The sequence below is a fragment of the Erythranthe guttata genome, chromosome 1 (assembly GCF_056151865.1).
Source record: "Erythranthe guttata isolate IM_541 chromosome 1, IM_541, whole genome shotgun sequence".
NCBI classification, from domain to species: Eukaryota; Viridiplantae; Streptophyta; class Magnoliopsida; order Lamiales; family Phrymaceae; genus Erythranthe; species Erythranthe guttata.
In genome coordinates, this window is record NC_142533.1 from 11,972,531 (window position 1) to 12,044,199 (window position 71,669).

Consider the following 71,669-nt stretch of genomic DNA (forward strand, 5'->3'; position numbering starts at 1 on the left):
GCACGAGCAGTGTGACCCTCGTTGGTTCAGGTGTAAGCTAGCCGTGGGCCCACAACCCTTTGTGGTCAAAACTCGTCCCTTAGAGTTACGATTAAGATGAAGCTCGTTTCACCTTAATCACCCAACGAATCAAGATTCGCGTCAAGCAGCTACGCGTCATGATTCCCTAGATACAAATGAAGTGCCTGCAAGAACCTTCAGATATAGTTAACGTACAGTACGATCCCTTCGATTCATATGTCCCGATTGAACTAGAGGCATTGGTTCATCCAGACCTCTTTATTTGTTCAATGACGGTGCGATCGTTCTAAGTGTTGTAATCGTTACGTGCATGACTTAGAGAATCGAATTCTCTAATCATCACTTAGTCAGCTCCGGCCAGAGACTTAGAATGATTACAAACTATCAGAACACACAGGACATCCAAGAGTATTCTAGCGATCGAATCACCGACTACAATGCACAGACCTCTCACTAGATTTCGGACTGCACGAACACTGGCCCTTGGGATGGTCCTCGGTGGAACTCAGGGAAAGGTCACGATACAGCTGGTCCTCTAGTGAAGTCACGGTGATGTCTAGGTCATAAGGACTAATGGTGTACAACTATACCATAGATATCTCTACTCGAACCACTTAGAGATTTCTAGGGTGAGGGAGTTCAGTGAACTCGTCAACTTACGAGCACCCACTTATGCATGCCTATATCACAATACCGTTTACTGATGAGATGCAGTACACATACACTAAGTGCTAGTCTCTTAATGGGAAAGGCCGATATCCTCATTGGTGACGTAACCCTTCGACTAGGAACACGTTTAACAGTTACAATACTTAAGTAAATATCTCACGATCCTAACGATCAATTACTAGTACTTGTAATAACTGTAAGGACTATATCTATGCTTGTGACAAAGGGACACAGATATAGAATGCCAAGTTGTTTTATCATTAATACGAATAAAGGTTCGTTTATTACCATAATAAATATGAAAGACCATAGCCACATGTTGGTTTGTTGGTCACCTACTCTAACATGTGGGACATTGTTTGCACCTCAACAATCCTCTCCTCAAACAAAGGACCGCATAGGTCGGACCACAAAGGACCACCGAGCCTCCCCTCAATTTGCGCTTGGGGCTCACACCATCATTGTTTCAGAGCGCACCGAGTCTCGAACAAAGGAACACCGAGCCTCCCACCTGGAGCTCGTCGAGCCGCCTGTCATTTGCGCACCGGGAGCTCACCATTTTTGTTCGACACCAAGCTCACAATTTCCACCACATGATTAGGTCTGGGCCATAGCTTTGATACCAGTACTATTGGGTATACGCCGGAGAAACAATCAAATAAGAATATGCAGCCATAATATTATCCATAAATCAACACAATCAATTAATAATTATATCAATGGCAGCAATTAATCAAAACAATATTCAACAGCGAATTAACGTGGACATAGAAATCATTACACAAATCAAAACACTAATTAATGATAACAAGAATTGAGAACTGCTACAACAGATGCAAATTAAAGAATTTGCAGAAATTAAAAGGGAAACGAAAGTGGAACCGTCGGCAGGACACATATTTTACAATGGGGAAGCTCCGGCGGCGGTTCGATTTCCCGGCTCAGCCCTCAATCTCCTCGTCCTCGTCCAAGATCCAAGTGGGGCCTCCTAACACTCACGACATCCACACAAATGCATACACACACAGTGTATTCCAACGTAAAACAAGAAAAAAACGAAACCCAAATTCAAACCCTAATCTCATCGGTTTCTCCCTAAAGAAGTAAGCTCGAATGCACCGAAAAGAATCGAGCTTTTCTTCTCAAAAAAGGTTCTCTCTTTCACTCTGATTTTTCCTCTCAAGATACACAAAGTATTCTCTTTTTCTTCTTCTCTTTTTCATGCTACACACAGAAAGGGAATAAGTGCACTTATACGCCCAAATCATCCACCAAACTCACAAAAAATCAGCAACAAATCACCAAGATTTGTTGAGGATAATAAGAAAGATTTGTTGAGAGGAAAACGGGGCAGATTGAAAACTTATGCCGAAAACAAGAGAGATCGAAAACGGTGAAGAGAAAGAGAGGGAAAATCAAAGTGAGATTGTGCTGACTTTATTTTTAGGCTCAAATTGTGTGGGCTACTCGTAAGTGGGTTGCACGATGGATTGATGAGTGGGACATTCACAAAGAATATATTTGGGTCACACTCTACATGTATATCATAGACAAGATAGATCTTTCAAAAACAAAATTTATTAATGCATTTTTCTTATAAAAAAAAAACATGAAAGAAGAATAGAAGAATGAGGAACAACTCCATTCCAACAAAAACGATCGGCCCATAAAGCAAGATTGTGGGCCACAAAATTTGCATTTCTATTGACGAACTTCAAACTCCATTTAGACCATAAAGCCCAGAACTTCCTAATTTCATCTATTAGCAATGAAACAGACCAGTCAATGGTACGAGACTTGTCGTTCAGGAAGGATATAACAACAAGCGAGTCTGATTCAAATATGACATCTTCAAACTTTGCATGGGCAAAAGTCTTGCATGCTTCGAGAAGGGCTGCAATCTCAGCAACAAGGGGTTCATACAAAGTCGAAGAGTGGACTAGCGAAGATAACCCAAAACCTCGATTCCAATCATATCCGCGATCAAAGCAGTCAAACTCATTCACAAGGGCCATTCCGGCTACTTAGTGGATATTCTGAAATCCGAGTCCGATCCGAAAACCTAAATATCCGATATTCGAGCTGTCCAAGAATTTCCCGACGTATTTCCCGATGATATTCCTGGACTTCCGCCCGATCGAGAAATCGAGTTCGAAATCAATCTCATCCCCGGAGCTACGCCGATTTCCAAAGCCCCGTACCGTATGGCCCCAATGGAATTGAAGGAGCTAAAAGATCAAGTGCAAGAATTGTTCGACAAAGGCTATGTTCGACCCAGCCATTCCCCGTGGGGCGCACCAGTTCTCTTTGTTAAGAAGAAAGACGGATCCCTCCGCCTTTGCATCGATTACCGTGAACTCAACAAAATCACGATCAAGAATAAATACCCTCTTCCTCGAATCGATGATCTTTTCGACCAACTCCAAGGCTCATCGGTCTTCTCTAAAATCGTCTCAGATCCGGTTACCACCAACTCAAAATCAAAGAAACCGATATCCCCAAAACAGCTTTCAGAACCCGATATGGCCATTATGAATTCGTTGTCATGCCCTTCGGTCTAACCAACGCACCCGCAGCTTTCATGGACCTTATGAACCGAGTCTTTCACCAATACTTGGACCAATTTGTAATTGTCTTCATCGACGACATCCTCATATACTCCAAAACCTAAGAAGAACACATGTCTCACCTTCGCACCGTACTCCAAACTCTCCGATCGCACCAACTATATGCCAAGTTCAGCAAATGCGAGTTCTGGCTTTCGAGTGTGGCTTTCCTTGGTCACATTGTTTCGGAACAAGGAATCTCCGTCGACCCTAGCAAGATAGAAGCGGTGTCAAAGTGGTCAATTCCGAAGAACGCAAAGGAAATCCGAAGTTTCCTTGGACTAGCCGGCTACTACCGCAAATTCGTGAAGGATTTCTCGAAGCTTGCCTCTCCACTCACCCGATTGACTCGAAGAGACGTCAAGTACCAGTGGACGCCCGAATGCAACGCCAGTTTCACCGAATTAAAGGCTCGACTCACATCGGCACCAATTCTCGCACTACCAGAGAAAGTCGGAGAATTCATAGTCTACAGTGATGCCTCGAAATTAGGTCTGGGCGCCGTACTCATGCAAAATGGGAAAGTCATTGCGTACGCCTCACGACAACTCAAGGAGTACGAACGCAATTATCCAACGCACGACCTCGAATTTAGCCGCCGTCGTTTTCGCACTCAAGATTTGGCGACACTATCTTTATGGTGAAAAGTGTACCATCTACACCGATCACAAGAGCCTGAAGTACTTTTTCACTCAAAAGGACCTGAACATGAGGCAACGGAGATGGCTCGAACTAGTCAAAGACTACGACTGCGAGATACTCTATCACCCCGGCAAAGCAAATGTAGTCGCCGACGCACTCAGCCGCAAATCGATCAACGCTCTCATAGTCCAACCTAATTTGGGAGAATCAATCAAATCAGCCCAACAACACGACCCACAAATCCTCAAAATCCGCAATAATCTCGAATCCAATCCCAACTTCCGAATCACCGAAGAAGGCCACGTCCAATTCCAAAATCGCATTTACGTCCCCGACGATCCAAATATTCGTCGACTGATCCTAACCGAAGCTCACCAAACCACGTACACTTGCCATCCCGGAGAAACCAAGATGTATCAAGATCTTAAAAAGCTCTATTGGTGGCCTGGAATGAAGAAAGACGTGGCACGATTCGTCGCCGAATGCCTAGTGTGCCAACAAGTCAAAGAGGAACATCAAAGGCCCGGAGGTCTACTCCAATCGAACCTAATTCCGGAATTGAAATGGGAAGCTATCACAATGGACTTCGTGCAAGGATTCCCGAAGACCCAAAAGGGATCCGACGCTATTTGGGTGATCGTTGACCGACTGACCAAAACGGCTCACTTTCTTCCGGTCCGAATGACGTTTAGTTTAGAGAAGCTGACCGAATTATACGTTCGAGAAATAGTCCGACTCCACGGTGTCCCTGTCTCCATTATTTCCGACCGAGACCCTCAATTTACGTCCAAATTCTGGAAAAGTTTACACAAAACTCTCGGAACACGATTAAACTTTAGCACCGCGATTTACCGGCCCATTCGAAATTCTCGACAAAGTTGGTACTCGCGCCTACCGACTAGCCTTACCACCCAATTTATCCAACTTTCACAATGTCTTTCACGTTTCGATGCTTCGAAAATACATTCGTAGTCCAAACCACGTATTGAAAACCGAACCGATCGAACTAAACCCTAACCTTTCCTACGAAGAGAAACAGTCCCAAATACTCGATTTCAAAACCAAAACCCTACGAAACCGAGACCTAAAATTCGTTAAAATCCTTTGGCAAAACCATACACCCGAAGAAGCCACGTGGGAACGAGAAGAAGAAATGCGCGAAAATTTCCCCGAGTTGTTCAGGTAACAATTTTGGGGACAAAATTTCTTTAAGGGGGGGAGATTGTAACACCCCACCTTTCCAAAACCCGAAAACCCGAAACTAATATTTCTAACTCGAGAATCCTTAGGTAATATTATTACGTGATATTAATTATATGCATTACGTGAATCTAATTACGTGACTTACGTGCGTTATTATGTGGTGATTTCATGGTATTTATTTTGTGAAATTGTAAGTAGATACATACATATATATATATATATATATATATATATATATATATATATATATATATATATATATATATATATATATATATATATATATATATATGTGTGTGTGTGTGTGTGTGTGTGTGTGATTTATGTGATTTCGTATCAGTTAAATTCCCGTAAATTGAAATTCTAGGAATTTCGTGAATTACGTGACTTATGTGAATAATTGCATACCTTATTTGTAGATTATTTTTATATTCTCGAAATTTGGTGACTTATGTGAATTATATTTTATAAAGTGTGATTATATATATACATATACGTACCTACATATAGGTATGCATTTTCATGCAGCTATATACATATAAATATATACTAATACTTGCTGCATATATATATGTGTGTGTGGCTGTGTAAATGTGTGTGTAGTTAGTGCAAGTTGTGTTTATTTTAAATAAATAAATTAGAGATAATATTGCATGCCTTTCCACAATGCTAATCATTTTGCCTAAACCCACTTGCTTAGTAGGATTAAAAGCCACTCTTCCTTTTTCTTCTTCCAACACCTAATCCCCCTACTTGTCTTCCTCTCTCCCTCTCCACCGTAGCAACATCACCACCCCCATTCTTCATCTTCTTCCACCTCATCTCTTGTTTTTCAAAGAAAATGAAAAATCACTTTAAAATTCCCCTATTTAACCATGGTTATGGAGCAACCTAGATCACCATATTCATCGAAGAAATACGCATCTCCCTTAAAAATCCACTCCATCTCTTTCACAATCAAATTAGTTTGGCTAGAGCTTGGCATCAACCTTTGAAGCACTTCTCTTCGATTTTTCCTTCATTTTTCTTTCGGTTATTAAGGTAAGGAATTTCGATTTCTTGCTGCAATTAAATGGCATCAATAGTATTGAAATGGTTTTCAAAATTTTCTAAAAGATTGGGAGTGATTTCAAAAATTTAGGGCTTTTTTGGGAAAAATGGAAAATAAGTGTTTAATGTTGATTTCTTGTTCTTGCATGCATCATCTATATTGGTAGTGGGTAGATACAACTTTTATTGGCCAAAAGCAATGAAAATTTCAGATTTCAAAAAGGGGTTTTCAAGAAAAACGAATTTTTAACTTTTATGGGGTTGCATGTGTAGATCTTCAAAAGTTTTGGGCCGAATCTGTAATTTTTGAGGAGTCATTCCTAAATGTGTTTTCAAAACTGTTTTCCAGCATTTATTAAACAAATTTTTCGGATTTAAAGAAGTTTTGTAAGAAAAAGTGGGTTTTGAACTTTTAGTGGTATTGCATGTGAAGATCTAGAGATTTTGGGGTAAAATATGTAAATTTCGAAATTTCTGCATAAAGTGACTTTTCAACTTCGATTTCTGCATCTAATAAAATAGAATTTCAGATTTGTTAAGGGTTTTTCATGAAAAAGTGGATTTTGAACTTTAAGTGTGGTTGCATGTGTAAATCTTGAAACTTTAGGGTCAAAACTGCAATTTCCGAAAAATCTCTCATTTTTAAAGTTTGGATCTGTTTTCCAGTGAGTATTAAATGGAGAAAAAGTTTTATTTACAAAGATTTCGAAGTAATTAAGGTTATATTAGAGTTTTTGATTTTTAAAAGAAAAAGAGGATTTTCTAGTTTTTAATTTCAAGAAAATTCGAAACTTGGTAAAAATTTAAAATAATTTCGGAATCTGAAATTTGGGTCATTTAGGAGTCCTAGTATTTAATTTGGGAAGTTTTGGAATTAGTTTGCTATTATTTCGAAAATTAGGATAACTTGCATGTCATTTATTATGTTTTGTGCTTTTATTTTCATGTCTTTGATTTAATGACTTTGAGTGATGAGATTTGGATTTTGTACCTTAAATGGCTGCATGGATGTGTTTATTATTGCTATGAGAATTTATTGGAATGGATTATTACCTAGATGTGGTAATAAGTTCATTTAATGAAAGGTAAAAAGGGGTACTTGCTTTACAAGCATGGTTTCATATTAAATGGTGATGTTAAGTGTGTTGGCTGCATGTGTGTGTGCTGAATATGTGTGTGTATGTGTGTGTGCTGAATGTGCATGTGGTGTGCCGTGTGTGGTTGTGTGTTTATATGTGTGAATTTGGGGATTCTTGCCCAAATTATAATTATGTGGTAAATTGTGATATTTGTGTGACTTTGTGGCACTTGATTGATATTTGTGATGTTATGTGTGGGTCATAAGCATGATTTCGAAAAGTTGCATTAAAAGGTTTTTAAATTGAAAGATTAATGGAATATCGGGTAATAAACAACTCGGATATAGTGGGCCGGTATCCAACTAGGATGATGTGTGTAGTGAGTGGGTTGATCCCCACTTAGTGAAAACGGGCTCGTAAGAGGTTTATTACTCAGGTTTATTACTCAGGTACAGAAATTAATCTTTCACGGATCCGATAAAAAACGAAAAGTGTGTTTTTCATGATTTTTACAAAAATGGCATTTTAGTCATTTGCATAAGTACGTGATTTTGTGTGAATGATGTGTTTTCGTGAGTTACGTGATTTGACCGATTGTCTTGTGTTGTTGTACGGAACGTGGGTAAGAATGGATATATAATATTATATATTATGTATAACGTATTTTCAAAGTTCGATATTACTCGGATTTCTTACTGAGCTTTATAGCTCATATAGATGTCTTTTAATTGCAGGTAGTAGTAGTCCTCAACCGGGATGGGTCGAGTAGCGGATCGAGGTCTTGCCCGGGATTTTGTTGGAAGTTGTACGAGGACCTATGAACGATGCCATATATTTTGGGGTTTTCTTTTGGTGATGTAATATTAAACCGTAACATTTTCTTTTCGTACCTTTTGAACTCATTTTCCGGTATAAATCGTACTTAACCCCTATTATAATATCGTAAGTTTCGTGTTTTGCTATTTTCACGCCTCCATTAGTGTATTCCAATTTATTCACCAAAATAACCCTTCTGAACTCTGATTTCTTCTCGAACCGAAACCGATAGTAATACTGTAGCACTCGAACGAAAAAATTTCCCCTCGAAACTTGTTTCCAAACGAAAATCTTTATTCGGCTAGAGTAACCTAAGAAAAGTTTTTTTTCGAAGGTGCAAAGTTTTCAATACCCAAAAGAAAATATTTTGATACTTGCATTTTCGCCCCATTCCAAAGTTTTAAAAATTACAAAGAGATCATTTGCTTCCGCTAAGTATATAGAATTCCGATAAACCGGTTCGATTTATCGCCCGACTAATAGGGGGGTGCTACAGAGAGTGGTATCAGAGCATGGTTCATAGATACTCGTACGAACTTCACGGGCTTAAAGACTACTCGAGACGCTAAGCTCGGACCATCCGGCAAAGTATGTGCATTATTTTCTTTATGTGTTTTACTTGCTTTATTTATTAGTTGTGAATTAATATATAGAAATAATGGCGAGACGTATAACCCGAGGAAACCCGAGCACTCCTTCGGAGGCACCACAAGACCACAATCAAACTATCGATAATCTCTCTAACTTAATCCGTGAACAAGCCCAAAACCACCAACGTCAAATCGAACAACTCCTCCAACGTAACCAAACCGCGCCCCAAAACAATGCGCCTCAAGCTATATACGAACGATTCCTCCGAATGAACCCATCCGAATTCCACGGTGGAACCGATCCTACCATAGCCGAAGAGTGGATCAAATCTCTCGAAGTCATATACGACTATATGCAAATGACCGATCGCGACCGCGTACATTGTGCCATATTCCTACTCCAAAACGAAGCTCGTCACTGGTGGGAAGGAATCAAAGAAGGAACGAACCTCGAGACTCTGCCGTGGACCGATTTCAAAGTCCAATTCTTCGAAAAATATTTCTCGAAAGACGTGCGAGCCCACAAACTCAAAGAATTCCTCGAACTCCGCCAAGGCGACTTACCAATGATCGAATACATCCGCCGTTTCGAACGTGGCTGCCTCTACGCTCCATTCATCGCCCGAGACGCCGAGGAAAAGAAGAATCATTTTATCCGCGGCCTCCAACCCGAAATCCGTAGAGACATTCGTATGTCCGACGCCTCGACTTTCCGCCAACTCGTGGACAAAGCCCTCATGGCTGCCCAGGACGAACGAGACATTCAAAACAGCCGCGGACCACAAGGAGTTACTCAACGCCCGTGGAAAAAGAACAACTTTGGCAACCGCCCATTCCGAGGAAAGGGAACACAGCCCCTCCGCCCACCGACCGGACCACCGCCACCGCCACCAAGGCCAACCTGCCCAAAGTGTGGAAAAAGTCACTCCGGAGAATGCATACAAGGAACGAGAAGTTGCTTCCGATGCCATCAGCCCGGACACATGGTAAAAGACTGTCCGAAACCTCCACCGAACGTCCCCGGTCGAGTATTCGCCATGACCCAAGAACAAATCGAGCAAGACCCGTCTATGATAGTAGGTATCATATTTATCCTCGAAGAACCCATATATGCTCTAATCGATTTCGGCTCTACTCATTCCTTTATTTCGAAAGACATAATTGCGCACTTAAATCTCGAACCGAATCGACTAAATTACGAATACCGAATTCTCATTCCCTCTGGCGAAGAATTGTGCTCCAACCTAACCATAATCAATTGCCCAATCCGAATTCACACTCAACCCATGAATTTTGATTTAATCCTCCTACCGATCCAAAACTTCAAAGTCATACTAGGTATGGACTGGTTAACCAAATTCAAAGCCCAAATTGATTGTGCCTCAAAAACGGTTATTTTTCCCCTTCCGGAAGGCGAAACCCTAAAATTCCGAAGCCAACCCAAAACCTCGAATCCAATCATATCCGCGATCAAAGCAGTCAAACTCATTCACAAGGGCCATTCCGGCTACTTAGTGGATATTCTGAAATCCGAGTCCGATCCGAAAACCCAAATATCCGATATTCGAGCTGTCCAAGAATTTCCCGACGTATTTCCCGATGATATTCCTGGACTTCCGCCCGATCGAGAAATCGAGTTCGAAATCAATCTCATCCCCGGAGCTACGCCAATTTCCAAAGCCCCGTACCGTATGGCCCCAATGGAATTGAAGGAGCTAAAAGATCAAGTGCAAGAATTGTTCGACAAAGGCTATGTTCGACCCAGCCATTCCCCGTGGGGCGCACCAGTTCTCTTTGTTAAGAAGAAAGACGGATCCCTCCGCCTTTGCATCGATTACCGTGAACTCAACAAAATCACGATCAAGAATAAATACCCTCTTCCTCGAATCGATGATCTTTTCGACCAACTCCAAGGCTCATCGGTCTTCTCTAAAATCAATCTCAGATCCGGTTACCACCAACTCAAAATCAAAGAAACCAATATCCCCAAAACAGCTTTCAGAACCCGATATGGCCATTATGAATTCGTTGTCATGCCCTTCGGTCTAACCAACGCACCCGCAGCTTTCATGGACCTTATGAACCGAGTGTTTCACCAATACTTGGACCAATTTGTAATTGTCTTCATCGACGACATCCTCATATACTCCAAAACCTAAGAAGAACACATGTCTCACCTTTGCACCGTACTCCAAACTCTCCGATCGCACCAACTATATGCCAAGTTGAGCAAATGCGAGTTCTGGCTTTCGAGTGTGGCTTTCCTTGGTCACATTGTTTCAGAACAAGGAATCTCCGTCGACCCTAGCAAGATAGAAGCAGTGTCAAAGTGGTCAATTCCGAAGAACGCAAAGGAAATCCGAAGTTTCCTTGGACTAGCCGGCTACTACCGCAAATTCGTGAAGGATTTCTCGAAGCTTGCCTCTCCACTCACCCGATTGACTCGAAGAGACGTCAAGTACCAGTGGACGCCCGAATGCAACGCCAGTTTCACCGAATTAAAGGCTCGACTCACATCGGCACCAATTCTCGCACTACCAGAGAAAGTCGGAGAATTCATAGTCTACAGTGATGCCTCGAAATTAGGTCTGGGCGCCGTACTCATGCAAAATGGGAAAGTCATTGCGTACGCCTCACGACAACTCAAGGAGTACGAACGCAATTATCCAACGCACGACCTCGAATTAGCCGCCGTTGTTTTCGCACTCAAGATTTGGCGACACTATCTTTATGGTGAAAAGTGTACCATCTACACCGATCACAAGAGCCTGAAGTACTTTTTCACTCAAAAGGACCTGAACATGAGGCAACGGAGATGGCTCGAACTAGTCAAAGACTACGACTGCGAGATACTCTATCACCCCGGCAAAGCAAATGTAGTCGCCGACGCACTCAGCCGCAAATCGATCAACGCTCTCATAGTCCAACCCAACTTGTGAGAATCAATCAGTTGTATCGGTATAAGTATCAGTATAAGTACCAGTATTAGTATCAATATAAGTATCAGTAGCAGTAGAAGTATCAATATCAGTATCAATGTCAATGTAGTATCAATGTCAATGTATGTACTAGTATTAGTATTACTATTAATATAAATAAGAGTATGAGAATCATTATTAGTATCAATATTTGTATATGTATGCGTATTAATATTTATGATATGTATGAGTATCAATATTAGTATCAAAATGAGTATGAGTATTAGTATCAGTATCAATGTTAGCATTATTATCAATATCAAAATAAATATCATTATCAATATTAGTATCACTATCAGTATTAGTATTAGTATCAGTATGGGTATATGTATTAGTATTAATAGAAGTAATATTATCAATATTATCGGTAGCAGTTTGAGTATCAATATCAGTGTAAGTATAAGTATTAGTTTTAATATGAGTATGCGTATTCGTATGAGTATAAGTATGCTTATCAGTATTAATATCATTTTGGGTGGGATTATGTATTAGTATCAGTATCAATGTTATCGATATCAGTTTGAGTATCAGTATCAATATAAGTATTAGTATTAATATTAGTATGAGTATAAGTATGCTTATAAGTATTAGTATCATTTTTAGTGGGTATATGTATTAGTATTAGTATTAGTATTCGTATTAATATTAGTATTATCGGTATAAGTTTGAGAATCCGTATATGTATAAGTATTTTTACCAGTGTGAGTAACGATATCAATATTATTGGTATCAGTTTGAGTATCAATGTGAATATTAGTATAAGTATTAGTAATAATATCAATATGGGATCTTTTGGTTGAGTAGTTTGGATAGATAGGTAGGGATGGAATATATAATATTAGGATTAAAATGGTGATATGTAACAATGAACACTACCTTTGGTTTGTGGTATTGTCATGTGTGTGCTAATCACGTGATGAATATTTTCATGTTTTGTTTCCTTGATTTTGCTGTCTTATTTGTGATTATTTGCAAAAGGTCTGAAATGCCCTTAAATGGTATTAATGATTTGCCTATCTTCTTCTTCTTCAGATCCCCAATTGGAAAACCGAAAAATCATCCATAATTTTTGCCACCACCCTTAAATTGACTGTATAAAATTGAAGGGAACACCTTACCATGGGTTCCATTGTTGAGTTGAATTGTAAAATGAGTACCGGTAGTAGTAGTTCGAGGAGGAGTGCGAGCAACAACAGCTACAACCGTTTGGAATCAAATCGCGAGCAACTTAAAAATTATGAATGCGGTTTGAAGCTCGTTTTACAAACTGCTGGATTTAATAAAGATAGAAGAAGAAGACGAAGATTTGAACACATCGAAACTCCAATTATGAATCTGAAATTGGGACTCTTATACCTACTAATATCGGTCCTTATCTAAGATCTTCATAGCTACCTACCATTGTCATAAAATGTTAAAAGAAGATGTTATGTAATCGATTTACTGTAACTCGAAAAATGGAGTACGATCTTGATGGTGCATTTCTCTCCTTCCAAAATTAGGGTTCAACAATGAAGCCAAAGTTGGGAAGAAAACAACTATTTATATGTCATAAATTAGTAATTGTTGTATGTTTGGAGGGCATTTTTGATATTTCGCAATGTATCATAGGATGGCATTATTTGGTGATAATAATAGTTAAGCCAAGTTTGGCTTGACAAGTAATAATTCGATTGAGGGATAAAAGTGGTGGGCCCTTTTGTCAAGGCTTGGAAAAACATCCAAACCAAACATGGTACTACCAGGTACTATTGGTTCCATCAAGGCTAATAAAACCAACCAAAAGGGCCCTATGGGTATCCCTATGGGCCTCTTTGGTTTGAGTGACGTGATAATAAGGGTGGGATGAGATACTTAAAACTCTGATTAAAAACATGATGAATGTTATTAGTCATATCATTTGGTTAGTTGTTTTAAGTCATGACTAATAATATGTTGACTATTCAGTTTTCATTTTGTTTGCATGATTTGGAGAAATCAGCTGGGATTAAAACCATATTGCCGTAAATACCCTTATAAAAGTCATATAATATTTTAATCTGGACTTTTATTAATTAACCGGTATAAATCCCATTTCCCCCAAAAACATCCGTCAAAACCTTAATTTCAAAAACTTTGAAATCACATCATCGATTTCTGCTGTGGAACGATAGATTTGGAGAATGGATGATACCGGCAGTAGTAGTAAGAGAAGGAGCGAGAGTAGCAACCGATTTTTCTCGAACAACGCCAACCGCGAGCATCCTGCTTTTTGTGACTGTGGTCGGAAGCTTCTTGTGCAAACATCATGGACGCCGGCGAATCCAGGACGGCGGTTTCTATCGTGTCCACGACAGAAAGCAACGTCTTTTTATTACCACAATTCACCTCATTGGGATCGAGCATTTGCCGAAGCGTACCGACATTCTGATCATTTTGCACGAATTTCTTTCGGTTCTTGGACACAAACAACATACTAGAAAGTATCTCAGCTGCAATTTCTCGTATTTCAAACGATTTCGAGTCGAGAAATTTAACAAGAACCGGCATAAACCCTGCATCACCCATTAACTTCTTAGCTTCCTCCGAAGTTCCACATAGCCAAAACACAGCCTTTAATGCCAATTCTTGTACGGAAATATCGCCATATCGAAGAAAATAAAGTATATGATCCATAAACAAGTAATTTATAAGTATACTTTCCGACGAGGAACATATACTCGTAATTCCCCTAAATGCCACTTCTCCTGTCTTTATGGAAACCGATGATTTTGGATCCAAAATCCGAACCAATGCTCTGTTAGAGTAGGTGACCAACAAGCCAACATGTGGTTGTGGTCTTTCGTATTTATTATTGTAATAAACGAACCTTTATTCATATTAATGATAAAACACCTTGGCATTCTATATCTTTGTCCCTTTGTCACAAGCATAGATATAGTCCTTAAAGTTATTACAAGTACTAGTAATTGATCGTTAGGATCGTGAGATATTTACTTAAGTATTATAACTGTTAAACGCGTTCCTAGTCGAAGGGTTACGCCACTAATGAGGATATCGGCCTTTCCCATTAAGACTAGCACTTAGTGTATGTGTACTGCATCTCATCAATAAACGGTATTGTGATATCGGCATGCATAAGTGGGTGCTCGTAAGTTGACGAGTTCACTGAACTCCCTCACCCTAGAAATCTCTAAGTGGTTCCCAATAATCGAGTAGAGATATCTATGGTATAGTTGTACACCATTAGTCCTTATGACCTAGACATCACCGTGACTTCACTAGAGGACCAGCTGTATCGTGACCTGTCCCTGAGTTCCACCGAGGACCATCCCAAGGGCCAGTGTTCGTGCAGTCCGAAATCTAGTGGGAGGTCTGTGCATTGTAGTCGGGGATTCGATCGCTAGAATAGTCTTGGATGTCCTGTGTGTTCTGAAAGTTTGTAATCATTCTAAGTCTCTGGCCAGAGCTGACTAAGTGATGATTAGAGAATTCGATTCTCTAAGTCATGCACGTGACGATTACAACACTTGGAACGATCGCACCGTCATCGAACATATAAAGAGGCCTCGATGAACCAATGCCTCTAGTTCGATCGGGACATATGTATCGAAGGGACCGTACTGTACGTTAACTATATCTGAAGGTTCTTGCAGGCACTTCATTTTTATCTAGGGAATCATGACGCGTAGTTGCTAGACGCCAATCTTGATTCGTTGGGTGATTAAGGTGAAACGAGCTTCATCTTAATCGTAACTCTAAGGGACGAGTTTTGACCACAAAGGGTTGTGGGCCCACGGCTAGCTTACACCTGAAACATCGAGGGTCACACTGCTCGTGCACATGAGATCTTTGAATAAACGGTCAGAGATAAAATAGTTTATCTTTGCATGATTGGAAGTCAATATGATTGGATCCAACATTCGTAATTTGGAATTATGAATGAGAATAAGAAAAGGAAACGAATAGGCGAACGTATTAGTGAACTTTCTAAATCGGGAAGTTTCCAAATTTAGAAAGTGCACTGAACTAGGGTTTCCACTTTTGGAAAGTTGGAAATTGAGAGTTGACACTCGTAATGACGAGGATATTATAATGATTCCGAAATTGTAATCGTTGCATTTTTCCGATCATTGAATTGAGAGAGACGAGCAAGTAAAAGAAACTAACGAGCCTAAGATGTTGGGCCCGGTCCAACTTAAGCCCGTTAGGGTTTTATGCAAGGGACTATAAATACTTGATTTATAGGCCTTGCACAAAAAAAAAAGACCTAATCAAAACCCTAGCCGCTCACCTCTCTCTCTCTCGGCCTCTCTCCCGCGGCCATCACCGGCGCCGTCGCCGGAACCTCGCCGGAATCGGCCGTTTATTGGCCGATTGCTTTGGTAGTTTCTTTCCTTCTTTTTTTCTTCCGTTTTTCTAACTATTACGTGTCTAGTGCCACGTGTTTAGTAGATCGAAGTGAACGAGGTGAAATCCGAGAGGAGGAAGATCGAAGATCGAAGAACCAAGGAGCAACACACGAGCCGAAGCCGCACCCGATCCCACGCGCCACCCGAAGACCGCGCGTGAGATACACGCACCGCCGTGGCCGTCTCGCCGCTGCTGCCCCGGATTGTACGGATTAGTTTCCGTAGCAATCTCGACTTGCTTAGCGCTCCTACCTCACGCTTCAAGAGGTAAACACACGAATCTCATGTTTCGATTCGTTACGTTTAAGCTAAATATTCATGTTTGCTTTCGAATGATTTTATGTGATTATGTGTAATCGTTTTAATCGTTGCGAGCATGTTAGTTGGTTTAAACGCGAGCATGTTAATTGGTTTAAATTCAGTTAAACATTTTAGCATGTATGTTGTTTTTAATTTCGCTGGAAGCGCAAAGGTACGCAATTAATTGATTTATATTATCGGGCATGTGTTTATGTGTTTTAAATTCGTTTAATTCGCATAAAATTTTTGTTTTCCGTTGCGTACACGTGCCCGAAACCCAACAGTGGTATCAGAGTCAGGTTGCGCAATTAATTGCGTTTGTTTTAATATGCTATGATTTTATGCATGTTCGATTTATTAAAGTAGTGATTGTTGTATTATGTAATTGGGAGTTTTCGTAAGTTTAAAATACTTTTGAAATATTGTTTAGAATTTTTCCAGCTTTAAAATTGTTTAAAATTGGAAAATCGGATCTGAAATTATTTTAAAACTTCGGTTTTTCAATTGTTCGGATCGAACCGACCGGTTCGATGGTTGTGTGGGATCTAGTTGACCGAATCCACGTGGATTCGGGTCGGTCAGACCGGTTCTCGGTCCAACTGATCCGACCCACTGATTTGGGTCAACCGGACCGGGCAGAACCGGACCGCTTCGGTCCGAACCGGTCAGACCGGTTGGGCCGAACCGGTTCACTGAAAAAAAAATAAAAAAAAAATAAAAAAAAAAAAACTTTATTTCAGATTTCTAAAATTAAACTTAAAACAAATTGATTTTAATTTTTGGAAAATTATTTTCAATTAATCCCAATTAGATAATTGGATCGACAATCATCTCTTTTAGTAAATAGCTGTTAGATTAATTAATTAATTTAAATTGTTAAATTGATTTCAATTAATAGAACACATTCATAATTTTGATTATGATTCAACTTAATTAGTAGTACCTCAACATTATTTGAATGATTTATGCTAGTTGAGGTTCTATAATTATTTTGAAAAACTCGATAATTAATTAATGTAATTAATTATGAAATTAGGTCGTATGTTCCTCTTAGGACAATATGCGCTTCCATATACCTTTAGAGAACATAGATGTAGGAATCACATAGACCAATCCAAACCTTCTGATGAGATAAAACATTTTAATAAAAATCCCTCATTCTTAATTTAATTAAGAATCATTTCAAGCTATAAAGAAAAACCCAATCTGTTGAGTTATTTCTTTCCTTCTGCCAACGGTTGGATTATGTGTAGCCCTTTACTATAGTGCAGTAAGCCGTGTTAGCGGGGAGTACTATGGTAGAGTAAGCTGTAATTCAATTGACATAGCGATGAAGGTAGCCATAGAAAAGGGTTATGTTGAATTAACGTGGTCGGCTAGATTAACTAGGGACTGCATTAGTTTGGCATAATCAAGTTCTATGAGCATCTTTGATTGGTAGGTTAGACTTGACACACGACGATTTTGATATTCGCGAGATTAACTTAGGTCATTATCAAGTGTGAGGAAAATTAATTTAGGGTCATATTGTGGATATGATTGATTGTGATCTACCTTTGGGCAAATATAATCGGGCTAGATTAACTATGGGTTATATTTGTCTATTGGACCTAAAGCCCATTAAGAAAAATCAGTTTTCTCGTTTGTCTACTAGAGGGAAGTGGAACTCGATAAAATTAGTGGGAGAACAATTAAATAACATAAGTCCAAACATTTAATTGTAACAATCATTTAACGCGAATCTCTGATAATCCTCTTCTCTATATGTCTCAGATAATCATGTCTAAGAATCCCATAATGTCAATCCTCGACAATAAACTCAATGGCCCTAATTACCTAGATTGGTTGCGTAGTCTTAAGCTTGTACTAACCGTTGAGGGGCGTCTCTATGTTTTGAACGAGAGACTTCCCGCCACTATACCTGCCACAGCGACTGATGCTGAGAAGGAAACTTATGAAGTTTGGAAGAAAGATGACACTCATGCTAGGTGCTATATGATAGCCGCCATGGAGCCCGCGCTTGCGAGGAAATATGAGTCTCACATGCATGCTTTCGACATAAAGGCCCATCTCGATAGCATGTATAGTGAGAATATTAGGGCATCGAGGTACGCTGCTACAAAGGAGTTGATCACGGCAAGACTGCGCGAAGGGACTTCGGTCCACGAGCACTGTCTCAAAATGATCACTCTCCTTGAAAAGCTAGTGAATCTTGATGTCACCCTCCCAGCCGAGCTCTCGTTGGATTTGATCCTGTTATCTCTCCCTAGTTCCTATGAATCGTTCATAGTGAACTTCAACATGAACAAACTAGATCCTCCCTTGGATGAGTTAATGAACATGTTGGTCAGCTTCGAGTCCACCATTAAGAAAGAGAAGTCTGTTCTCATTGCTACTCCTTCTGGAAAGAAGAGTTCTTTCCAAAAGAAGAGAAAGGAAAGAGTTTCCTTCCCAAACAGCAAGTTCGAAGTGGGTGAAGGCAGTGGGGGCCCCAAAGCAAAGGTTAGCAAACAAGTTGATGATGCTTGCCATCACTGTGGAAAGAAAGGACATTGGTGCCGCAACTGCAAGGCTTACCTAAGGCAGAAAGGTTCTGAAAAGGGTACGTATTTCATTGACGTAAATTTGTCTGTCAACTCTTCTTCTTGGGTATTGGATACGGGCTGTGGCTCACATTTGTGCAATGATTTGCAGCTAATGACAAGAAGTCGAAGACTTAGAGCGGGTGAGACCTACCTAAGGATGGGGAATGGAGCAAGAGTTGCTGCTGAAGCCATTGGCACGATTTACTTAAATGTTTTGGATTCTAGTTTTCCTATTGTTTTGAACAATTGTTTATTTGTTCCGTCGCTCATTAGAAACCTTATTTCTATTCCTGTATTAGATATTGAAGGTTTTACTTTTGTTTTTGGAAATTCGATTTGCATTATACAAAAGAATGAGAATTTAATTTGCAAAGGACGACTATTAAACAACTTATATGAACTAGATCCAAATGAAATACCTATTAACGTTATATCAGCAAAACGTAAGGAGATAGATCAAAACCCCGCACAACTTTGGCACGCTAGATTAGGTCATGTCTCTTTAAGAAGGATGAACGATTTTGTCAGTGAAGGATTGTTCTCTTTGGAGGACGTGAAATCACTTCAAACTTGTGAATCTTGCCTTAAAGGGAAAATGACTAAATCACCCTACAAAGGGAAAATAGAACGAGCCGAGGGTCTTTTGGATTTGATCCATACAGACGTATGTGGTCCACTGAGTGTTAGTGCGAAGGGTGGATATAACTACTTCGCTACCTTTACCGACGATTATTCTAGGTATGGGTATGTGTACTTGATGAAGTACAAGTCTGAAACATTTGAAAGGTTCAAAGATTTTAGACACGAAGTGGAAAAGCAACTCGGACGAAGTATTAAGAAGCTGCGATCCGATCGTGGTGGAGAATACTTGAGCATCGAGTTCATTGACTATCTAAAAGAGAATGGGATACAATCCCAATGGACTCCACCGGGAACTCCTCAACTTAATGGAGTCTCCGAATGTCGGAATCGAACTTTATTCGATATGGTTCGATCAATGATGGGGTTCACGAACTTACCGGCATACTTGTGGGGTCATGCACTTCGTACTGCCGCGTATTTGCTGAATAGAGTTAACACCAAAGCAGTTAAATCCACACCTTATGAACTTTGGCATTCCCGGAAACCCAACTACAAACATATTAGGATATGGGGTTGTCCCGCTTATGTGAAGCGGTTATTGGGAGATAAGTTGGATAGTAAATCCGACTTGTGCTATTTTGTGGGGTATCCTGAAGACTCAATGGGATACGAGTTCTATTATGTCAAAGAAGCAAAGACGTTTGTTTCAAGAAATGCCACCTTTTTGGAAAGGGAGTTTCTATCCGATAGAAAGGGCAGCATGATAGAACTTGAAGTAGTTCAAGAACCACAAAGTAAAGTTCAAACGCAAGAACAAGCAATCGAACCAATATAACAAACCACTAATATACCTCCTGAACCTACGGTACGTAGATCCGAAAGAGTTCGGAAAATGCCGGATAGGTTATTCCTCCTCGAAAATGATGAAGATCATGTTGATCTTGGACAAGATCCAAGAACATACAATGAGGCCGTATCGGATGCGGACATGGGACATTGGCTAACTGCCATGAAATCCGAAATGGACTCCATGTACTCCAACAAGGTGTGGACCTTGGTAAATCCACCTAAGGGAATTGTTCCTATAGGCTGCAAGTGGATCTATAAGAAGAAAATTGGAGTGGATGGAAAGGTATCGACCTATAAAGCTAGATTGGTAGCGAAAGGTTACACTCAAAGGCAAGGCGTTGACTATGAGGAAACTTTTTCGCCAGTCGCGATGCTGAAGTCCATTAGGATTTTGCTGGCCATAGCTGCGTGGTACGACTACGAGATATGGCAAATGGATGTGAAGACCGCATTCCTTAATGGAGATATTGAGGAAGAAATTTACATGGCGCAGCCGGAAGGCTTCATATCTTCTGGAAGTGAGCAAAAGGTTTGCAAGCTCCAGCGATCCATTTATGGATTGAAACAAGCGTCCCGAAGTTGGAACATTAGGTTCGACTCAACTATCAAAGAGTTTGATTTTGAGAAGAATCCGGAGGAACCTTGTGTATACAAGAAGGTTAGTGGGAGGGCAGTGACATTTTTAGTGCTTTACGTTGATGACATTCTACTCATTAGGAATGACGTAGGAATGTTGCAGCAAACGAAAGCATGGTTGTCCACACGTTTCTCAATGAAGGATTTGGGAGAAGCATCTTATGTATTAGGAATACGCATCTATAGAGATAGAGCGAGGAAGATGCTTGGCTTATCCCAAAGCCTGTACATAGGCACCGTTATGAAACGGTTTAGCATGGAAGAATCCAAGAAGGGATTCTTGCCAATGTCCCATGGAGTTCGTCTCTCGAAATCTATGTGTCCGCAAACACCTAGTGAAATCAAGGAGATGAAAATGACGCCCTAGGCTTCTGCCATAGGAAGCATAATGTATGGCATGCTATGTACGAGACCCGATATTGCGTATGTTGTGAGTGTCACAAGCAGATATCAGTCTAACCCCGGCCCGGCTCACTGGAAAGCCGTGAAAGATATCCTCAAGTACTTGCGAAGGACTAAGGATATATTTTTGGTCTATGGGGGTGCCGAGTTGAAATTAGAGGGTTTTACCGACTCTAGTTTTCAATCGGACGTGGACGACTCAAAGTCGAATTCTGGATTTATATTCACGCTTAATGGTGGTGCCGTGTGTTGGAAGAGTTCCAAGCAAAACACGACGGCCGATTCCACTACCGAAGCGGAATACATTGCAGCATCCGAAGCTGCAAAGGAAGGGACTTGGATAAGGAAATTCATCCAAGAGTTGGGTGTCATTCCTGATGCTAGTGATCCAGTACCGTTGTACTGTGATAACACCGGAGCCGTGGCGCAAGCTAAGGAGCCGCGATCTTATCAGAAGTCGAAGCATATTCTGAGGAAGTATCATGTGATCCGAGAGATCATTGATAAAGGTGAAGTTAAAGTAGAACGAGTCACCTCGGAAGAGAACGTTGCAGACCCCTTTACGAAGCCTTTACCGAGATCGGTCCATAAGAAACATCGAGAGTCGGTGGGATTGCGATTCATGGGTAGTTGGCTTTAGGTCAAGTGGGAGATTGTTAGAGTAGGTGACCAACAAGCCAACATGTGGCTGTGGTATTTCGTATTTATTATTGTAATAAACGAACCTTTATTCGTATTAATGATAAAACACCTTGGCATTCTATATCTTTGTCCCTTTGTCACAAGCATAGATGTAGTCCTTACAGTTATTACAAGTACTAGTAATTGATCGTTAGGATCGTGAGATATTTACTTAAGTATTATAACTGTTAAACGTGTTCCTAGTCGAAGGGTTACGCCACTAATGAGGATATCGGCCTTTCCCATTAAGACTAGCACTTAGTGTATGTGTACTGCATCTCATCAGTAAACGGTATTGTGATATCGGCATGCATAAGTGGGTGCTCGTAAGTTGACGAGTTCACTGAACTCCCTCACCCTAGAAATCTCTAAGTGGTTCCCAATAATCGAGTAGAGATATCTATGGTATAGTTGTACACCATTAGTCCTTATGACCTAGACATCACCGTGACTTCACTAGAGGACCAGTTGTATCGTGACCTGTCCCTGAGTTCCACCGAGGACCATCCTAAGGGCCAGTGTTCGTGCAGTGCGAAATCTAGTGGGAGGTCTGTGCATTGTATTCGGGGATTCGATCGCTAGAATAGTCTTGGACTGTACTGTACGTTAACTATATCTGAAGGTTCTTGCACGCACTTCATTTGTATCTAGGGAATCATGACGCGTAGTTGCTAGACGCCAATCTTGATTCGTTGGGTGATTAAGGTGAAACGAGCTTCATCTTAATCGTAACTCTAAGGGACGAGTTTTGACCACAAAGGGTTGTGGGCCCACGGCTAGCTTACACCTGAACCATCGAGGGTCACACTGCTCGTGCACATGAGATCTTTGAATAAACGGTCAGAGATAAAATAGTTTATCTTTGCATGATTGGAAGTCAATATGATTGGATCCAACATTCGTAATTTGGAATTATGAATGAGAATAAGAAAAGGAAACGAATAGGCGAACGTATTAGTGAACTTTCTAAATCGGGAAGTTTCCAAATTTAGAAAGTGCACTGAACTAGGGTTTCCACTTTTGGAAAGTTGGAAATTGAGAGTTGGCACTCGTAATGACGAGGATATTATAATGATTCCGAAATTGTAATCGTTGCATTTTTTCGATCATTAAATTGAGAGAGACGAACAAGTAAAAGGAACTAACGAGCTTAAGCTGTTGGGCCCGGTCCAACTTAAGCCCGTTAGGGTTTTATGCAAGGGACTATAAATACTTGATTTATAGGCCTTGCACACAAAAAAAAGACCTAATCAAAACCCTAGCCGCTCACCTCTCTCTCTCTCGGCCTCTCTCCCGCGGCCATCACCGGCGCCGTCGCCGGAACCTCGCCGGAATCGGCCGTTCATTGGCCGATTGCTTTGGTAGTTTCTTTCCTTCTCTTTTTCTTCCGGTTTTCTAACTATTACGTGTCTAGTGCCACGTGTTTAGTAGATCGAAGTGTACGAGATGAAATCCGAGAGGAGGAAGATCGAAGATCGAAGAACCAAGGAGCAACACACGAGCCGAAGCCGCACGCGATCCCACGCGCCACCCGAAGACCGCGCGTGAGATACATGCGCCGCCGTGGCCGTCTCGCCGCTGCTGCCGTTGCACCGCTGCTGCCCCGGATTGTACGGATTGGTTTCCGTAGCAATCTCGACTTGCTTAGCGCTCCTACCTCACGCTTCAAGAGGTAAACACATGAATATCATGTTTCGATTCGTTTACGTTTAAACTAAATATTCATGTTTGCTTTCGAATGATTTTATGTGATTATGTGTAATCGTTTTAATCGTTGCGAGCATGTTAGTTGGTTTAAACGCGAGCATGTTAATTGGTTTAAATTCAGTTAAACATTTTAGCATGTATGTTGTTTTTAATTTCGCTGGAAGCGCAAAGGTACGCAATTAATTGATTTATATTATCGGGCATGTTTTATGTGTTTTAAATTCGTTTAATTCGCATAAAATTTTTGTTTTCCGCTGCGTACACGTGCCCGAAACCCAACATGCTTGAAGTCCGCCTTCTTTAATAATCGTTTCCCTAATCGACGAATCTCTATAAGCTATAGTTTGCAGTAAATCGGGCGAGCCTATTTGTACAATTTCATCTTTAGAACTAGCATGCTCAACAAGTTCAACAATGGCTCCTTCCTCGACCACAAATCTCTTAATTTTTTCGACAAGAACGAGATTTTTCAACACCCCACAAGACAGAGCAATCAATTCACTCCCACTAGTGCTATCACTACTGCAAATCTTCAACAGGGCAGGCACTCCGCCGTGGGCGAAAACCGACCATACATTATCGGAATTCTCCGTGACTTTCATCAAACACCTGGCGGCAAATTCTTTGCCCAGCTCACTCCCAGATTCTAGAACCCTTATCAAAGGGGCAATCACCCCTGTACCGATTAGAACACCCTTGTGGGACTGAAAACCTGCAATTAAAGACACCAATTTGGCCGCCTCATCTTGAATTTCGCTCTCCTCGAAATCGAGAAGATTCACGAGGAAACAGACAAAACCCTCGAGTTCGACGGCGGATTTCACGTATCTGTCGTCTTCTAGGACATGATGAACACGAAAATCAAATCTGTAACAAACCGATTTACCGGAGCAAAAGAACAATGACCTCACTAACACAAACGACTTTCAGTGACCGGGTAATGGTGCCGATTGCCTAGCGAAAGTAAAAGCCTCAGATGATATGCGCATTTTTAAGATTCAGTTGAAAATTTTGAACATCAAAACGGTGAAGAAGATGCAGAAATTACCTTCCTTTGGGGTTAGGGTTTGCTAATGTCGGGAAAAGGGAATTTTTTCACAAGTACATTTGGTTTTTATAGGAAAGGAATCAATAATTATCTAAGTGTTGCAAGGGCAAAAACGATATTGCACAACCCATTAGATGATGGGATTAATTGATGACTGCATATCACGCCAATATTGGCGTGACTGTCAATAATTCATTTGAGGGATGGAAATTGTGGGCCCCCTTATCAAGGTCTCACCAAACCACCAAACCAAACATAATACACGAAGGTATTATTCATCCCATGAGGCCTAATATTGCAAACCAAAGAGGCCCTATGAGTATAAGTATGCTTAGTATTAGTATCGTTTTTAGTAACAGCATTAGTATCAATATCAGTAGCAATTTCAATATCAATATCAGTATCAGTGTCAGTGTTAGTATGAATATAAATATCAGTTTTTGTATCAACATGATTACCGTTAATTTGTATCATTAGTAGTATCAGTAGTATCAATATTAGTATCACTTGTAGTGTATATCAATATTAGTATCGGTGTGAATATCAGTATAGGTATTAGTATTAGTATTAGTATTAGCATTAGTATTAGTATTAGTATTTTTTTTTTTTTTTTGTTATCAAGCCGGAATAGGCGATTAATATTACTTAAAATTTTGTTTACAATGAAGTTTTTAAAGGAATATGAATGTATATCATAAAAATTGTATATTGTGATTCAAATACACATTTGTTGTTTGTATTACTTATATGTATAATTATTTTGTCGTGTTAAGTTTATTTGCAGTTTACGCTAATTTTATTGTCGACTCCACTGAAGTTTTTTTTTTTTAAATCAATGTACTTTAGTATAAATTGCATTTATTTCTTACACTTTTAGGTGACTTGTGCTTGAGTAATGTGTATCACTTATTGCATTTGAACAATGGAAAAATGTGCATGTTACGCAAGGTATTAGATGAATTATAGGCGATGTCAATGCATGTGTTGTAAAGCACTACTTTGATAATTAAGTTTCATGTTAAGGATCCGAGTATATGGGACGAGATAGTTGTACCATTTGGGTCAGATAAGGTATCTTATTTTCATATCACAGTATTTCGTATTTTATATTTTCTTTATCATTTATTTTGTTTATCTCGGTACTTAAATTAAATGTAATTGATATTGTTTTTACAAAAAATAGATTAAAGAGTATTATATATTCACTATTCAAAGTTTTCGTTCGATTATTTTATCTAAAACATATTTTCATTTTTTTTTATATTACCCCCATGCATCGCATTAGAATCCTATTTGCTTTCGCAAAGGTGTTTGATTTACATCATCGACGTGTGTTAGTCACTAATAAGAATTGAACCTATAATTGATCCCCATGCATCGCAGGGGTGAGTTACTAGTAGTACTTGAAAATGTAAAATTAAATTAAATATGAAAATAATTAATAAATCAAAGAATAATATCTTTATACATAAAAGAAAGGTTTTGTCAGTAAACCCTAAAAACAATTTTGTGAAATATTTGTTTCATTTATTTTCTCCTTTTCTATAGCACATTCAAACTTATTCGTTTATTCTTCTTTTTTTAAAAATTTTTTCCTTATTTTGTTAGATTTCAAAATACACGTTAGTGTTTTTTTTTTCTTTTCCTTTTTTTCCTCGTCTTTTATCGTACTCAAACAAACTTATTTGTTTCTTTTTTTTTATACAACATGTTTGTTTATTTTTTAAAAATTATTTTCTTTTTCTTTTTTTTTCTTTTCCTTGTTTTCCCTTCCAGCACTAACTTTTCTCTCCTTTTTTATAGCATACGTTTTCTAATTATTTCTTTTTCTTTTTTCTTCTTCTCTTTTTTTTCCCTTCCCCTAAACACTATCAATTTTGATTTTTTTTTTACGTTTGTTTTTTTTTTTATCTTTTTCTTTTTTTCTTCTTCTTTTTTTCCCTTCCAGCACTAAACATTTCTCTCATTTTTTCATAGCACACATTTTTTAATTATTTTCTTTTTTTTTTATTCTTTTTTTCCCTTCCCCACTAAACACGATCAACTGTGAATTTTTTTCTTTTTTTTTATGTTTTCCACTAAATATGATCTTCAACGTGTCTTCTTATCTGCCCCACTTTTCGTACTCAGTTTCTTTTCAAGAATTTCTCAATCTCAACCCCCATAAATGTCTCTATATATACATGTTACCAAGAACATCAAAGAACACAAAGAACACTATCGCTTTTATAGACATTATTATTATTATTATTATTATTATTGTTATTGTTATTATTATTGTTATTCTTATTGTTATTGTTATTATTATTATTATTGTTGTTGTTGTTGTTGTTGTTGTTGTTGTTGTTGTTGTTGTTGTTGTTGTTGTTGTTGTTGTTGTTGTTGTTGTTGTTGTTGTTGTTGTTGTTGTTGTTGTTGTTGTTGTTGTTGTTGTTGTTGTTGTTGTTGTTGTTGTTGTTGTTGTTGTTGTTGTTGTTGTTGTTGTTGTTGTTGTTGTTGTTGTTGTTGTTGTTGTTGTTGTTGTTGTTGTTGTTGTTGTTGTTGTTGTTGTTGTTGTTGTTGTTGTTGTTGTTGTTGTTGTTGTTGTTGTTGTTGTTGTTGTTGTTGTTGTTGTTGTTGTTGTTGTTGTTGTTGTTGTTGTTGTTGTTGTTGTTGTTGTTGTTGTTGTTGTTGTTGTTGTTGTTGTTGTTGTTAGTTGTTGTTGTTGTTGTTGTTGTTGTTAGTTGTTGTTGTTGTTGTTGTTGTCCTATCTTCCGTCAAACCAATAATCTTTAGCGTTATGTATTTTTGTCTTTGTTAACAATTCAATTATGTTATTTGTTATTGATTTTCTTAAAATTCTTTAAAAAGTGTTGTAGTTATTTTCAACATCTCCAATTTCTACTTTTTGTTGTATTTGTTTTTTCAGTATATGTTTACCCACAAAAGTTTGGCCGATTATTATATTATTATGGTACATTTTTTTAGGAATGTTAACGACTTCGTTTTTGGCTATTAGGTAATTTCTCTGATCAAGCAGTTATATTCTCAACAATGCCGACTTCTTTTGCTCCTGCATCAATTATCATATCGTTCATTCTATTTGTTTCATTAATCATGGTATTTTCCGATTTCATAAACTTATTTTTTGTCACGTTCTTCCATTTTTTAACTCTTTACATGTTACTTTACATGCTCAAAGTTCTGTCATTCGAGTTGGAGTCCCTAACATACCAATTTATGCACAATACCCTTTCATAGTCATTGTACTCTTTTATCGGACAATGACCATCCTACCTTTATTCTTCTTCTATAAATATATGTTTCATTACTTTCGTAGGTAGGCAATGACACTTTCGTTCTCAATCGGTCAACCCAGAATACCACCAAGTTGTTTTACCAGACTATTGTGAATTAACTGCATCAGGTTGCTCAGAAGAATGTAAAGAAATTTGTGTGGCTTGATTCCTTTCAAACTGCAAATTATGTATGAGGTGCAAGCAACGTGCAAGATCATATGAAATAGTGTGTTGCACTCATTGTAAATACACTATCGTGCACCCAAGATGTATACGAGATATGGCATGTGATGTATACACGCTTGATTTTTATCAGCCAGGTTGGATCTGTAGGTTTTGTGCCATTGAATTTGCAATTTCTTATCGACTTTTAGTTGATTAAAAAACATGTTTTGGTAGTTTCTAGTGTATTTATGAATAAGTTAGCATGTTAACAATATCTTCTTATTTTTTATCATCTTGTTGCATGTTTGATTACATATGCCATTTTCTTTTTGTTCATCCGTATATATTTTGTTGTGAATCAGGTACGTGTACACAGCGGAAAACAATTTTATATGAAAAAAGTTTAACATATAAACACGTGCACAATATAGCAATTAATGCGTACCTTATTGCTTCCAGCGCAAATTAAAACATACACAAATATTATTAATTTGCTAGGGTTTTAGTAGGAGGCGATTGGGGTGAGGAGTCATTGGTTGTTTGGTTTACCATTCGTAGCATTTCGCAGTTATGGCCTCTCTCTCTCTCTCTCTCTCACACTATCTCTCGATCTCTTAGTGTATGTTTATTTTTGAGTGTTTTGATGTTTCTTCAATTTTTGTTGATTTGCACTAAAATATTTTTTTTTTGTTTTGATTTTACAAATTGCACTTAATGAAATCCATTGATCATCTCTTTGAAGGTGTCAAAAATTTGGTTGAAATTATATATTCTTTCATGTTACAATGTTCAACAGACCGTATACATTACTGTACATTACTATACATTACTATATATATATATATATATATATATATATATATATATATATATATATATATATATATATATATATATATATATGTGTGTGTGTGTGTGTGTGTGTGTGTGTGTGTATTTTGGATTTGTATTTCATTGGTTTTGAGGTTATGTATAATATAAATATTGAAATTTGTAATTTTTTTGTTGTTGGGGGTTATGAATTTTTTTGTATAAGCTAGTATTCGTGTGTATACATAATTGATCGACTAAAAATATGGGGTAAAAAAAACATAACTACCAATTAATATAGTTTAATACAGTTACATGAAACATGTAGTTATTTTTAGTACAATAAACATATTGATTTTTTTTTTTTTAAATAAAAAAAAATAATAAAAGTATACATAAATTAAACAAATAACTTTATAAAAAACTTTGGCCGAAAATTGCATATAAGGGTAGTATAGTACTTTCGCCTCTCCAGGGGTATGTCAAAGGAGGGATAATTACATTTTTGGTCCCCCAAGTTTGCCTGTTTTCCGTTTTGGTCCCCCATTTACCGCAGTCAACAAAATACACTCTCGTTTTATCAAAATTTAACACATTTGGTCCTGGCGTTTGGTTGACCGTCTGACTTAACAGTCAACCGTCATGTGCCACGCACGTGACTTCAAATTAGGGCTTAAGTTGTATTTTTTCCCCCAAAATCAACATTTCTCTCTCTCTCTCCACGCTCTCTCTCTCTCTCAATCTCAAATTCCCCAAAATCAACATTAACATTTCTCTCTCTCTGCCGATTAATTTCTGGGTCGAAGAAGAATCAACAAGAAAAGAGGAATTTTTCGAAGGCCATGTCGCCAAGAAGCAAATTCCCTGGTGGATTTGCCCCAAATTACGGTAAGCAGAACTCAACTTGAACCCTAATGTATTGTTCTTGTCATTTACAATGTGGCTGATATATATATTTTTTTTTTTTTCCTTTCTTGTGGCAAAAAATCATTTTCAGAAAGAATTGGGATAAGTACTTGGTGTACTGTTAAAATGTATTATGGGGGGGTACTGAAACATGGTCCAGAAACGAGGTACATAGGTGGGAGTGAGGAGTTTTTTGATTTTTCAAAACCTGCTGAGATGAGGATGCTTGATATGTGGATAATGTCACGGGAGTTGGGGTATTCTGATAGGAAAAAAATTAAATTTTGGTACAAATTTGGGGCAAATCTGAATATGGGTAGGTACTTGGAAATTGATACCGATGTTGCTTCTATGAAACCTATTAACTATGAAGTTGAAATATACTTAGAACAGTTGGGGTTAGAAGAAACTGTGAATGTGGTACCTACCTTGCAAAGTCAAGTTGCATCATCAGTCATTACTGATGAGCAAACTGACATTGTTTTACCTGAATTACCCAATGCTGAACCTGAGTTAAGCAATGAGAGTGACAGTGAGGAAGATGGTGATGAGTTTTATGATAGTGATTATGACTTTGAAGAAGATGACAAGTTGTTTGAAGCCTATGTAGATCCAGGTGCTGAGTTTGGTGGGGTTAAATCAAAGGGTAAAGATAAGGTCTCTGAATTTGTCTCAGATGATATGTATACTAGGATGCTTAATGAAGAAGGTGATGATGACTGTGTTAACAGTGACTCAATGGGCAGTGATTGTGGCTCTGATGATGAACATAGGGTTAAATTCCTCAAGTTTAATCCTAAAACTGACAATAAAAACCCTGAGTTAAAGCTTGGGTTGGTTTTTTCTTCAAAAAAAGAAGCAAAATTTGCTATAGAGAGCCACTGCCTTAGGAGGGGGATGATGATCAAGTTTTACAAGAATGACAGTAGAAGACTGAGGGCCTGCTGTAAGAATGATGGTTGCAAATGGTCAATACATGTTTCTCCAATGCAAAATGACAAGACTTGGCAAATCAAAACTTATGTGTCTGACCATAACAACTGATATTGGAACTACAACAACAGCAGCCTCAAGTCCAGCTGGATTGGTAAAACTTTCATGAAAAAATTCAAAGAAAATCCTAAGTTAGGCACAACTGAGTTCAGAAATGAAGTGTGCACAACTTTGAAAGCAAGTGTCTCCAAATCTCAAGCCTATAGGGCAAAGCAAAAGGCACTAAAGGCTATTCAAGGTTCAGAAGAAGAACAGATTCAAAAAATAAGATCTTACTGTGAAGAACTCAAAAGAACAGACACAAATGCCACTGTTGTTTTAAAATTGACAGAGGACACAGAAGGTTTGAGGTTTCAAAGAATGTACATTTGCTTTTCAGCTTGCAAAGAAGGGTTCAAGAATGCTTGTAGACCTGTATAGGAGTGGATGGGTGTTTTTTGAAAGGGCAGAGGGGTGGACAATTATTGGCTGCAGTTGGGTTGGATCCAAACAATAACATATACCCAATTTGCTATGCTATTGTTGAGGGTGAAACTAAGGAAACCTGGATGTGGTTCATTCAGTTTTTAGATGAAGACATTGGCTTTGAGGAACAACACAAGTGGACATTTATGTCTGACAAACAAAAGGGACTTATCCCTGCTTTTGAAACTCTATTCCCAGGTGCAGAAAACAAATTATGTGTAAGGCACTTACATAGTAATATGAAGAAGGATGGCTTTGGGGGTATGGCAATTAAGAGTGCATTGTGGGCAGCTGTAAAAGCCACTAGAATTGAAGAGTTCAAGAGGAGAATGGAAGAACTGAGGGCTATAGATGAAGCTGCATACAATTGGTTAGTGAAGAAGCCTCCTCAGAATTGGACCAGGTCTCATTTCAATCCATTTCCTAAATGTGATATCTTTTTGAACAATATGTGTAAGTGCTTTAATTCTTTCATCCTTGATGCAAGAGAGAAACCAATAATACCAATGCTTGAGTGTATAAGAAATATGTTGATGGCTAGAATGGTGTTGAATAGGGAAAAAGCTCTAAAATGGGATACAAACATTTGTCCCAAGATCAGAACTATCTTGATAAAGAATATGAAAGAGGCTGGTGAGTGCATCCCAATGAAATCAGATGAGTGGAATTTTCAGATAGTGGGGATGTATGATCAGCATACTGTTGACATAAGAGCAAAGAGTTGCAGCTGCAGAAGATGGGATTTGACAGGTATCCCTTGCAAACATGCCATTTCTGCCATTTGGTGTAGGCATGAAGACCCTGAGCGATATGTTCATCACTGTTACAGTGTTGACTCATATAAAAGAGCATATGAAAACTCCATTTCACCAATAAATGGACCAGAATTTTGGCCTCAATGCACTTTGCAGCCTCCATTACCACCAATGTATGAAGAAAAAGCTGGTAGACCACAAAAACTGAGAAGAAGAGAGCCAGATGAGCCACCTTCTGTTGGGGGAAAAAAGTTAAAGGGGGTTCCAAGAATTAATAAGTGCAGAAAGTGTGGGCAAGCAGGGCATAATGCTAGGAAATGTGGAGGAAAAAGAAAGACTGTGGAAGAAACAAATGAAGTTGATCAAGGTGTGCAAGAATCTAGGGAAGAACCTGATCAAGGTGGGCAAGAATCTATGCAAGAACCTGTTACACAACAAAGCACTGCTGCAATGAATGTTTCTCAAAGAGGAGAAACACAAGTTCCACAGAGGAAGATGCAGGTAACTTTATTCATTTTTTATTCAATGTTCTTCCTCTTTTCAATGTTTATTCTTATTTTAGTTTATTATTATTATTATATCATTGTTGTAGGTAAGAAGGCCAACAAAAAGGCAAGTGAATATGACAAGAACTTCAAATACTACATCTACAATCAATGTAAGTGTTTACTGAACCTTTTGATTGTTTAATGTACTTAATGGTTTGTTTACTGAACCTTTTTCTTTTTGTTGATGTAGATGCAGATCAATGAAGGTTCAAGTGTAAGTACTCATGTCATTGTCAAGGGAGGAGTTAATTTCATCACAATGTCCAACCTCAGATCTGCTTTTGGTATCCAAGGCTCTACAAGTTCTGCAAATCCATTCACTGCACCAAGGCCAGCCAAAAAGCCAACACAGTCAAAGAATGGATCAAAGAAGACCACATAACTTGATGTTTTTCCTATGTTTGAATTGTTGTTGCAATGACTTTTGGAGTACTTTATGGACATGTACTTTATTTTGTTTGTTTTGTCATCCATTGGAATGATTTTACTTTACTTTGGTTTGTTTTGTTTGTTTGTTGTTGTTATGTTCATTTAGAATGTTGTTTAATTGGAATGTTGTTCATTTGGAATGTTGTTATTTGGAATTATGGATTTGTTCAGTTGGAATGTTTTTCAATTGAAATTTTTCTGGGATTTGGAATCCTTCATGCTTGTTATTTTAGTTGTTATATATATATTGAGCTCATTTGTTGGTCACCATCACACATTTGCATTTAAAACATCAATAGTCTAAACCATTCATTACATTCAAAATATGCCAAAATATGCATTACAAAAGTCTATATAAGGAGAACATTACATCAATTGAGCTTCAACATCAGACAACATTACATCATTAGAGCTTCAAAATCATATGCATTGCTATAAACAAAAGCAAAGCAAGAATCACAACCATCAACTTCATTACTTTCTTCTTGTATAATTCAAGTTGAATCAACATCTTCCCTTGGTTTTCCTTCTCTTCTTTCATGTCATCTTCCAATTTGTTCAATTTCTTCAACAGTCCGAGAATAATTTGTTTTGACCTTCCACACATTTCTGGATCGACCCACTCAAAATAATTGCAATGTGATACTTTCTGTGACAAAAAAAAAAAAAAAAAAAATTGAAATTCATAACTGGAACAAATGGCACCCCTTAATTTCAGATATTTACTCACCATGTAATTTGCACATGCAAGAAATCGCCGCCCAGGGTTTTTATCAGTCCACGAAGTGTTTATTGGAAGCTCAATTCCACATTTACATGTATGAGCTTCGATTGGAAATGGTCTTGCACTCCAATCCCCATAATCACTGCCAGTTTGCTGTTTTCAAGAGGGGGAGAGAGAATTTCGTGATTTGGTGTTTGGATTGTTGAAATTTGAATTTCTTCCAAAATTAGGGTTCTTGGAAAAATCCCCAATTTGAGAGAGAGAGAGAGAGAGAGAGAGAGAAATGTTGATTTTGGGAGAAAAAATACAACTTAAGCCCTAATTTGAAGTCACGTGCGTGGCACATGACGGTTGACTGTTAAGTCAGACGGTCAACCAAACGGCAGGACCAAATGTGTTAAATGTTGATAAAACGAGAGTGTATTTTGTTGACTGCGGTAAATGGGGGACCAAAACTAAAAAACGGGCAAACTTGGGGGACCAAAAATGTAATTATCCCGTCAAATGATGATTTTGGCTTGGGTTTATCCCTAGTTTATTTGGTAACTAGGGGTATGTAAAATAAACCCTTTGTTTGTTCCCAAAAACAAAATTTATAATAACCTTAGCAATGTTTGGAGGCATTTTAGAACTTATTTTGATTTCATTTTGATAAAATATAATTTGGGGGAAGAATTTAAGAATGAAAGTAATGTTTGTTTATATGTTGGAAGGAGACAAAATACATTGTAGCAGTCACGTCATGTATAAAAGTGTTAGAAAAAAATATTTTAGAAGAAAAAATTTGAAAGACTAAATGATATTTATTTGTTTTTTAATTAAGACAATTTTTACTGTAGCAGTCAAATCATTTTTATTGTAGCAGCCACATCATATCTGAAGGAGAAATAAACTTTTGAGATTGTTTTGAGAAAATTATTTGAGAAGTATAGTAAATTATGTATAAAAGTGTTAGAAAAAAATATTTTAGAAGAAAAATTTTGAAAGACTAAATGATATTTATTTGTTTTTTAATTAAGACAATTTTTACTGTAGCAGTCAAATCATTTTTATTGTAGCAGCCACATCATATCTGAAGGAGAAATAAACTTTTGAGATTGTTTTGAGAAAATTATTTGAGAAGTATAGTAAATATAATTTTGTTTTGGGAATGAATGAAAACAAAATATAAACACTACCAAATATTGTCTTAGTTTTTTGTGCTATGACTATAATTTAAATTTCATAACCACATGCAAGCGCGAGGAGTACTAGTTTTATTAAAATACTTGATTTTAAGCAAATGACCCACATGCATGCAAGAGGAGAATTACTAGTGTTATTAAAGTACTTGATTTTAAGCAATGTCATTTCTTTTTTCGTGCAAAAAGAGAACAAGGATATATTTTTCGGGATTTTTGAACCCGACGTGAATCGAACACGCAACCTTCTGATCTGGAGTCAGACGCGCTACCATTGCGCCACGGATCCCTTTGAAATATCACGCTAAGAAGATTTATCAGTGCTAATCACGTGTATTATAATCATCTTGTAGGATAAAATAGAGAATTAAGACATTGATATTATTATTATTATTATTATTATTATATATATATATATATATATCACTAATAAACTTTAAAACACAATTATAATTAGATTTAATTAATCTTGTGATTCTCTTGAAAGAAATCAGCGAAATAAGAGTCCAGAAGGAGAAATTCAACATCACAAAAACAAGTAACATGAATAAACTATGGAAGGTGATGCAGAAATAGTATTAGCAGCCCATTTGACCAAGTGATGAGCAACTTTAGTTGTTGGCATTGCAACACATAAATTTCAAGCCCAAAACTTCTTGATGAATTTTCATCAAGTAAAAATCGAGATGCTTCCAAAACAACAATTGACCTTGTTGTTCTCGAATATCATTCAAATGACAACGCATCATTTATTATAAGAATTGTTAAATTATGGGTAGACGACAATGTGTCAAATTTACATGTCCGGAGATATGTATGTATGTATGTATATGTAAAAATATCATCCTTGTGTGTGCTGCTTGCAACCCTTTGGACCATAATGCTGCGTACTTCGCCTGACCGTCTTGTTACACAAGTAGCAATAATGATTTTGGCATGCCCAACACAAAATGTGGTTGTTATTCCCAACCTGTCACCAAACAACACTAGTTAATCGAATGAAATCAAATAAACTGATTCTGAAACCGATGTAATAATTATTATTACCTTGACATTTTGCTGACGACAATTAGGGCATGGATGAGCATTACCAGTAATCAATTGTTCTTGGATCTGACCAACAACTTGGAGACCATTGTTCATCCTATCTTCCCACCTCTGAATTTCCTCTGTCGGGAATAGTTTGCACTTACTATCCCTAAAGTGCTCGTATCCAGATATTTCTTCATTACACACATAGCAGAAATATTGCCCACAATTCTCACACACCATCTTATTGCAACCTTCTGTTCTTGATATAGCCATCTTACAACGAGGGCATTGTTTTGCAAATCGATTTATCTCCTTTACACTCAGAATCTGATTTATCATATCTTGCTCACGCCGTCTTTGTTCTCCCTTCATTAAAGTTGATGCCTGTCGCTTCTAAAGACACCATCATAAATAATTGTTTGTGATTTTTCATATTTATTCGAAAAACCAATTAAATCAAAAAAAAAAAAGATATATACATATATCGATACCTGCAGAAGAACAAGTTTCATCTCTGGAGAAGTGCATGTTGTTCCAAGATGACGTCGATCCCAACAGAGGGTACAGAAGCTGTAGTAGCAGTTTGAGCATTGAGCATGGTCCGTTTCATCTTGTATACACGCCGTCTCACATCTCGGGCAGTAAACGACGTCACTCATTGATTCAAGTGTTTTGACCAGCATCAAAGATTCCCACTTTTCAAACTCTTGTTCTCCTAATAATCTTTTAAGTAAACCCGGTGGAATCATTCCCTCGCATTTTGCTTCTGGGCATTCCAGTTTCATCACTGTTCCTTCCGTTATATGTATTTCTGAAAATGTTTTCAAGCATTTCTCGCAGAAGAAGTGCTCACACGCCAGTTTTATGAAATCCGAACCTAACAAAGGACATACATGTCATTCAACATTTTCTTCATGATTTTTTAACGGAAAATTCTGCAAATATATAAAACACTTACCAGGAAACTCGCTGAAACAGATGCGGCATTGTTGCATGCTTCTGCAGAAATTGTGGTGCTTCTGTTCCTCATTGTAACTCTTTAATGAAGGAATATCAATATCAGGGGAGACACTTGACGAAATTGCCCTCGTATCTATATTATCTTGTCTTAAACCATAGGGTCCAAGAAGTATCTCAGCATCGAAACCAAAATGAGAGAGTGTACAACTGTGTAACCATTCCACCCATTCGTATATAACCTCATGCCCAGCATTTTGTAGCCATATTGCGTCAAGCTTTAAGCACAGTTCAGAAATTCTAGAAGATCCCATCCACTGAACAGATATCGTAAAGTAAGGAGCGCTATTGCTTGGATATGATTTTGGTAATAAACATGTCAATATAATTGGTGGGAGATATTCCACTTCGAAAGAGTATGAAAAATCTGAAGAAACGTCATCTCTTTTATCGGACCCAAAATTTGCAGTGATGCATACTCCTTTGGGCACTTCGATGTGAATATGAGCCTGTAAACCAGAACCAATATTAATAAAATTGTGTTTGTTACAAAAAAAAGAAAAAAAAAAAAAACAGTCTTGACTGGTTAACTACCTGAAAACACTTTAAGCCACTTTGGTTGTCTAGAATCAAAATGTTATCTCCATAAATAGATTCCATAGCTAGTAGCTGCAAAACAATAACAATAACAAAAACATTTTGAGAAAGAATCCCTATATACACACACAAACACGGAAAGGCAAACGGGAAACACTACGGTATGATCCCACTTGCGTCGGTTCAGAACTTCTGGGTCAGTCTTAACAGGAAACCAATGATAATTGACTTAATTTCACATTTTGTTCCATCATTAATTGAATTTGAAATTCCAAAACATGTTCCTGATTTGCAGCCGATTCATTTTAATGACTTTTTAATACACGAGAGTGTAAATAATATCTTTAGCATTTCCATACCATTGTAGTTTTAATTTCAGACTAAAGTAACAGATGCAATAGTTGTCACTTCCAGAATAAATAGACTTTTGTGCACACATCAAAACTTAACCACGGAGAATTGCATTACGTATCACCTCTGTGAAGCCTGCGATATTTAATTTTGACTGCTTTGTACCCCTAAATGTTTTATATTTGACATCTTACACTATGTTCTGACCACAAAGATTTCACATTTCTAAATCCATATCTCTTTGAAAGCAAATATCCAATCAGAGGCACTGAATCAGTAATACACACAACCAAATAGTACATATATTCATTCAACGAGCACAATACACATGTTTATTTGGCATGAACAAAATGCCTTCAGTCTCAAGTATTCAATCTGCAGCAAAGAGACGAGTTTGTAGACGCTTATTAGCTTAGCTGAAGCATTTTGAGTGACAGGGAAGTCAATGTTTTTGAATCTATTTCCTTCAATCCACGATTTAATGAAGAAAACAAGAAAGATTTTGAAGATTTAGCTGGTTCGAGAACTGATTTAGAGCCAACTAAGTTATAGAGAATTTCCGGTGAAGAACTCCGTCGACAATGTATTTTATATAAAGCATTCTACTTCCACAGCCTAACACTAAGCGGAGAGTGTACTCCATTCCCAATATTTAATCTTCATTACTTAGCACATTCCTTCATGCCATCACCAACAATATGCAAAGATAAAAGGGATGTCGATATCTAATATTTAAAAAGCATTGTTAACCAAAAAAATAACTCTCTTAAAATTCATCGCCTACTAATAGCAAACTTACTGTCACTCCATTAAATTGAAGATTGATGAGCATCTACCCTAGAAGATAGGTAAACTATAATGCTTAGACCCACTAAAGAATCACCCGTCTCATGCTGCGCACGGGTCTGACATGACAAGCCTCTGATACATACACCAAATTGTGTACATATATTAAAGTTAAACAAAAAGAGATGATTTCCTACACGTCTGCTGGTAGGTTTGTGACATTTCGAAAACAAACTGGGTCGTCTTCTCAGGTATATTACAGAGGTAAACAACTAAGAAAATAACAAAAACTCTAAGGTTTTAGAGAAGGTCCTTATAAGTGCGTTTCGCCTCTGCGTAGTTATGTCTATGTTAGTGCATGATAGGAACAAAGTCGTAAGCAGTCGGCATCCTTAGAATGTGATACTCTCAAAGTTCATCACCCAACTAACTTTTTTTACTTCAAAAATTGGTGCACAAGTAACATGCTATTGTCATTGCTACTGTGCCAACTGCCAATACTCGAAAACAGTTTAGGTTACAAATTTGTTATTTCATTAAAGTAGTGCTAAGAAATACTCTCTCATACTATTACAACAAGTGTGAAGCCCGCGGTGTTTCATAGGCATGTACTCTAGAGCTTTTGAAATGATCAATTGATGCTTTTTATTTTTTCTTTCTTTTAATCCGTTTTTTAGGCAAATTATCAAATTCTGTTAACTTCCATTGCTACATCAAGTCATCAATCTCTTGTGAGTGTATTTGTTGATAAGATTCCTGATGTTGATAATTGAAAACATAAGCTATTAACTGTCTTGTTAGGTTATTCTGAAAAAGTAAATCGATCCTATGAATTGGTTCACTGGCAAATTGAATAGAGAAAAATAAGAAGTAATTCAATTTAGCATTAATAAGTAATAATGTAGTACCTCATCATCCTGCAGCTGTTGATTAATGCTCAGCAATTCATCGGACAAGCCGTCGGGCTCTTGAGCACTAAGTCTGAGGTCCTGTAGTAATCTTTGAACAATATCATTCTCCTCAACTTCATTACTTGAATTCAATTTAATTTCAACTTTTTCTTTCCCCTTTGAACAAATATTTAATGCTGCTGCAGAATCGTCATCATCCTCCTTTCCATTTAGATCAGCAGGAGGTCTGGAATCCGATTCAACTGCCTTATTCCAGCGGGAATTTGTATGAATTGGAGGAGCCTCCTCCATTTTTTGTTCTTCTGTAAATGATGATGAACAGTTGTTTTCATCATCATCATCAGTTTTTTTATATTGTTGACGATGACGACGATGTGAACTTGTTCTTCTCTTCTCCTTTCTGTAACCTCCTCCTCCTCCGCCGCCGCCGCCGCCGGAAGACATCTCTTTTCTCTTGTGGGAAATTTGAAGGAGTTTGTTAACAACGGCCAAACGAAAACGAGGCGAAATTTAGAAGAGTAGCCGGCATTAAGGAATGAGCAAAGCAGCCACCGACGCCGTTTAGGTTAGGTCATATATAATTAGGGGTACATAGAAATTGGCACGAAATTTCCTATTTACCTCTATTTATATTCCATTTTTTCCCATTTTTTAATAATATTTCATTTCAAAGTCCGAAATTCTTATTTTCTCCTTTTGAGCTTATTAAGGTTAGGAATCGTTGATTTTTGCATTTTTTAAACGCACAAATGCCAAATAAGTTCAAGCTTATGACAAGGCATTTAAATACACGTAAGCCATAAAAAAATAGTCTCACAAATAAACTCATTCTTATGTTTTTTTGTCTAAAATATCCCTCATAATATAATTTTCATCAATTCCATCAATTATACTATAACTTTATCAATATTTCCTATTGACCCCGGATTGAACAAATAAATCACATTAGTTTTTTAAAATATATTTCTTTTTATAAAATAACTTTTTTTCTGAATTTTTTTCCAGCCACATCCAACGTTGACCGCGCGGTTCTTCAGCGTTGATTTTTTTTTTTAAATAATTTTCTAAAAAAAATTCCGACCGGTCAACTGTCGTTGACTGCCGGTCTCCGAAGTTGACTTTTTTCTCTCTAAATTACTGTGTTAACAACAAAATTATTATCTGAGATAATAATAGTGAATGCCAAAACAGTAATATTACTAATATGATTGTCCCAAACAGTAATATTACTACATGAGACAATAATATTACGGTTGGAGACAATGATATTACGGTCCAAGACAGCAAAATAGCAGGTCAAGACGATAAAATTCATTAATATAGTAAAATTACTATCTCAGACAGTTATATTACTGTCTCTTAGACAGTAATATTGCAGGTCAAGACAATAATATTAATGAAAATAATTTTTTTTAAGAAGAAAAAAAAAAGTCAACGCCGGAGACTGGCAGTCAACGATGGCTGACCGGCGGTCTTCGACGGTGGTGGCAAAAAAGTTTTTTTTTTTTTTTTTTTGTCTATTAGTGAGAATCCCCTTTAGCATTATTTTAATTATGGTCCAGCTTCTTTTTCTTTATTAGAGAGAGACCCATTATTTTTTTATTCTCAAATTTACCCTTCCTCTACTCACTACCTATTATACACTACTTTGATGCACTTTTTATTTTTTTTTTATTTTTTTGTATTTTAATTTTAATTTATTTTTTTTTATTTATTTCTTATTTAAAAAATAATATTTACAAAAATATTTTTTTAACTTTTTATTATATTTTTAAAAAATATTTTTTTACTATACTTTTTTGTCTTCAGTTAAAACAACTATATTTCAATCAAACAACTATTATTAAAACAACTGTTATTAAAATAATTATGATTAAAACAACTATATATCTCCACCAACTCTCATTTATCAAAATTAACTATTTATTAAATCAACTATTACAATCAACTAAAAAGTAATAAAAACAACTATATTAATGTACGAAAATATCTATAAATCTGTAAATAACACCATACAATTTCAACAAAAACAAACATCCATTATACTATTGATTGAACACAAAATAGAATTCAACCAAAAACTCCAATGAAGAAAATTAAGATTCGAGAATTGGGTTCCAAAAAAAATCAGAGAAGAAGAAGAACAACAACAATAACAATGAAACAATGTTGGCGGTGGTCACTAATTAAATCTCAGACGCAATATCAACCTTAGCGCCGCTGCATAGTCTCGTCATTCTCCCTAGCGAAAACCCTAACGTCGTCCTTGACGAGAGAATTCCAGGGGTGAAGACCGCCTTCTTTTCGTATCGGTGGAGGGAGGAACGCCGTTGGGAGAAGAGAGTAACAATGGCAGCGCATAGATGGAAGAGGGTTGGAGGCGGTGGCGGCGCAAAGATGAAAGAGGATTGGAGGCGACAATATGTAGAGAGAAAAGAGAGGGGAGAATAAGAGAAATAGAGAGAACGTGAAATATGTTTGATTATTTTAGATATAATAGGGCAAATTAGGTATATTAGTCATGTCAAAAACAATATTAATTAACAAAAAAATTATTTAATATAAGGTGGGGGTTCTCACTAATAATGAAAAGGAGGTTATATCCACCTTAATATAAGTAATGAATTGGGGATTTTCACTAATTATCCCTTTTGCTGCCACGGTGGTGGTGTTTGTTGTTAAGTTGGTTATTTTGCAGAAGATTCACATGGTGTAGTAGATTGCATTCCATGAAATAGAGTTATACCATATGTTGTAAATGATTTCACTTAATCTTCAAATCATGTTTTCCATGCTTCACGTTTTCTTCTTTGTAATATTTAATTGACCTTCATATGTTACAACTATGAATTAAGATATCAAGATTATGTTTTTTTTAATTTCCTTCCATTTTGTTTTACTTGAATTGGTGTTGTTATAAAGAGATAGTCGTTTACATATTATTATTTTTCTCATTTTGAAACTGACCTCCGTGCAACGCACAGGTGAAGTACTAGTCATTATATATTTTATATTTTACGTTACTAAAATCATCTTTTTTTTCCGAATTCCGACAACTTTGATCTGAATTTTTCGATTTTGCAACCAGGTTTTTCATTCCAATTTTTGAATTTTCAGTTTTCCAATTTTTCCAATTTTGTTAACGTAATTTGAATTAGGTATTTATTTTCGAGAAAATTTATTTTTTTTCCGATCTGATCCGTCGTATTTCCTCAGTGAGTGATGAGCTTATGAAAGATTGGAAATTGACAACTTTTGTAGATGGATTCAACTGATTTACATCCATGTAACAAGTACAACAATATCACTCATATAACATAACATCTAATTAGCCCTCAATAATTATTGTGTTCGCAAACAGCCCCACTATCATTCTTTCACTTTTAATTACATCATGATTTCCTAACACCAACACCCCCACCCACCCCACCCTCTGTAAATATATAATATTTCTGAGCTTCTCTCTCTTTCCGCCTCTCTACTCTCTCTCTCTCTTTCTCTCTCTGAAAAAGAAAAGATTCCTACACACAGACATGCAGAGGAGTTATATATGCCTACGGCATTCCTTACAGATTTACCACAACCTAACCTTTTTCAATTCCGCCATGCCTAAATTTTAGGGATTTTCACACTTATTTCTCTTTCATCAATTTTTAGGGAATTTGTTTTTTTTTTTTTTCTTTTTCTTTTTTTCTCGACGAACAAATTCCATGGAGGAGCCAATGGGGCGAAGATTTGCTGTAGGATACGCTTTGGCATCTAAAAAACAAGCAAGCTTCATTCAAATTTCTCTCATAAATATCGCAAAAGAGAAGAGCATCGATCTAATCAAGATCGATTTGGAAAAGCCCTTAATTGAACAGGGCCCCTTTAATTTGGTTATTCACAAAATCTACGGCGCCCAATGGAGGCAACAGTTGGCTGAATACTCTGCAAAGAACCCTAATGTTTTGATTATTGATTCCCCCGATGCTATCGAAAGGCTCCACAATCGTATTTCTATGCTGCAGGTTGTTATGGAGTTGAGTGTTATTGAATGCGAAGATGCTGTTTCTTTTGGGATACCTAAGCAGATTGCTGTTTACGATGCGAGTGAGGTGTTGGATATGAATTTGGAGGGTCGGGGTTTGAAGTTTCCGGTGATTGCTAAGCCGTTGGTGGCCGACGGAAGTGCAAAATCGCATAAAATGTCGTTGGTGTATAATCGGGATGGGCTGAGTAAACTAAAACCGCCGGTCGTGCTGCAGGAGTTTGTGAATCACGGTGGAGTCATATTCAAGGTGTACGTTGTTGGAGATTACGTCAAGTGTGTGAAGAGGAAATCTTTGCCCGATGTGAATGAGGAGAATTTAGGGAGTTTAAAGGGTTCGTTATCGTTTTCGCAGGTGTCGAATCTGAATTGTGTGGAGAGGAGTGGAGATAGTTATTACAAGATGATGGATTTGGATGATGGTAAGACGGAGATTCCTCCGATGAAGTTGTTGGTGGATATCGCGAGTGGGCTGAGACGTGCGATGGGGTTGCATTTGTTCAATTTTGATGTGATTAGAGACGATAGGATTGGGAATAGGTACCTTGTCATAGACATTAACTACTTCCCCGGATATGCAAAGATGCCTAGCTATGAGCATGTTTTGACCGACTTTTTCTGGGATGTTCTAAATCACACTAATAAAAAGGAGATTGATTTGGATTTGGATTTGGATTCGGATACTAGTGGTTGCAAGAATGAAGGGAGTATGTTGGTTAGTAGTAATGCTGATGTGGACGATGGAGCTGCAAATCGCATACTTGTTGTTGATGAAAAGGAGAATCCAATCCAAGTTTAAGAACAAGGAAGGAGCTACACGACGCATTTCTTCATGATGTAGCAATATGAAGCTTATCCGTTCACACTAGTTAGATTTAGCTTGTTCTTTCAGATCTAGATACGAGAATTAGTAGATTAGTTAATAAGTAGGATATGCTTTGAGTCTGCTGCAAAATAGGCATGAGGTTGTGCGCTCTGCTCTGCGCTGTGTTGATCATGTATATTCCAGTTAGTTGCTGAGACGCATAATTTCAGTGGAGATGGGTAATTCTCAAATACTCTCTGTTTTTTTCTTTTCTTTTCTTTTAATGTTTTACTTGGTTGCAATTCTATTACCTACCTGGCTGAGGAAATTGTTTCGATATCTATTATGTAGAGTAGTAAGTACGGTCATATTTAATTTATATCATGTGCACTGTTTGATCGACAGAGCCTGTTGTTATAGAGTCACCATATGTGTAATATGGTAAAACGATAAAGCAAGTGTTAATAAGAGATGAACTGAAGTGTGAGAAAAATCAAGAAAACTTGAACGTAGAAGGTAATGATGTAGTAAGAATTACATGTGGATTATCTAGTGCTCACAACTTAGCCTGAATGAGATGGTTTAGATGAATAGAGAGTCATTAAACTGGTAAAATGCACACTTATACCGTTACATGCAGGTATTTCAGATAGGATTACGGTTACATAATATAGGATTATTAGAAACTGTTTGAAAAGGTTTTGGTTAGTATTCTTGTGAACATAAACTGTGTGGTCGAAGGAGATTGTTGTGTTACTAAGATGAACAGTAACATATAATGGTTTAACGTAACTAACATGGAAAACATAACCACCGTATATATCTACTGCTTTGATGTTTGTTTTCGTGCACTAAAAAGTTGCTGAACACAAGTGTTGTATAGTTCAATATCCAGTCTCAGAGTCTAAAAATCTCAAGTTCGAACCAGGAAACGATAAATCAAATATTCAATATACAAACACCAACAATACCGACAAACAACAGCAACAACAAATAATAATAATAATAATAATAATAATAATAATAATGAAAAAGATGATGGGATGGAATGGAATATTGTTAGCCTTGTTGTTGGTTCTGTAGGTTAATCAACTTAAAATAGGCTCCATCTTTGTTCTCTAATAGAGTAGAATGAGTCCCTTGCTCTATTATCTTACCATCTTGCAATACTGATATCTGATGTGCATTCTTTATTGTCGACAGCCTGTGTGCAACCATCACTGTTGTCCTATTCTTCATCAATCTGTCTAGTGCTTGCTGTACAACTCTTTCCGATTCTAAATCAAGAGCGCTCGTTGCTTCGTCCAATAGCAGTATCGAAGGGTTCTTCAATATAGCTCTTGCTATTGCCACTCTTTGCTTCTGCCCACCCGACAGTTGTACCCCTCTTTCCCCTACTTTTGTTGAGTAACCTTCCGGAAGGCCGCTTATGAATGTATGCGCGTTTGCCTGTTTTGCTGCTTCTATTATTTCACCCTCTGTCGCCCCTTCTTTCCCGTACAGTATGTTTTCGTATATTGTTGTTGCAAACAGTGCCGGCTCTTGTTGTACCAAACCTATGTGTCTTCTTAACATCTTCAGCTTCACTTTCTTTATGTCTTTCCCATCTATCATTATTTTGCCAGAAATAGGATCGTAAAACCTTAGTATTAGTGCAATGACCGAGCTTTTACCTGAACCACTTTGTCCAACTAATGCCATACTTGTTCCTATATCGACTCTTAGATTGAAGTCTTTGAAGATCAACACATTGGGTCTCGATGGATAGCTGAATTCGACATCTTTGAGCTCGATTGTACCTTGTACTCTACCAATATCTTCTCCCACATCGTTTATTATCTCAGATCTTCGGTCAAGCACTTCAAATACAGACTCCACCATTTTGTTGCCCTTTAGAATGTCCGGTGCCATGGCTAGTGTTTCCCCCATAGCTAATGCTGTCACAATCAGTACCATAAATGACTTCATCACTGATTTGAAGCTCGCTAGCTCCTTCTCCATCAGGGTCGAACCGTACCTTTTTTTTTTTGGTATATAATAATAATAATAATTAAAACATGAGTTTATTTGAAAATTTGAGGAAAATAAAAACAAAAAGGGGAGAGAGAGGATGAATGATGGTGCGTACCATAAGGCGAGACCGTAAGAGGAGAAGATGAAGAATTGAGAGACGCCATAAAAGATGCCAGCAGCTTGGCCGCGCCTGAAAGAACTCTGAGAGGGTTCGATAAGTTGGCGAGAGTAAAGATCGAGTACCTTTTCCTCTGAGCAGAATGCTGCTACTGTTCTTATGTTACTCACTGCCTCTCCAGCAAGCATGTTTGCTTTCAGATATGCTTTGTTCAGGTCTACCCCATACCCTTTCATGAATAGTTTCTGCAAACCACCACATCGAAATTATTTCTTTTTTATATATATATATTTAAATACTATACGATGAAAAATATTCTTACTGCGTGCGTACCTCGCTAATATGACCACTAATGATCAAGGGATAAGTGGCCATGACCACAAGAGTGAGCCTCCAGTTCAAGATGAAGGCTATGATAAAAGATGTCACAATTAAACCGACATTCTGCAGAAGTATTGTCGAACGATCCACCACTACTGTACGCAACAGAGTTGCATCGCTTTCCAGTTGTGATGCAAGCATGGAGCTCGTGTTGTTAACATCATCAAACCATCCTATCTCGTTTCTCAACATAGCTGCATCATTATTTATCAAATTAATAAAACATGAATTAGCCTTCTCTTTATATATATATATATATATATCGTTGTCTACACATTCCTGAAAGAAAGAAAGAAAGAAGAGAAGAAGTTTACCAGTGAACATCTTCTCTCTAACACGAAGGGTAAGTCGTTCACCCATGATACCGAAACAGAGATGCGTAATAGCATGAACAAAGACAGTAATAACAGCCCCTCCACAGAAGAGGAATGCAATTTTTCTAACTTCTCTACGAGTGGTGTCCCAATCCATGTAGTAAGAAACGAGCGCCTGTGTGACACCAAGTGCAAATAGAGGCATTTGTGCCCCTGCAATAAATGCACATAGTGTTCCAAAAACCCCATAAAACCAATCCGGACGCACCATTGAATACAATCTCCCCGAAGAAATATTCAACTCTTTCGCAACACCATCAGCCCCACCTCCATCAACACCAAATCTGCTCATCGATTTCTCTGAACGGAAACTTGTACCACCACCACCATGGCTTCTTGTTGTTGTGCGCGATAATTCCCTTGAAAATCTAATGCTCCCTTCACGTGAGTACCTTATGCTGAAAAACCCACATCAAACGATATTTTAATTAAATAAAAAAAGTAACAATAAGTTTATTTATAAAAGTAGCAATAAATTAAAAAAAAAAAGAAAAAAAAAGAGAGTAAATACCTGAGAGGGCGGGACATTGTAGGACCGTGAGAAGGCAAACGGTGAAGAGAAGCAGCCTCTTGTAGCTGAACAAGGGAAGCATATGAACTGTTTGGCCTCGAAATAAGCTCTTCATGGCTTCCAGTTTCAACAATGGCACCGTTATGTACAACAGCGATGACATCAGCATTCCTAATTGTAGATAAACGATGAGCAACAACAATAGTTGTCCTACCCACCATCACACGGTCAAGTGCCTCTTGTACACTCTTCTCAGACTCAGCATCAAGTGCACTTGTAGCTTCGTCCAACAACAATATTGATGGATTCTTCACTATTGCACGTGATATCGCTATTCTTTGCTTCTGCCCACCCGACAGCTGTATCCCTCTCTCACCCACCTGTGTTTCGAATCTATCCGGCAGGTTGCTAATGAAGTTAATTGCCTCCGACAGTTTAGCGGCACGCGTGATCTCTTCGGTGGTTGCATCATCTTTGCCGTAGAGAATATTGTCCCTAATAGTAGTTGCAAATAGGGCAGGCTCTTGATTAACCAAACCTATCTGGTGACGAAGCCACTTAAGATCAAGATCTCTTATATCATTTCCATCTAATAGAATATGTCCCGATACAGGCTCGTAGAATCTTTCTATTAAAGATATGACTGTGCTCTTCCCGGATCCACTTCCTCCGACAAGTGCTACTATTTTACCCGGAGGAATTTCCAGACAGAGCTTGTTGAATATCAAACTGTCTGGACGAGAAGGGTAGCTGAACGTCACGTTCTTGAATTGGATGTGGCCGTCAACTTTACTCAGTTTTCTACCGTTTTTGGAGCTTGTTTTACTCACTGTGTTCCTCTCGATCATCTTGAAAATGGGGTATGCTGCTGTCTTTGCTCTAATAAATGCTGTGATATCGGGTGCCGCTTGCCCCAGTGACCTTATAAAATAACCATATTAATTGCATGATTAATAATGAATGAAATTAAAAGAAAAACGAAAACGGAAAAAGAAAAAAAGGGGATGTAAGTACTCACAAGCCAGCGATGACAACATTGAGCATAGTGGTAAAAGACTCGCCGCCATTGGCGATGTTCTTATGAACAACAATGCTAGTGAACCAAACAAGCAAAGACCACGAAAGGAAAAGTACGCAATGCAAAGTACCGAGGCCAAGACCCTTTGCCAAACCGGCCTTTTTCCCGTATTTGTAAGTGTTGAATAGAGAATTTGTGTATAGTTTAACAGCCTTTTCTTCGCCAGAGAAGGCTTGAACAGTTCTCACATTAGCAATAACCTCTTCCGCAATTTCACCAGCTTTCACGTAAGATTTACGAACACGAGCAATAAGACCGGTTGCCACGTAGGCATAAATGCCACCAGCAACAGCAATCAAAGGGACAATGCTAAGTGTAACCAAACTAATTTGCCATACTCTGATGAAACCAATTGTGAAACCTGCTAAGAAACGGCTTATATAGTGCAGAAAGTTCCCCACCTGCATGTTTTTATTTCATCAAACAACAAATACTTTAATATTGCATTTTTTATTTTTTTTTTATAATTTGGGTCGTTGACTACAACTACATATATTTGGGTCAAAGAATTCCATTTATCGATCCTGGGTAAAATTTTGACTCTACAAAGTAACATTAACAAAAAAAAAAAAAAAAGTAACAGAAAACGAAATAAATCTATCTGTCACGGTTTACTTGAGGACTGACTGACTGACTGACTTCTCTCACCCACCTAATTAAACTAAAAACAGCTAATAGTATTTATGGGCATGTGCCAATTTATTCAAATGAGAAATAATAAATAAATAGGGTGTTTGTTTGTTAGTTTGTTATCCCCACCCACCCAACTATCTATCATCAATAATGAATCATCTATCTACCCCAGAATCAAATACATTTAACACCGCCAGCCCACCACCACCACCACCACGCTCATGGCTCAAGTGATGACCGCCGCCGAGCCTGGCATTTACTACTACTACTACTACTACTACTACTACTACAACACATAAACATACTAATTAGTGGCCAGGATTATTATTAATTAACTAATTAATTAATGATAATTAATATATTCATCTAACCTTTTCAGAAATGGCATCTTGGACAACAATGATGTCAGTAGTGATTGCAGAAATGACTTCTCCGGTGGATGATTCTGTATCAAATATGCTTATATCTTGACTTAGCATTGACCGAACATACGCCATCCTCATCTTTGCTGCTTGTCTCTCCCCGGAGTGCATCCAACAAGCCACCTCTTTATTTAACAACAATTAATTCACATTTTTTTTTAATTTTATTTTTATATTCAAAATTTCAAATTAAATAATAATGTAATTAATTGTAAGTAGTGCAGCATGCTTTTAATTTGTTACCTGTCCATGATGAAAACATAATTACTATGCTCAGATACACAAAATCCAGTGAATACTGCCCACATAAAAAGAAATGTTAATAATAATAATAATTAATCAAACAAGAATATTATAGATACTAATTAGATTATGTATGTATGTATGTATGTATGTATGTATATATAATTGAATGAATTGATGGATATGGTACCATGGCAACTTTGGAGGAAGCTTCCTTGGGGAAAAGATAAGCCAAGCCAATAATATTGATTAACTTTCCGAAGAAAATGAAGAAAATAGGGACAGAAGCTCCATGCACACAAGCACCTATTGATCCAACAAACATCAACAAATAGTCATAACTATCTGCAAATGCAAATAGTTTTCCAAGTGATACTTTTTTATTATTCGACGACGACGACGATGAAGATTTCTTCTTCTCTTCATCATCATCAAAATCTTCCCCCTTGGAATTAATGGAGAAAGAAGAACCTGCTCCTGCTCCTGCTCCTGATTGGTGGCTCATTATATTTCCAAGAAATTAAACGATTTCTTTGCTTCTTTCCTTCTTTTTTTATTTTTTATTTTTTGTGATGGATGGTTGGATGGAAGGAGGAAATAAAGAATTAGGGAGTGAGATTTAGAGAGGGTATAATAATAATATTGACCATCAAGAATAATTGCTTGTGTAATATTTCATTCTTGGAGGGTGGAAGTTGAGGTGATGAGCATTTACTCACATCTATAATATTATTATTATTAATAAGGGAACTAACTGGTTTTAGCGGTGATTATTATTGGCTCGGAGGGATGAGATATATACATACACAGATACATACATATAATTAATGCATCATCGATCAGCTTTTAAAATATATAGATGTATGTATGTATGTATGTATGTATATTGGTAGCTCCTTTTTCCAGCTTTACACAGACAGTTGAAGTGTTGGAATTTATGATACAACTACTCCCAACCATTATAGTCAATTACACTTGTTTGTTTTCAACTCTCCCATATTTGACATTTCTTCTCTATACAACAATTCCTCTACGTATGCATTACTATTATTATTATAAAAAATAAAAAAAATAAAAAAAAAAAATTCTTTTTCCCAACAATATATAATTGTTACGTATGTTGTAGGGATATATATCCATATTATTACAGCTTTATTTTTTAATAAAGTTCCATTGTATGTTTTAAGTATTGCAGCTTGACTCTAACAAGGCCACACAATATTCTTAGAAAGTGACTTTTCTTTTACATTAATGTTTCTTTATTTTTGGGACCAACTTTGCTATAAATCCCCATTTTCTAATTTCACTACCAAAAGTCGCTCCCATTTATTTCTATTTGCTATTACTTCCTCTCCTCACGTCAAATAATAATGAAAAACTTGATTTCGACTTCCTCGAGCTTGTAAGATGGCCTAATTGGTGTAGCAGCAGAGCGTCACTCACGTATAACGACTCGAGTTCGATTCTCCATGCCAATATTTTCTATCTCAAGTTCGTCCCACAAGGTTTTTCCAGTGTAGTTTATATTTTCATGTGGTTTTCAAGGGTAAAATTCATTTTAGTCCCTAACATTTGCAGTCAAAATTAAATTCGTCCATGTGGATTTAATTGCGTTCAATGTCATCCCTAGAACACAATTTCACCGTCAAAACTAACCTTTTCTCATAGAATACCCACATTACCCTTGGAAAACATTGGGGGCTAAAAATGAAGATTCGACCTCAATGCCCCTTGTAACAGTATCTCAAAATAAAATTATGTTTAATTAATAACATTTTGAAGAACTTATGGGCAAAAAACATAAAGAATAATTATGTATAAAATGGCCATTGCCATAATCATCTCTATATTATTTTTTTTCCTATCAAATTTGTTGCTCATATTATTTGTTGGAAATTGATAACTTTTTGGATCTGTTTTCGTTGGAAACTGAAAATTTACACTAATTAAGAAAGGGCTCTCCTCCGACTAAAATTGTACTTTTGAATTAATATTTTTTTTTATCAAACCACATTAATTAGTCTTTCATATAGGATTATATTTTGAGAAAAATTGAAAAATTCGCAGATTAAAGGTATACCGAGCACCTTTTAATATATGATGGAATTTTAAGCTTTCAACGATGATCAAAATTATCAGAAAATAGTATTTCTATGTCAAAATGTAATGGGACCAATTTCCTAAATAATAAAAGAAAAATCAACAAAGATTAAACATCAGATCACCCTTGTTAAATTGGGACAATTTGTTAAACACATTTACCACTAATATCCTTTCAAATCAGGACGGTCTGATTTTGCATATTTGCTAAAAATAAAAGTATACTTCGATACCATTTTTTTACCACATTTACCATATTCAGTGGTCCTCTTTCATGGAATACTTACATTTTCGCAATCACATCTCCCTCAAATCATGTAGCTAACCAAAGTGAACCAACAAATACTGTTCATATCCTTCAAATGTGTATTTTACAAACGCAATTTGCTTTTTCAACGACTGATATGTGTGAATTTTTGCGTGTCACTGTGTGTGTGGTAGTCAATTCTTATTCAATATAAACGACGACAGAGGAAGACGATTGTGGCGGGGTGAATACGACGGTTGTGGGATGGCGGAAGACGATGGCGGTGCATCGAAGATATTGATGAATCTGGAATAGAAGAGAAAAGGGGAAGAGGGAAGGAGTATACTGGAGGTGAAGGAGATCGGTAATTCCAAATATTTCGATACGATTTTTTACCGAATTAATTCATTTTTTTTTTGTTTGGTACCGGTTAAACCGGAAATATTTTAAAAAAATGTAAAAAAATATATTTAAACTAATTAATTCTTGGATTTGCCATTCAAATTTCAATAACCGGCCCTAAAAAAAGTGAGTATCAATAGAGGCTAATTGTAAATAATGGAAACAAATTTATTAATCTAAAAGTATTTTATAACCTTAAAGAATTTAAAATAAAAGAAAAAATAAATATTTATTAAATATTTCGGTATTCGGTACGGTACGGTATACCACACATCAATACTGTATACCTCGAATACCGGAATTCTTACAAATCTTTGCCGAATACACAAATTCCACAAAATCTTTGCCGAATATTGAACCGAATTTTCGATTCGGTATTTGGCACCTACCGAATTTCCGGTTTGGTATTTGGCACCTACCAAATTTTCGGTTCGGTATTTGGCACACACCGAATTTTCAGTTCAATTCTTTTCGGTCGAGTGAACTCCCCTACTAATCTATCCTTATACCATACACTATATATGTGTGTACAATTATTTGCTTAAGTTCAGTAACTAAGTTCTCCTTGTAGTTTTCATATGTGTATACTTCTCTGTGGTGTGCATCTATTCATGTACTGATAATGCTCAGTCGAATCTCTCTAAATAAGCTTTTCGGGATCGTGCTAAGCTCTCTAAGTATGCTATATATGCTATTGAGTGCATATATTATATACTTTTAAGTTGTAGAGTTCCAAAATCTATTGTTGGTCAGGTTGCACTATCAAAGAGTGCCCAAAGGGTAAACTTGTTTGTTCAGTGCCCATATAACCTAATTAAATGGCTCCAGAGATTTTAAATGGTACCAAAATCCAATTAGAGGAACTTTAGCAAAATGATAAATAATGTATGTACTTTCAGCGGTACCTAATATTTTTCAGGGAACTTCAACTTATAATCCATTAAATTAGTTATTACAAACGATGGAATGAATCTAATGTAGTTATTACAAAAGATGGAATGAATCTAATGTAGTAACCGTCATACATTCAAAAGTCAAAATGTAATGTCACTAAAGTATATTTGGGCGAATGACAAAAATGCCCATTACATGGGACTTAAATACATTTTGGTCCAAAAAAAAAAAACAGTCTCTCAATTAAATCCATCTCCATGTCTTTAGTCTAAAATACCCTCAATAATATAATTCTTATCAATTCCACCCATTATGCTCTAATGTGACACCCATTTTCTAATTACACTTACTTAGTAGTTTAAAATATGCTAGCGGAAGACTTATAGAAAATAATGAGTGTGGAATGCTCGTTTTAAAAATCACCTTCTACCAATAGAAAGTTACGCATAAATTTTTCTTTTAAAATCAGAGGGAGAGTGTCCACATAATACTATATCATATACACTTCACCAAACATCACAAAAGGAACATGCATGACTAGATTATTGAAATTATCAAGAGTAAAGATTAGGAATTTCGGACAGATTTGGTAGATCAACTTAGAAAATTAATATCTCTTGAACCCTTCACGAAAACACTTTGAAAATTTAATCACATACTCTAATATGGGTCGAAATTTCTCAGTTAAAACAGTTTTAAAATATCATTAGCCATTTGAGAGAAATAATTAAACATATGCAACTGTACAGTTTAAAAATCCAGAACAGGAGAGGGAGCTTTGAAAATTATTTATAAATTCCCTACTGTTCTAAAAACTACCAAATTTTATACGAAAGTAGATAAGTGAGTTAGGAACATATTCCAAGTTAAATGGATTCATTTGAGTAAGAAAACTTCATATATTGATGCATGTCCTAAAATGACTCAGCATGTGCACAGTTACGGAAATTAATTCATAATAAATTCCTGACTTGTCCAAATGATGCAAAAGACCTACCAAAATAACCCTAACAGAAAGACCTACAACTCTGTAAAATTTCATGCAATTCTAAACAGAAAGTATATTTAATACGGATTATCGAACAACAGGGCAGAACACAACAAATAATTAACCGATAAGCATTATATAGAAGTTTGGCAAAAAGAGGAAATCAAAATCCTAATTATTATTAGATGCAATGTTCTTACTAATAAGATCCCCCGAGGGGTGGAAGAGTACGATAATAGATATCTACGACGGTATCGAAAGTCTTTAAAATTAAACTATATAAGTAAAACAATATGGCTAAATTAAGAGCACACAAGATCCACACGCCTTCCATATGAACACATCCCTCGATCCTCGAACTCGACTCCAACTTTACGACTCGTGCTCGGGATTGAAAGTACCTACAAGCATTTCAACACCTATATGAGTCTTTTGGACTCAATGAGAATTTCGAAGAAATACCGAATACACATAGTCAAACAAGCATATATTTATGATATGTATATATGTATATATCCCATCTCAAATCACACATATACACAATAAAAACATTTCGATTTTACCTCAATCGTCATTTCATTGAGGAACTTTACCAATTTACCTTTACCTTCTCGGATTACCTCTTAGACCTTCCTTTCATCATTTCATAAGGAATAAGAGTAAATCCCTTACAAGGGAGTCGTCATTCTTTTACACACACATTCATTCAAGTGCTCATACAATGTGTGAGAAAAACATTTTTGTTCGGATATCCTTTGGAAAAATCAAGTAAAATCATAGACAATAAGCCTTCATTTATTTGGAACCCGTTTCATAAGTGGAATCAAACCACACACTCTTCATATCATTTTTGGGGTACCGGTCCCTCATACCCCGTGCTTATTCGATCTATGTTTTACAAGATTTTTCAACTTTAAAAACGTGCAAGTGAAGTTAGTATATATTCTTCATTTCACATATTCAAAGTTAGCTTTCACATAAGCACACATATTTCCACATATTTCACAAAGGCACATAGTTTTGTCACAAAATCACAAAAGCAAGTAAGACACACAACAACTCAAACAAAGAACATAGATCACATATTTACACATATAGCAAAACAACTAAAAGCATTCGATTATTTATAATTACTATCACCAAGTTTCATTAATTAAAGTTCAAGCCCTCTTTCTCAAGAGACTTGAAGTTTTCTTTCAAGTAGCACCAAATTTTCATTTATTTCATTTTCTTTCCAAAATATTCGAACCATCAACAATTCAATCACACAAAATTCCATTTTTTTTTATTAATCTTGTCCTCGGTTTTTATCTTCGTATATTATCTTATTACTCATAGATCATAAACCATGGATTGCAAGCTTCCTCGACCCGAAGGGAGTACACTTACAACCGCGTAGGTCGATATATATATGCACATAGAAACATATACTTATATATATAGCACATATAGATTATAAATAAACCATGGATCAAGTACTTTCTTCGACCACGCAGGTTTACGAAAACCATGGATCGAAGTTTCCTTAAGATCACGCAGGTCTAGTATATATACATAAATAAAATTACAATATTATTCTTAGTTCTTCAAGATTATATCATTTAAAGCTTAGATTCTTACATGCATGGATGATCAAAGCACAAATTAAACACAAAGTTTTATTTTCTTCCTCCTTTAGTTTTCGGTCACCACAAGAACATTAACAAGAAATTAAAGAGAAGAAAAATACTATTGGTGTTGAAGCACTTGTAGCAAGAATTCGAAAATTCTCACCTTAATCTCCTTAGAAATTTGGAAGGGTGTTATTTCCTTTCTACAAGGAGGAGAAGAAGAAATTTTAGAGAGAGAGGAAGAAGAAGCTTAGCTTCTTGAAATTTTCGAAAATGAAGAAAAGAAAGAAGATGAAGAACACTTACTCCTTTGGCCAAGAATTTTATTCTTGAAAGAGAGATTTTGGGGCTTTCCTACACTTCTAATTTCGAAAATGGAGGAGAAGAGAAAGAGATTTTGATCTTTAGAATGTGGAGAGAAAAAATGAGAAATAGATGAAGGCTTGGGTTCTATTTATAGAGTTGTGAGGGACTTGCATGCTTAATGATTAAGGACTGGTCTCTTTGCAATTTAGAAAAACTTAGGAATTATCTAGAGGGACTTCTTTGCAATTTCATTTAACTCTCCAAAAGAAATTCAAAAAAGGAAAATCTTAATGTACATGGGCTCACCTAGAGAAGGGTTGTACTCAAGGAAAATATTTGGTCCTGTGTTGTACCATGGTCAAAATTGAGGGATGAATAGGAGGGATTTTCTATTTTTATATAAGAAAATATGTGATTTAAAAATTCTCCTAACAAATAAGTTCTAGCAAATAGAGGAGTATAATTAATTTCTAGATTAATAATTAACTAAGATGATCGATTTAAATTCGTCCAAAATTATTTCGGATTAATGCATTCTATATGAAACTTCACCGGTTATCACATAAATAAAATCTTAAACTAATAAACGCACATAAGAAATAAAGTCACGTTAATTAAATAGATGCTAATTAATGAAAAATTAAATTATCGGAGTCGTGGGGTGTTACAATCTCCCCCCCTTAAAGAAATTTCGTCCCCGAAATTTGTACCTTTCTTTATTATGTCCGGGTACCGACTCTCAATCTCATCCTCGAGTTCCCACGTTGCCTCGTCCGGAGAATGGTTTTTCCAAAGAATTTTGATAAGGCAGATTTCTTTATTTCGGAGTTTCTTAGCCTTTCGGTCTAAGATTTGAACGGGTTCTTCGATAAAAGATAGGTTTGGGGATAAGTCTATAGGTTCGAATTCAAGGACGTGGTCGGGGTTAGGAAGGTATTTTCGGAGCATGGATACGTGAAAGACATTGTGTATTAGAGATAGATGTGGTGGTAGGGCAAGGCGATAGGCTTGAGTACCAATTCTATTGAGAATTTCGAAAGGTCCAATATATCGAGGGCTTAGCTTCCCTGGTTTTCCGAATCGCATAATTCCTTTGAGTGGAGCGACTTTTAGAAATACGTGGTCACCAACATTGAATTCTAAGTCTCGTCTACTTTTATGTGCGTATTTTGTTTGGCGATCTTGGGCCGAATTCATTTTCTCCCGGATGTTTATGATTATGTCGACGGTGTGTTGGACTAGTTCGGGGCCCAATAAGTTTCGCTCGCCGACTTCGTCCCAATGGATTAGAGATCGACATTTTCTTCCGTACAATGCTTTGTATGGCGCCATTTCGATTGATGATTGGTAACTATTATTGTACGAGAATTCGATGAGCGGTAGCCGGCTTTCCCAATTACCACCAAAATCCATTATGCATGCTCGGAGCATATCTTCGAGAGTTTTGATCGTTCTCTCGGATTGACCGTCCGTTTGGGGATGGTATGCCGTACTAAAGGCTAGACGGGTCCCCATTGCCTCGTGCAAGATTTTCCAAAATTTTGAACTGAATCGGCGGTCTCGATCGAAAATAATTGATATAGGAATCCCATGGAGTCGGACAATTTCTCGGATGTAACGTTCGGCTAGCTTTTCGAGACTAAAGGTAGTTTTGACCGGTAGAAAGTGAGCGGATTTGGTTAGGCGATCAACTATCACCATATTGAGTCGGAACCTTTTTGAGTTTTCGGAAATCCTTGAACGAAATCCATGGTTACTCTTTCCCACTTCCATTCGGGTATGAGGTTGGGCTGAAGAAGTCCACCGGGCCGTTGGTGTTCCGTCTTGACTTGTTGACAAACTAGGCATTCGAACACAAATTTGGCTATGTCTTTCTTCATTCCGGGCCACCAATATAATTTATTCAAGTCTTGGTACATTTTTGTTTCACCCGGGTGGCAAGAGTAGGGGGTTTTGTGAGCTTCGCCGAGAATTAATTCTTTTATCTCTTTGTTTGCCGGAACGCAAACTCTTCCTTGGAATTTTAAGACTTCGCCGTCGGAGATTGAGAAATTAGGATTTCGACCGGTTGATAAGCTTTCTCGGATTTTTAGAAGTTGATCATCAAGGAGTTGGGCGGATTTTATAGTCGACTCGAGCGTAGGTTCAATGATCAAAGCGCACATGAACTTCCGGCTAAGAGCATCGGCCACGACATTAGCTTTACCGGGGTGGTAAAGTATTTCGCAATCGTAATCTTTGACCAATTCGAGCCATCGTCTTTGTCTCATGTTAAGTTCCTTTTGGGTGAAGAAGTACTTTAGGCTTTTGTGGTCAGTGAAGATCGAACACTTCTCTCCGTAGAGATAGTGCCTCCAAATTTTGAGGGCGAAAACTACGGCGGCAAGTTCCAAGTCGTGCGTCGGGTAATTCTTCTCGTAATCTTTCAATTGACGAGAGGCATAGGCAATTACGTTCCCATTTTGCATCAAGACGGCTCCAAGTCCATGCTTGGAAGCATCGCTATAGACTACGTAGTTTCCGGTTTTGTCGGGTAAGGCAAGAATTGGGGCGGAAGTTAATCGGTTCTTGAGCTCTTGGAAGCTAGACTCACATTCGGCGGTCCATTGATACTTGGCTTCTTTTCGGGTCAATCGAGTGAGTGGAGAAGCGATTTTGGAGAAGTTCGGAACGAATCGTCGATAGTAACCCGCGAGACCGAGGAAGCTTCGAATTTCTCCAACATTTCGGGGAGTCGGCCAATTGCAAACGGCTTCGATCTTGCTTGGATCAACCGATATTCCTTCTTTCGAGATCATGTGCCCAAGGAAGTGGACTTGGCGTAACCAAAATTCACATTTGGAGAATTTTGCGTAAAGTTGGTTTTCTCGGAGGGTTTGGAGCACGATTCTCAAATGTTCTTCGTGTTCTTCATCATTTCGGGAGTAGATTAAGATGTCATCGATGAAGACGATCACAAATTGGTCGAGGTACTTCCGGAAGATTCGGTTCATTAGATCCATGAAAGCGGCTGGGGCGTTGGTTAGACCGAACGGCATTACTACAAATTCGTAATGGCCGTAACGAGTTCGGAAAGCGGATTTTGGGATATCTTCCTTCTTGATTTTCAATTGGTGATATCCGAAACGGAGATCGATCTTTGAGTACACCGTGGAGCCTTGGAGTTGGTCGAAAAGGTCGTCGATTCTCGGTAGAGGATATTTATTTTTGATCGTGACTTTGTTAAGCTCTCGGTAGTCGATACATAGGCGGAGGGTTCCGTCTTTCTTTTTGACGAATAGGACGGGAGCGCCCCAAGGAGAGAAGCTAGGGCGAACAAACTTCTTATCGATAAGCTCTTGAATTTGGTCCTTGAGTTCTTTAAGTTCTAACGGGGCCATGCGGTAGGGTGCTTTGGATATGGGAGTTGCGCCGGGAATTAGGTTGATCTCGAATTCGATTTCACGATCGGGTGGGAGACCGGGGAGATCTTCGGGAAAGGCATCGGGAAAATCACAAACGATGGGTACTTTTGAAGGGTCGGGTTTATTTGTGTCGGAAATTTCCACTATGTCGACCAAATGACAACAATGCCCTTTACGAGCGAGTTTAAGTGTTTTGACGGCGGAGAGGATTTGTAGTGAGGGTGAAGAGGACCCTTGAAATTCTACTATTTGGCCATTTGGTAAGGAAAGATAGACGGTTTTGGTCGCACAATTGATTTGGGCATTATATTTGGACAACCAATCCATTCCGAGAATTACTTCGAAATGGTCTATAGGGAGAATTATGAGGTCGGAATTGAGTGGTTTCTTTTGGATTTGGAGTGGGCAATCTTTGAAAAAGAGGTCGGATTCTAAGTCATTGCCGGATGGTAAGCGAATTGTGAATAATTCACTAGATGTGGTGGGGGTTATCGGGAACTTGGCGGCGAGGGTACTCGAGACGAATGAGTGAGTCGATCCGGAATCAACTAGAGCATAAACGAGATTGTTACAAACGTAAATTGTACCTGCTATCATCGAAGGGTCGGCTTCGGCTTGATCTTTGGTCATAGCGAACACTCGACCGAGAGCTCGGTTTTGCGGCGGGGGTTGTGGGCAATCCCTTATCAAGTGCCCTGGTTTTCCGCAGCGATAACAATTGTTGGTTCCTTGAACGCAGGGTCCAAAGTGAGGTTTCTGGCACTTTGGGAAAATCGGTCGGGCTGGTGGTGTAGCATTGTTTTGAATCATTGGACGTTTCCCCTTGTTTTGGCTCGATCCGGTGTGGGGCCTCTTCCATTTGTGAGTAGTGGCGGGTGGAACGGATCGAGATTGACGGATCTCTTGCTCGGCTTGGTCTGCTTCGAGTGCTTTGTCGACTATTTTCCGAAAAGTCGTTACGGAAGACATGCGGACATCTCGTTGAATCACCGGGTTGAGGCCTCTAAGGAAATGGTTGGCCTTTTCGTCAGCGTCTCGGGATATGAATGGGGCGTAGAGACATCCTTGTTCGAATCGCCTAACGTACTCGGCTACGGACAAGTTGCCTTGCTTTAGCTCGAGAAATTCCTTTAGCTTCTGAGCTCGGAGGTTTTTGGAGAAGTACTTTTCGAAGAACAAGATTTTGAAAACGCTCCACGTGTTGTTAGGTCGATTCCTTCTTTGGTACCTTCCCACCAATGACGGGCTTCGTTCTTCAATAGGAAAAGAGAACAATGGATTCGATCTCGGTCGGACATTTCCATGTAGTCGAAAATGACTTCTAGGGATTTGATCCATTCTTCGGCTATGGTTGGATCGGGGCCTCCATGGAATTCGGCGGGGTGCATCCTTAGAAACCTTTCGTAAATGGCTTGGGGTGCGGTATTTTGAGGTGGTGGAGGTGGAGGGTTTTGGTTTTGGAGGTTAACAAGGCGTTGAATTTGTTCATTTTGTTCTCGGACGAGGGCGGTGAGGTCTTGTATGGTGCGAGATTGATCGTTCGGATCGGTAGCGGCATTTTGAGCTCGAGTTTGTGCTCCCGACATATTAATACTTTAAATAAATAAACATTTCACATTAGTCAAATAATTTTATTTTTTTTTGCACATAAGCATATATATACATAGATACCTGCCCGAGTGTTTAGTCGATGTCGTACTTCGAGAATCTCGGAGATCTTTAAGTTCATATAGAAGTTTCCGGGGAACGTTGCTCTGATACCACGTATGTGTGACACCCATTTTCTAATTACACTTACTTAGTAGTTTAAAATATGCTAGCGGAAGACTTATAGAAAATAATGAGTGTGGAATGCTCGTTTTAAAAATCACCTTCTACCAATAGAAAGTTACGCATAAATTTTTCTTTTAAAATCAGAGGGAGAGTGTCCACATAATACTATATCATATACACTTCACCAAACATCACAAAAGGAACATGCATGACTAGATTATTGAAATTATCAAGAGTAAAGATTAGGAATTTCGGACAGATTTGGTAGATCAACTTAGAAAATTAATATCTCTTGAACCCTTCACGAAAACACTTTGAAAATTTAATCACATACTCTAATATGGGTCGAAATTTCTCAGTTAAAACAGTTTTAAAATATCATTAGCCATTTGAGAGAAATAATTAAACATATGCAACTGTACAGTTTAAAAATCCAGAACAGGAGAGGGAGCTTTGAAAATTATTTATAAATTCCCTACTGTTCTAAAAACTACCAAATTTTATACGAAAGTAGATAAGTGAGTTAGGAACATATTCCAAGTTAAATGGATTCATTTGAGTAAGAAAACTTCATATATTGATGCATGTCCTAAAATGACTCAGCATGTGCACAGTTACGGAAATTAATTCATAATAAATTCCTGACTTGTCCAAATGATGCAAAAGACCTACCAAAATAACCCTAACAGAAAGACCTACAACTCTGTAAAATTTCATGCAATTCTAAACAGAAAGTATATTTAATACGGATTATCGAACAACAGGGCAGAACACAACAAATAATTAACCGATAAGCATTATATAGAAGTTTGGCAAAAAGAGGAAATCAAAATCCTAATTATTATTAGATGCAATGTTCTTACTAATAAGATCCCCCGAGGGGTGGAAGAGTACGATAATAGATATCTACGACGGTATCGAAAGTCTTTAAAATTAAACTATATAAGTAAAACAATATGGCTAAATTAAGAGCACACAAGATCCACACGCCTTCCATATGAACACATCCCTCGATCCTCGAACTCGACTCCAACTTTACGACTCGTGCTCGGGATTGAAAGTACCTACAAGCATTTCAACACCTATATGAGTCTTTTGGACTCAATGAGAATTTCGAAGAAATACCGAATACACATAGTCAAACAAGCATATATTTATGATATGTATATATGTATATATCCCATCTCAAATCACACATATACACAATAAAAACATTTCGATTTTACCTCAATCGTCATTTCATTGAGGAACTTTACCAATTTACCTTTACCTTCTCGGATTACCTCTTAGACCTTCCTTTCATCATTTCATAAGGAATAAGAGTAAATCCCTTACAAGGGAGTCGTCATTCTTTTACACACACATTCATTCAAGTGCTCATACAATGTGTGAGAAAAACATTTTTGTTCGGATATCCTTTGGAAAAATCAAGTAAAATCATAGACAATAAGCCTTCATTTATTTGGAACCCGTTTCATAAGTGGAATCAAACCACACACTCTTCATATCATTTTTGGGGTACCGGTCCCTCATACCCCGTGCTTATTCGATCTATGTTTTACAAGATTTTCCAACTTTAAAAACGTGCAAGTGAAGTTAGTATATATTCTTCATTTCACATATTCAAAGTTAGCTTTCACATAAGCACACATATTTCCACATATTTCACAAAGGCACATAGTTTTGTCACAAAATCACAAAAGCAAGTAAGACACACAACAACTCAAACAAAGAACATAGATCACATATTTACACATATAGCAAAACAACTAAAAGCATTCGATTATTTATAATTACTATCACCAAGTTTCATTAATTAAAGTTCAAGCCCTCTTTCTCAAGAGACTTGAAGTTTTCTTTCAAGTAGCACCAAATTTTCATTTATTTCATTTTCTTTCCAAAATATTCGAACCATCAACAATTCAATCACACAAAATTCCATTTTTTTTTATTAATCTTGTCCTCGGTTTTTATCTTCGTATATTATCTTATTACTCATAGATCATAAACCATGGATTGCAAGCTTCCTCGACCCGAAGGGAGTACACTTACAACCGCGTAGGTCGATATATATATGCACATAGAAACATATACTTATATATATAGCACATATAGATTATAAATAAACCATGGATCAAGTACTTTCTTCGACCACGCAGGTTTACGAAAACCATGGATCGAAGTTTCCTTAAGATCACGCAGGTCTAGTATATATACATAAATAAAATTACAATATTATTCTTAGTTCTTCAAGATTATATCATTTAAAGCTTAGATTCTTACATGCATGGATGATCAAAGCACAAATTAAACACAAAGTTTTATTTTCTTCCTCCTTTAGTTTTCGGTCACCACAAGAACATTAACAAGAAATTAAAGAGAAGAAAAATACTATTGGTGTTGAAGCACTTGTAGCAAGAATTCGAAAATTCTCACCTTAATCTCCTTAGAAATTTGGAAGGGTGTTATTTCCTTTCTACAAGGAGGAGAAGAAGAAATTTTAGAGAGAGAGGAAGAAGAAGCTTAGCTTCTTGAAATTTTCGAAAATGAAGAAAAGAAAGAAGATGAAGAACACTTACTCCTTTGGCCAAGAATTTTATTCTTGAAAGAGAGATTTTGGGGCTTTCCTACACTTCTAATTTCGAAAATGGAGGAGAAGAGAAAGAGATTTTGATCTTTAGAATGTGGAGAGAAAAAATGAGAAATCGATGAAGGCTTGGGTTCTATTTATAGAGTTGTGAGGGACTTGCATGCTTAATGATTAAGGAGTGGTCTCTTTGCAATTTAGAAAAAACTTAGGAATTATCTAGAGGGACTTCTTTGCAATTTCATTTAACTCTCCAAAAGAAATTCAAAAAAGGAAAATCTTAATGTACATGGGCTCACCTAGAGAAGGATTGTACTCAAGGAAAATATTTGGTCCTGTGTTGTACCATGGTCAAAATTGAGGGATGAATAGGAGGGATTTTCTATTTTTATTTAAGAAAATATGTGATTTAAAAATTCTCCTAACAAATAAGTTCTAGCAAATAGAGGAGTATAATTAATTTCTAGATTAATAATTAACTAAGATGATCGATTTAAATTCGTCTAAAATTATTTCGGATTAATGCATTCTATATGAAACTTCACCGGTTATCACATAAATAAAATCTTAAACTAATAAACGCACATAAGAAATAAAGTCACGTTAATTAAATAGATGCTAATTAATGAAAAATTAAATTACCGGAGTCGTGGGGTGTTACATCTAACTTCCTTAATATTACACATTGACCCTGGATTTAAACAAATATATCACATTAACCCCCAAAACTTTTTTTTTCAGAAAATAATTTTTTTTTCTGAAATATTTTTTTTCTGGCCAGATTCCGGCGCTGACCGCCGGTCTCCGGCGTTGACATTTTTTTTTTTTTTAAACTTTTTTTTTTCCTGAAATTTTTTTCCGGCCGGTCAACCACCTTTGACCGCCGCTCTACGACGTTGACTTTTTTTTTTTTTTTGAATTTTTTTTACTTAGAAAAAAAAATTAATTAATATTATTGTTTTGGCTACTAAATTACTGTCTCAGACGGTAATATTACTGTTTGGGACAGTAATATTATGAATATTATTTTTTCGAACAGTAATATTATTAATATTATTGTCTAAGACAGTTAAATTACTGTTGGAGACAGTAATTTAGCATCCAAAGCAATAATATTAATTAAAATATTTTTTTTAAGAAAAAAAATTAAAAAAAAAAGTCAATTAACAGTTAAATAACTGCTGGAGACAGTAATTTAGCAACGAATACAGTAATATTAATTAAAAATATTTTTTAGAATAAAAAAGTCAATTAACAGTTAAATCACTGTCTCCAACAGTTAAATAACTGCTGGAGACAGTAATTTAGCAACGAATACAGTAATATTAATTAAATTATTTTTGAAAAAAAAAAAAAGTCAATTAACAGTTAAATTACAGTCTCCGACAGTTAAATAACTGCCGGAGACAGTAATTTGGCAGCCAAGACAGTAATATTAATTAAATTTTTTTTTAAGAAAAAAAAATTATAAGAAAAAAAAAAGTCAACGCCGGAGACCCGGCGGTCAACGGCAGTTGACCGGCCGGAAAAAAATTTCAGGAAAAAAAAAGTTTTGTGGGTTAATGTGATATATTTGTTTAAATCCGGGGTTAATGTGTAATATTAAGGAAGTTAGAGCATAATGGGTGGTATTGATAAGAATTAGGGTTAAAATTGGGGTCAAAATTGAAATTAGGGTTAAAATTGGTTAATTGATGAAATTGGGCTAAATTGGGGTATAAATCATGAAATTGGAGTTGAATTGGGTTTCAATGAATTGGGGGTAATTTTGGTATATATAAACGTGTTTTTCTTATTTGCAAATAAGTTTGAATGGGCTGGATTTATTTGAAAGACAAAAAAGTTGGATGTCCCTCTTTTAATTAAGTGCCCTTGTCATGTGCCTATTTGTCATGTTTGTAATTTAACAAGAAAGGACTTACTCTTTAGTAGTTAATTTATGTTTAGAGGTCAAATGGCAAAGAGAGACACAAGGGACTTAAATGCACATTGGTCCACACAAAAAACAGTCTTTCAAATAAACTCATGCCCATGTCCTTTAGTTTAGAATATCCGTCGTAATATAATTTTTATCTATTCCATCCATTATACTCTAACTTCCTCAATATTACACATTGACCTCGGATTTAAACAAATATATCACATTAACCCGAGCCCAAATTCTATCTCGCATAAAGCTGAAAATCTCCTTCCGTGTACGTCCAAGGGTTATTCGCATCCCCAAATACTTATTAAAATTATCAACTATGAGAAAACCAAGTTTCTGTCCAATCGATTGTTTCAGCCCTATTGGTAAACCCGGGCTAAAAGTCATAGACGATTTTTCAAGATTAATGAGCTGATACTCTTGCAAATTTCTCCAAGACACGTTTAAGTGTTGTCGCCTCTTCCTCAGTCGCTCTACAAAAGATTAAGGTGTTGTCTGCAAATCAAAGGTTTGTTAGAATTGGTGTTGCAGACGCAATTTGAACACCTTGAATTATGCCTCGGCTTTCTTCATGCTTAATCATCGCAATTATGTTCTCTACACACAATGTAAACAAATACAGAGAAAGCGGGTCTCCTTGACGAAGACCCCGGGACGGACGAAGCTGACCACACTGAGAGCCATTCACAAGAAAAGAATAAGTGACAGTAGACGCACAAAGCATAACAAGCGGTCAAGAAAAGAGTTGTGAAATCCAAATCTGACTAACACCTCTCGAAGGAAGTTCCATTCAATGCAGTCATATGCTTTACTAATATCTAGTTTAGCAGCCATAAAGAATTTCTTTTTCCTAGAAGTGGTTTGAATGTGATGGTTAATTTCAGAAGTTACAAGAGTATTATCGGTAATAAGGCGTTGAGGAACAAAAGCCGATTGGGTAGGAGATATAATATCGTTTAAGATATTCTTGAGCCGATTGTGAATCATTTTCGAACCTATCTTATAAACGACATTACATAAACTCATGGGGCGGAAATCCCTAACACTTATCGGTTTCTTTTTTTGGGATGAGGACAATATGAGAAAAAAATGAGATTTTGGGAATAGCCAAGTACATCCACTATGATATCCTTTCTTGTTTACGTTCAATACAAACATATCCCATTTCGTCTTTAGAGTTGCCGCATCACATTTAGTCTCCGATAAAAATAGCAGATCGGGGTTAAATTTTCGAATAAGAATCCCAATACAATGAACTATCAAGGGGCCCCCGAGCCCCTAACAATTCCAAAAAATACAGCTCATTAAAAACAACACCCACCCCTTCCTCCTCTTCTTACTATGATTTCCAGGATAACTATTATCAGACAAACCAGATCTGCCCAATATTGAGATAGATAGCCAATACGAAAATATGTGAGCAAGGAAAAAATAATTGGAAAAAGATCTAGGGTTTAGGACAAATGTTTTAAGGTTCTGAAGGCTTAAAGAAGATTACAAGTAAAGCAATTGACACAACTAATTAGGCTACAAGGATCTAGATCAGATCAAAAAAAACCTACAAAATCCTTTGGAGAAGCCTCTCACATGGAGAGAGAGAAAAAAACCTCTCGCAGAGAGAAAATCGTAAATCGTTCGCTCAAAAATGCATTTCAATTTTCATTTCAACTCATAAATTGAAATTGGATGGAAAAATGAAATTTGTGAAAATTTATGTAAACTTTAAACTTTCGATTCCAAGGCAAATGTTTTTTAGAAAAAAAAATGAAATTGAAAATCGACGAAATTTGGAAGGTATGTAGTGGCATGGTTACATACATCAACACGCGATAGAAATTCCAAAAAATAAGAGTAATATACAGCCACCAACATTTGAAACTCTCTGTTCCTTTATGCATTGTTCCTTGGATTATTCTTCTTGTGTACTTTGAGAAGTCTTATCAGTTGATTCTTCTTCTTCTTCTTCTTTATTTTGAGAATTATCGATGATGCTCTTTTCGCTCGATTCTTCTTTTTCCTTTTCTTGTTTAGTTTGAGAAGTACCAATAATGTTCTTTTCGCTGGCGGCTTTCAAACGGACTGGTCTTCCCAACAATTCCTACGTACATGAAGATACATACATACATACATACTGTCATCATTACTATTCGGAACAATATAACTAATGCAATCGTATAATCAAAACGGGCATTATCAAATCAAATGATGGTGTGTAGTTAACCAGATATTTTGTTCAATTGCTATTTTCATACACTTCTACTGAAAGCTGTATCATCAAATAATTACAAAGATACTGAAGTAGCTTTATTATAGCAAATTCATATGCACCACCAAAGAGAGCAACATATTTACATAACAAGTGAATCACTTATTAGTTTCACTACCACAGTCGCAATATTTTAGAGTAAAATTATTCCCCTTAAAGATGTTAAGGTTTCTCCAAATACAAGTTTGTTTGTAAAGATGTTCCAAATTAATCAAATGATATAAAAAAATCAAATAATCAAAGTTTGTTTGCAAGCTCACCAACGCATTTATTTCAACAGAGGATACAGTCAATGGTACTTCCCTTTTGCTATTTACAAATCAAGATCCAAAACATTTCAAATTGCAGAATAAAAAACATGATGCATATTTTGTTAGAAGCAGACACGATTAATTTGAAAGAGTGGATGCATGCATTATTTAGCAAAGTGAACAAAAAGTATGTAAATAAGAAATTAGATAATAATTATTACCGTTCCATTTAACTGAGAAATAGCAGAATCGGCTTCCTCTTTTGTAGCGAAAGAAACAAAACCGTAACCAGCAGATTTACCAGAAGGACTGTCGAAAACGACTTTAACTGAAAGGGGTTTGAATTTGGAAGAAAAGAATTCACGGAGATCGGTGGACCTAACTTTCCATCCAAGATTCGACACATACAGCTTATGCCGTGTTTCTCCAGCTGGAATACTGCTGCTGCTGCTTACAACACTATCAGTAGTGCGAATTGGTCTCTTGAATTGCTTAGCAAACTCTACTCTGATAATCCTAGCACTCAATTCCTGCACAAAACCAACTCGAAAACAAAGAGCAGATATAGATAGATATTCAACTTGTCCGTATGAATAAGACTAAATATTGATATCAATAGAATGCAATAAATATTCAAATAAAAATATGAAAAAAGGAAAAGACAGACTACATACATGAGAGTCGTATTTGAGGATAGCAGCCTGAGCCTCTTCCCCAGTAGCCATTGTCACAAATGCAAATCCTCTACTCTTCCCATCTTTCTGCTTTATTATCTACATTATTACACACATTAATTTATTAATTAATTAAACATATTTATTAATTAAAAAATTAATTAAAAAAAAAAATATAGTAAGAACCTCAACGTCGTCAACAACACCACATTCACCAAAAAGCTTCTTAATATCAACAACAGAGAAAGACCAAGGCAAGTTTAGCACAAATAGCTTTCTTCTATTGTCCCATTTTTCTACTTCTTTTTTTTCTTCTTCTTCTTCTTCTTCTTTTTCTTCTTCTTGTTGTTGTAGATTTACCACTGCTGAGTGCAATTGAAGAAACCCAGGTTTTGTTTTGGTGCAATTGAGATTGAATTTCAGCGCTGCAGCAGAGACTTTGCTAAACCTAATTGAAGAAGAAACAACAGATTTGTTCGACGAATGGAATTTCGGAACTGATAAGATGAATGAGGAGGCTGCTTCCTTTGCTCCAAAAGCCATGGCTGCCAACAAAACAAAACAAAACTAGAGACTGGAATTGGATTAAACTGATATTTTAAGGGTTTATTTGCACTATACACCCTTCCAACATATCCATTTAGCAAACTTGCGCCCCTTGGTTTTCTATGTTGCTACTTTCGGCCCTTTAAATTGAACATTGAACAAAAAATAGGGATACCCCAATGTTATCAGAACCGGACCGGATACAAAATCAAACTGGCATTCGGATTACGGTTGGACCGGTTCAACCGGGTTCGACCCGAGTTTTTTAATTTTTGAAACTTTTAATTATTTATTAGTTTTAATATTTTAAATTTATTATAATATATATCAATTGATACTTGTGGACTAAGTCTCACAGGACATTAGTCATCAAAGCCAATAGCTACATGGCAATATATGTATTGTACTAATCCTAGAAAAGCATGACAATGCTAATTTTATGTTGTATAAATTATGTATAAATAGAGGAATTAGTTGAATGTAATAGAGTGCGATTCTCATTCGATAGTTAACAGCTTCATTATTCATTTTCTTCGGCTAGTATATTTATCATTTTCATTACAGTAGCTTTTGCAATATTACTTTGTTGGGCTATAATACACGTTTCTATACTTTGACAATTCAATAGCTAGTGGGTTATTCTATAACACGTTATCACCACGAGATTTTGCTCGATAGGGATTTGTTATTTTCGTATTCTTCTTTTTATTTTATTTTACGAAAATCCAGATCCTCGATCTATTGTCGTAAAGACAAACGAGAATGATTAGCGAATACTTCAGTATTTTAGACGCTATCATTTCTCAAAGGATATGATGGATTCGTGTTTATTAATCTATTGCTTGTTTATTTGTTAAATTGCTGCTGAAATTTATATTTGCAAGCTTGTGGATCCCAAGCAGTGTTATAAGCACGTGCTAGTTTTAACAGATCCGTGGGCCGATTTAGAGGACATGATGTTCACTCCGAGCATGATACTCGTCGAGTAAAAGATATAATAATCTCAAATGAAAGTCGATTTAGAGACTATGAGATTAACTCTGAGCCTGATGCTCGTGGAGTTGGAGAAATAATAATCTCCGTTTAAGGTCGATTTAGAGGCCATCAACTCCGGGCGTAGTACCCGTAGAGCTTAACAGAGACCGTATAGAGGTCATACTATAACTCCGAGTGAAAAACTCGTTGAGTCAAGACGTTGGAATTCCCGTCAAATAAATAAAATATAGCTCCGAGTCCAAGCTTGTTGAAGCAAGAAAGCCGATTTGAGGCTAAATATTTAATATAGCTCCGAGTCTAAACTCGTTGAAGCAAGAAAGCCGATTTAGAGGCTAAATCTTTAATATAGCTCCGAGGCTAAACTCGT

The 71,669-nt window shown here is 37.0% G+C and overlaps 6 protein-coding genes, 1 long non-coding RNA gene and 1 other non-coding gene across 8 annotated transcripts; 2 read left to right on the top strand and 6 right to left on the bottom strand.

The window, feature by feature from the left end:
* Positions 1-13,775: 13,775 nt before the first annotated feature.
* LOC148772834 (uncharacterized) lies at positions 13,776-24,776 on the bottom strand. Its single transcript, XM_088820394.1, has 3 exons — positions 24,742-24,776; positions 24,063-24,654; positions 13,776-14,246 (listed from the first exon to the last, which is right to left on the bottom strand). Exons 1-3 carry the CDS (start codon positions 24,774-24,776, stop codon positions 13,776-13,778), a joined length of 1,098 nt encoding a protein of 365 aa, XP_088676520.1.
* A 6,618-nt stretch (positions 24,777-31,394) lies between these two features.
* On the top strand, positions 31,395-33,311 carry LOC148772835 (uncharacterized). The gene is made up of 2 exons (XM_088820438.1): positions 31,395-32,819; positions 32,946-33,311. The coding sequence occupies exons 1-2, from the start codon at positions 31,536-31,538 to the stop codon at positions 33,135-33,137; spliced, it is 1,476 nt and encodes a 491-aa protein (XP_088676564.1). The 5' UTR covers positions 31,395-31,535; the 3' UTR covers positions 33,138-33,311.
* A 1,995-nt stretch (positions 33,312-35,306) lies between these two features.
* TRNAW-CCA (transfer RNA tryptophan (anticodon CCA)) lies at positions 35,307-35,378 on the bottom strand. The gene has a single exon. It is a non-coding gene; the product is annotated as a tRNA-Trp (tRNA).
* A 398-nt stretch (positions 35,379-35,776) lies between these two features.
* Positions 35,777-40,370, bottom strand: NHL8 (NDR1/HIN1-like 8). Its single transcript, XM_012972136.2, has 6 exons — positions 39,721-40,370; positions 37,673-37,747; positions 37,080-37,587; positions 36,613-36,998; positions 36,137-36,514; positions 35,777-36,059 (listed from the first exon to the last, which is right to left on the bottom strand). Exons 1-6 carry the CDS (start codon positions 40,165-40,167, stop codon positions 35,931-35,933), a joined length of 1,923 nt encoding a protein of 640 aa, XP_012827590.2. The 5' UTR covers positions 40,168-40,370; the 3' UTR covers positions 35,777-35,930.
* A 2,831-nt stretch (positions 40,371-43,201) lies between these two features.
* On the top strand, positions 43,202-44,825 carry LOC105961618 (inositol-tetrakisphosphate 1-kinase 1). Its single transcript, XM_012985852.2, has one exon. The coding sequence runs from the start codon at positions 43,434-43,436 to the stop codon at positions 44,550-44,552; it is 1,119 nt and encodes a 372-aa protein (XP_012841306.1). The 5' UTR covers positions 43,202-43,433; the 3' UTR covers positions 44,553-44,825.
* A 632-nt stretch (positions 44,826-45,457) lies between these two features.
* On the bottom strand, positions 45,458-51,264 carry LOC105961624 (ABC transporter B family member 2). Its single transcript, XM_012985859.2, has 9 exons — positions 50,522-51,264; positions 50,332-50,386; positions 50,038-50,213; positions 48,974-49,434; positions 47,956-48,876; positions 47,385-47,842; positions 47,023-47,264; positions 46,687-46,934; positions 45,458-46,575 (listed from the first exon to the last, which is right to left on the bottom strand). The coding sequence occupies exons 1-9, from the start codon at positions 50,834-50,836 to the stop codon at positions 45,618-45,620; spliced, it is 3,834 nt and encodes a 1,277-aa protein (XP_012841313.2). The 5' UTR covers positions 50,837-51,264; the 3' UTR covers positions 45,458-45,617.
* A 10,226-nt stretch (positions 51,265-61,490) lies between these two features.
* Positions 61,491-64,745, bottom strand: LOC148772837 (uncharacterized). Its single transcript, XR_016031879.1, has 3 exons — positions 64,635-64,745; positions 64,492-64,531; positions 61,491-63,119 (listed from the first exon to the last, which is right to left on the bottom strand). It is a non-coding gene; the product is annotated as an uncharacterized LOC148772837 (long non-coding RNA).
* Positions 64,746-68,279: 3,534 nt separating this feature from the next.
* LOC105961623 (RNA-binding (RRM/RBD/RNP motifs) family protein) lies at positions 68,280-70,484 on the bottom strand. Its single transcript, XM_012985858.2, has 4 exons — positions 69,947-70,484; positions 69,761-69,859; positions 69,308-69,616; positions 68,280-68,667 (listed from the first exon to the last, which is right to left on the bottom strand). Exons 1-4 carry the CDS (start codon positions 70,301-70,303, stop codon positions 68,479-68,481), a joined length of 954 nt encoding a protein of 317 aa, XP_012841312.2. The 5' UTR covers positions 70,304-70,484; the 3' UTR covers positions 68,280-68,478.
* Between the last annotated feature and the right edge of the window lie 1,185 nt (positions 70,485-71,669).

Coding starts and splice junctions, on each gene's coding strand:
- LOC148772834 (XM_088820394.1), bottom strand. CDS start 24,776: ATGCGCATATCATCTGAGGCTTTTACTTTCGCTAG. Junction 24,655..24,741: donor GAGGCTTTTACTTTCGCTAG/GCAATCGGCACC, acceptor GGTTTGTTACAG/ATTTGATTTTCGTGTTCATC. Junction 14,247..24,062: donor GCGGACTTCAAGCATGTTGG/GTTTCGGGCACG, acceptor TTGGCATTAAAG/GCTGTGTTTTGGCTATGTGG.
- LOC148772835 (XM_088820438.1), top strand. CDS start 31,536: ATGTGGTTCATTCAGTTTTTAGATGAAGACATTGGCTTTGAGGAACAA. Junction 32,820..32,945: donor GTAAGAAGGCCAACAAAAAG/GCAAGTGAATAT, acceptor TTGTTGATGTAG/ATGCAGATCAATGAAGGTTC.
- NHL8 (XM_012972136.2), bottom strand. CDS start 40,167: ATGTCTTCCGGCGGCGGCGGCGGCGGAGGAGGAGGAGGTTACAGAAAG. Junction 36,999..37,079: donor CTGTTTCAGCGAGTTTCCTG/GTAAGTGTTTTA, acceptor GTCCTTTGTTAG/GTTCGGATTTCATAAAACTG. Junction 36,060..36,136: donor GTCGTCAGCAAAATGTCAAG/GTAATAATAATT, acceptor GTTTGGTGACAG/GTTGGGAATAACAACCACAT.
- LOC105961618 (XM_012985852.2), top strand. CDS start 43,434: ATGGAGGAGCCAATGGGGCGAAGATTTGCTGTAGGATACGCTTTGGCA.
- LOC105961624 (XM_012985859.2), bottom strand. CDS start 50,836: ATGAGCCACCAATCAGGAGCAGGAGCAGGAGCAGGTTCTTCTTTCTCC. Junction 48,877..48,973: donor AATGTTGTCATCGCTGGCTT/GTGAGTACTTAC, acceptor TTATTTTATAAG/GTCACTGGGGCAAGCGGCAC. Junction 47,843..47,955: donor ACAATGTCCCGCCCTCTCAG/GTATTTACTCTC, acceptor TGGGTTTTTCAG/CATAAGGTACTCACGTGAAG.
- LOC105961623 (XM_012985858.2), bottom strand. CDS start 70,303: ATGGCTTTTGGAGCAAAGGAAGCAGCCTCCTCATTCATCTTATCAGTT. Junction 69,860..69,946: donor GTGTTGTTGACGACGTTGAG/GTTCTTACTATA, acceptor GTAATAATGTAG/ATAATAAAGCAGAAAGATGG. Junction 68,668..69,307: donor TTTCTCAGTTAAATGGAACG/GTAATAATTATT, acceptor TCATGTACGTAG/GAATTGTTGGGAAGACCAGT.